Here is a 60,948-nt window from a genome sequence, read left to right as displayed (position 1 = left end):
CTTGTGATTCCCATTCCCCTCACACTCTCAATCTGCGTAATTACTACCCTGACACCACCAGGCTCTAATTACACGGCTCCGAGGGGCGCGGCGCCCGGGGGCGGGATGCCGCCTGCGGGCGGTGCGGGGTGCGGTGCGGAGGGGGACGGCACTTTGTTTAAAGCCCGGGGGCTCCGGGCGGAGGTGCTCCCGCTGCTCTCCCCACGCTGGGTGGCTCTTTGTTCCTGCCGAGTGCGTGTGCGCGGCGTTTGGGCTGGGGAGTGGGAGGGATCCCGCCCGCGCCCCCGTTAGCGAAGGCGAAGAGCGGGGCCGGGCGGGAGCGCAGCATCCTCGGGCCCGACCGGTCCCCCAGCGCGGCGAGCGGCGCCCCCGCCTCCCCCAGGGCAGGGCGCTGCCCTCCGGCGGCGCGGCGGAGCAGGTGCCGGCGGCGGCGGGCCGGCAGGATGGAGGCTGCCTTGCTGAAGCCGGCGATGATGGCGGAGGTGAAAGGGAGCGGCGCCGGCCCCGGCGTCAGCGCCGAACTGGAGGTGAAGAAGCTGCAGGAGCTGGTGCGGAAGCTGGAGAAGCAGAACGAACAGCTCCGGAGCCGAGCCGCCGCTGCCGCCGTGGCCAGCGGCCCGCCCAGCCCGCACCTGCTGCTGGCCCCGCCGGCCCCCGGCGCGCTGCGCCCCGCCAGCCCCCCCGGTCTGGCCGCGCCGGCTATGCCCAGCCCGGTGCCCACCGTGCTGTGCCCGCCGGAGCCCCTCGCATACTTCAAGCCTTCGCCCGGCCTCCCGGCGGCCGGCGGCGGGCAGGAAGGCGGCGGAGGTCTGGGGGCGGCGGCCACGGTACTGGACGAGGTGGCGGTGCTGGAGCTGGAGGACGGCTGCGGAGAGGACGAGGATACCTGGTATATGCGGCTCGGCCCTGCCCTGCCCCGCCCCGGCTGTGCCCTCCGGACACGCGTGTCGGTCGCCCCCTGACTGGGCCTCCCGCGGCGGTCCCGCGGCTTTGCTTAGCATTAGCCCCCAAATCCACTTGATCTCCCTGCTTTAATTGAAATCTGCCTTTTTTCTTTTTTTTTTTCCCCACTTCCCCTTCGTGCTGCCCCGCGCCATCGGGGTGCTTGGCCCGGCCGAGGGGAAGGGGAAGGGCCCGTGTACGGACGCGGGTCAGGCCGGGGCTTCACCCCCCGGCCCGGGGCAACAGTGCACTTCTGCCCCGAGGAGGATGGTTGTTCATATCTCAGCCTAGTTTCAGCCTCCTGTTTACATAAGGAATTAAAAATAGCCGAATTTTATTCCAGGAAAGCCTTGATCTGAGCAGCGCTGCCTCCTCATCCTAAAATCTCTGCCCAATTGTCTCCCACCTTCAGGGATTTGGGAGGGCTTTTTGTCTTTTAGGCGTTGATGTAAATTGTTGTGTGTTTTAACGCAGCTCCAAAAGGCACAGTGGGGTGCTAGTAAAATGAATAAATCGGAAATGAATAGCAAATTAATAAAGCGGAAAATAAAAACTTGGAGGAATGGTTGCAGTCACTTTAAAAGAAATAGAGGGGGAAATGACAAGCTAGAGATACAAATAAATAAGTAAAACTGGTGCCCCAAAACCTGTTTGGGCGGCGGAACGAACATTGTAGGGACAGTGCTGGAATACTATTTTGGCTGTCTAACCATGTTAAATGTAATTGATCATTGATTGTTTTGCACTGTCAATAATAATATATAAATTATCTACAGGGTGGTAGAAAGTCACTTTTGTGTTGTGCCTTAGTAAAATTTCAATTTGCTTTGCTCTATGGGAGCAATCCTAAATGCTTTTTTGAGCAACAAAACTTACCTTCCTCACACATGTATGTGTCCACAGGCAGAGTTTCATCACAGGTATTTGTTAACAAATTTATTCCACTAAGACTCAGTTGTTTTAGTTGTTGAACGTTTTTCGTTCAAGGCTAAATCTCTGTCATTGTCCATGAAAGGTCAGGCATGTGATGCCAGTTGCTTGGGGCTTTTTTGTAATGTCAGTCTTCAAAGCAAACTGCTATCTGGAAAGCCAAAGCCCAGTGCATATCCTAGTTGTTGAGTAGTAATTTTAGGCCTTAAATACTTTTGGTGGGTTTGGGGGGTTTTGGTCGTTCTTTTGTTGTGGTTTTTTTTGTTGTTGTTCTTTGTTTTTTTGGGATGTTTTGGTTTGGTTTTTTTATTCTGCAGTTGCCAAACCAAAACAAAAACAACCAACCCTGTGGAACTGCAGAGAAGTCAAACTGCTTTTTGGTATTTAGCTTTTTACGGGAAGGTCTGGTCATCAGTCAGATGTTTAGCTTTTGACGCACTTCTGCAGGTTAACAAAAAACCTGAAAGCTTTGCTTTTCTTTGATTTTTGGTTTTCTCAGTATCGTTTTTTTAAATGTGTGGCCATGCACCATAGGAAGTCTGGGGAAATGAGTCCTCTCCTCAGAGAAATTCAATAGTTGATCTCTGCTGGGATTGCCAAGAGAGATAGCAGTCGCAGTGGGGATATTTTATTCCTTGTAAGCTGGAGAGACAGTGCTGATTGACTTCAAGGGCAAAAAAACCCCGTGGAGCAGACACTTGAATGGTTGCTCTGGAGGGGCTTGGGTAGCTCTTGAGTCAAAACCATGAAGGTGAAAGGCTGCTGCTACCTGTTAGTGATCCCCTGAGGAGCCAAATCCTGTTTATTTTTTGGTCTTGCCATTTGGCCCTGCTGTGTGCAGGCCAGATTCTTTTGCAGTCTGGAGTGTTTTCCTGGTGTCTCAGAATCTGCCTGTGACTGACCATAGCCTCATCTATCAGCGGTGGTCAGGCCAGAGAGCTGCAAGATTAGGTATTAGGAAGAAATTCTTTATTGGCAGGGTGGTGAAATACTGGAACAGGTTGTCTAGTGAAGCTGTGGATGCCCCATCTCTGGAAGTATTCAAGGATGAAGCTCTGAGCAATGTGGTCTAGTAGAAGGTTTCCCTGCCCATGGCAGGGGTGTTGGATCTAGATGATCTTTAAGGTCCCTTCCAATTCAAGCTGTTCTGTGATCTCCAGCAACCAAGAATAGTCTGCTTCCCAGGAGATTTGTGCTCTCCCAGGTGAAATGGTGTCTCCTGTGCCTGCTAATCTGCCAGGGTGACAGTAGCAACCCAGATCTCAGCCTCATGAATTCTGCCTTGGTACCTGGCTTCCTCATGTCCCTGGCCATCTGATTAGTTGTCTGCTCCTGTCTGAGAATAAGGCACATACACTAGCTATTCTTGCATATAATATTTTTCTGCTGGAGTAGAATATCAAAACTGGATTTTCATTGTTTCTTGGCAAATATTTTCTAATCTTTACAGTTATGACTTCTTCAACATTTGATTCATCTGGGAGAAAATACTGTGTATGAAAATTAAGTTATAATCAGCACTCTATATAATAAGGTGATTAAATTGTGATAGGTAAAGGTGTGAAATAGTTTACAGTGAAATTGTGATTTAAATATAAAGTCAAATACTGACGTTGTCTAATTCCTAATGAAGACAAGTATAAAAGGGACAAGTGAGAGCACCTTTTATATGTGTATAGCACCTAAAGCATTTGAACTTCAGGCAGTGCTGAAGTTATGACAGTGGTAGTGATGAGATGGAAGATTTTAATGTGAAGTCTACTTGAACTTTGTTTTGTTGTGCCAGACCTGTAGAGTTGATATTTTGCCACCTACTTTTCTGAGGAGGGAAGAAAGAAAACTAACATAAACTCTTGTACTTCTGAAAGTCTTTTTTTTAAGTAGATACCCTCTTGCAGGGCTTTGCATGTTATGAATTATTAGTGAGCTAATAGGAAAGAACTTAAAAAAATGAGCTTTGAAGTGTTGCATATCTGGCTGATATCTTTGTGTATTTTGGTTAAGGTTGTATGTCTTGCCTACCAAGACTCGCGCTCCTCAAGAGAAATCACTGAGTCCTCTGCAGTGGTGCAGGCGTGTTCTGGATCATCCAACTCCTGAGATAGAGGCTGCAAAACGTTCCCTGTGCTTTAGATTGGAGCAAGGTAATCTTATTCTTTGAATTTCTTTATCAGGAGGTTGGCATTTTTGGTCTGGTGTTTCACTCCTTGTTGGTGTTTTTTGCAATTTAATAGGCTTTACAAATGGCAGACAAGCAGTTTTTTCTGACATATACATAAATGCTAACAGATGTTTGAATTTTTTTTCTGATCATGCAGTTTTGAAGGCGTTTACCTCCCTTGTTACCCATTCCTTCTCCTACACAACTTTAAACTTGGCAGTTTTCATCCATTGCTTAAAATAGTGGACCTCTTGGCAAGAAAATTTTGATGTCAGCTCTAATATTGGCATCTCTGTTGAGGATTGAAAAACAGTGCTTTTGTTTTTTTGCAGTCAGAACTATCATGGTGCTATAAATCTTTAAAGACATATTTGTCTGCATCTAATGTAGTGTCAAAACTTTGCTAAGTGTAGGACAGAAAGATTGAGCATGTTCTATATGCTTTGGAGAATATGGGTAGCTGTGGTTAAGTCTTACCCAAAATCAGGCATTTAACTGACTCAGACTCTGAAGGTATCTGGCTCTTCACATTGACTTAAAAAGATACTACAGTGATTATTGCCCTAGCAGTATTTCATTGAGCTCCTTCGTCTTAAGTTATGTGGGCCAAGATGTGGTTCTTATGTTGGTAATCATCCCACCTAGCTTTAGGGTTGAATTTACCTTGTGAATTGGACACCTGAGTTCAGGTATCTCCTGTGAGCTGAGTATCTGTGCCTGACCATCCATGGGAGTTTTGTCCATAATCAGAGAAACTGGGGGAGCTGCTCAGGTGACGGGCTCTGAGTGTTGGCCATACAATGAATTCAGTTGCTCTCTTTAAGTCCAATGACAGTAGTGGGTGCTTGGCACTGCCCTCATCTGGTCACTTGAAGGTATGTGTGTGGTGTTGAGCATCTGACAGTGGAGCTGAATCTGGTGTGGAAGCTCCACTTAAGATTACCCTACATGCATATCTGGTATCATTTGACGTGGCCTCAGTTACCCTGGTTTCTATTCAGGATGGTACAGACTTCCATAGGTCCTGGGCCTCGTCTGCCATCCTTTAATGGTATCTTGGCCTCCTCCTGGGCCTCTCAGATGGACAAGCACATCTAAGTGTGGGCAACTGAACTGAGCCTGTAATGAGAATGTAGAGACAAGACTGCATGACCTAGTTTTCCCTTACAGGAATTTATTTAAATTTAATAGGCAATAAAGGTGTCAGATTTAAATCTCTCTATGGTTATCAGTTCAGTCTCTGTCCAGAAGTCACAGCAAGTGACATATGTCACAGAGTTATGTTGACTATTAGTTGCTCTGTTCCATATGCTCTACTTGTGGTGACTTGTTCATGAATTTCCTGAGCTCTGTAAAAGGTTTCTGAGAAATTATATACCATAAATAAAACTTATTATGGGAGCAGTATGTTCAGGGTGGGAATAGACTTGTATTTATACTGCAGCAATTCTTTGCTAAAATTGCTTTAATTAATAATTCAGTTAGTCTTGATTAATTCTCGTATTTCTTAGTATTTTCATTTAGCATCTGTGCTTTGCAAGTAATACATAATAAGCAAATGTCATCCTTCTTACTCTAACTTTGTAGAAGTTGGTTTCACAGTATTTCTTTCTTGGTTTTGCACCAGATGTGACATTTTTGTAAGAATCTAATAATTTGGTTTTTAAAGTACAAAAATCTTTCTGTAACCTGACTTTTCCTATGTTTGGTTTTGCAATGCACTCAGTCAGCAATATATGTGTATAGATATGTACATGTAATTGTACAGATTTTAGAAGTGACTCAATAAGGAGGGCATTCTTTCCTGGTACTTTCAAACTTTGTGCATGTAAGTTGAATGGTGTTTTCCCTTTTTGCCTTGCAAGGGCATTGTGGAGGTGCTTTGAAACCTAGTTGTGCCTCTTCTGCTTGGCTCTGAGCCAGTGGTTACCACTGATGTGCTTAGAACCATTAAATGTATAGTCAAAAAACATTTATAAGGTACCAACCTGTGATTTCTGAAGTGGCTTACAGGTAGAATTTGCTTAGTGATTTTGTCCATGGTGCATTAGCCAAAAATTAAACCAGTTGAGTTGTCATAGCTCTTTGGGCCCTGTAGTGCACATAGGAATAAAAAGCAGTAAAATTGATTTTTGTCTGCAAAATCAGCATATTTGAGTAAGTGCACACAGAGAGAGGAGCTGTGAGCCAAAAGTAGTAAAACTTTTGAGTGTTTTTGACTTTCAACTAACTTCTGTTCTCTTCTTAAGATTAATTCTGCCCTCGTTTATTCCTGTGCATGTAAATTTTTATCATTACATTATATCCTGACTTTCATAAGGATTTTCATTTGTTGTCTGAAATATTCCAGCATTAGGATAGTTCATAACAAGGCTGAAAGTCATAGCAGTTCAAGGTGATGAAATAATCCAATGACTACTTGGTCTTTCAGGCTGGAGAATCACTGGAATGATGGTGTTTTCTTCTCACTTTGCTGTGCTGACCAGCCTGTTTTCTAGTGAAAATGACTGGTTTAGGTGTTTCATGGTGCAAGTAAAGAATTGATCTTGGCATAAATCCTTAAAGTTTATTATAAGAACAATGGGGTGGTCTCTAGGATGTGGTTCTTCTGTGAACCACTGTGAGAATTTGGACAAGCTTCTCAACATTCTTCTGGTCTACCATTAAGTAGGTAAAGCTTTTATTGTGTTTATAATGAACTAGGCTTATTACAAGGCCTGTTTCTGTGGATTAAGCATGCTAGCTTCAAGGAGAATGAAAGTTAAATGTAACCTCCTGTGATAAGATCTTTGCTTGGAATTGTTGCTGTTTCCTATCAGCAGTTACAGTGTTGAGATAATACGTTTTTGTTGTTTGTTTCGGAGGTTTTTTCTCTGTGACCTTACTTGGATTACTTCTTTCTTCTTGCTTGTCAGTTGTCTTTTGTTCTGGTTTGTTACGCTTATAGCAGTTCACTGTCTGTTATAGGGTCAGTTCCTTCTCCATTTGGTTTTTAATCTTGCTGTTTATTTTATTTCTGTAGGTCAACTGAAATGAACAGGGACAGACACATAACAGTTTTCATGCTGTTGTAGAGCTGCTTCTGTATTTTATCCATAGCACTTGAAGATGTTGGGACACATCAGTATTAAGCCTAGTGGGCAGAGAAATGTGAATTTATTTTTTTTTAAGCTTCCTAGCTGGTACAGATGGGTATAACCCCTCTGAAACTGATAAGATGGTGATTGACACCCTGGTTGAAGATACTCTGTATAACTTCACCTCTGTAAAAAGCTCTGAAGCAGGCGGGTGGATAAACTGTGGAGTTAAGAAGCTTAACAAGGAGTCAGTCTATAGGAGTTAAGCTTTTATGCAGAGCTTCAAAGCATATCTCATCCAGTTCAGCCTTCCCGACAAAAAGCTCCTCTTTCTTGTAGCATATGAAATACTGGCTAGACTCAGAGTTTGGCTTGGATGAGTTTTTTAGAAATGTTGCTTCGGATGTTTAAGAAGAATAGGCAACAGAAGTCTGTAGGTTTTCAGTTGGTTGCAGTAGTTTAGAGTAAAACACTGGTTTGCTTCTTAAATTATTAATGTGTTTCAGGATCAATGCTTTCATGTCATCTCTGGATGATTTTGTGAAAGATCCATTGCAGTTTCTCTCCAAATGCTTATGATTCCACAAACCCCAAGCATCTCATCAGTGAAATTTTATCCTTTATTGTACTGGATCCCAATGTTACATGTCAGTTAAGGTTGATGTCCATATATATAACATACTCAGTAGTAAAACTTACTCTGACATTACTGGATTCTTTTTACCTGTTAAAAAAGGAAGCTCAGAGCTGTTAGGGCTACAGGCAAAAAGGTTTTAAGGATGTGTAAATTGTTGCTTATGCAGAAGGAAATAAGGTTCATTGCTGTTGTCCTAATTCGCTTCCACTTCTCAGGGGTTCATAGTGAAATCATTTAGTTTGGAGTCTCTTGAGGTAAGGAATGTATTTTATCAACTATTAAGAACTGCTGTCTAAGGAACTTTTATGCCACAGTCTGTTAACAACAAAAGCAAACAGAAAATAGTGTTAGCAAAAGCTTTTGTCTTGCATACTTGAGCTGGATCCAGTGCTGAACCAAGGGCAAGGTGGAATTTTATTTTTCTAAAATAGATTTAATAGGTTTAAATTTATTTGAAATAGATTTAATAGGTTTAAGTTTCTTTGCTGTCTATTGATGGATCAGAGATGTGTATTGTTGCACTCAGGATTAGATTAATAAGATTTCATATGATTGTCTTATTTTTCATATATAGAGCAGGTTAGTTCTATGTAAAATGCTTTTGAGGTAGCAAATGATAATGTGCAAAAGCTTACAGATGATTGGATTGTTGTTTCCATCAGAAATAATAAAATGTGTAAAGCTCTAGAAGGAATGAAAAAAGTGACATGAGGTTTGATTTCTTTTTGTGTATGTTTCTGATAATAAAAAGTGATGAGCAACCATAAATCTAATCAACATCTTAGCACTTTTTGAGGAATGTGACATCTTGGAAATATGACTCCTACTTTTTATTAAATTACAAGATACATGTAATTTAAGAATTTAATTTCATATTTGGGAATTGATTGTTGTGCAGCTCACAACTATTTGCTTGGAATAGACTTTATCATTATACTTGCAAGAGGAAGCTGAAAAAACAACTGGAAGAGTTGTTAGAGAGGTGGTGTTTGGTCTTGCCTCAGTTGAGAAGATACCCATCCCATTTCAGAATATGTGTTTTATTAATTCATGCTAGCTATTCAGCTCATCATGAAACAGTCAAATTTTACATGAGGATTTCAGTACGTTTATTTAAAATAAGAATAACTTGTACTCACAATGTAGGTTCAAAGTCTGTCATGCAGCAAATGTCCAAAAGCAGTAGAAGTAGGATTAACCCTGCTTTATGCTAAAAGTACAGGGACAGTTAGTGTTACCCAGCAGAGTACCAGTCACTGGGTTTGTTTTTGAAGTATGCAACTACTGTCTTGGATAGAAATTAAAAAGAAAACTAGGTTTTAATGGTTCACTTGAGGGCACTTGAAAGCTTATCCTCCGGAGATATTTTTTTTAATGTGGAAAAGAGGATCTTGCCAAAACTGTGCTGTTCTGGAAACTGTCATTCCATTTTTGCTGCTGATAGTCTGTGCCTTGCTCATTGTTTGCTAGTCCCCAAATTATTGTTTTAGCTTTTGTCTTTCATGCTGCCTTTCTTTCACAGTCTGTTTTTGATGTCTGCAGAAGAGAGCTGGGAATAACATTTCAGAATGTAGACAAGCCTTTTCCATGTGGTATAGAGAGGCTTCTTTACTAAAATGTTGATAATGTCTATGTTTTCACTTTCAGGGAGAGCATTGGTTCTTGTCTTCAAGCACTGCATGTTATGGGAAGCTTTTGGTTAGACTGTTTTATGCCATGATCCTGAAGTATCTTTTGACTGGTTACTTCTGGCATATAGTCCACAGTCCTGTAAATACGCCATACAGTTTATTTCACGTTGGCAACTGACCTTGCATGTTAACAGAAAGAAGTTGGTTATTTGCACTTGCTTTCCCAAATGTTCCACATTCAGAGTATCTCTCTTCATGTTTCATGGAAATAGGACGTTTACACCAGTAATTTGCTTTCAGCTAAAGATTTATGCAAAAGTTCTTCACTCTACCTGATAAGGGAATGTAGTCAGTCAGCTCCAGTCTGAATACTTGTGAGGCATAGGCATTCACAGACTTGATTTTTTTTGTGCATTGCAAGACAGAGTTAGCACAAATGATAGAGATGTAGAAGTTTATAAAAATAAAATTCCTGAGTGATTCATAATATTTTTTTCATGAACCTCCTTTAAAATACTATTTTCTAAATTTTACTTCCAGAATGGGATATATTTGTGAAATTTTTAATTACATTAAATGTTTTCTTGTGGAGTATTCACTTTCACTGGGGTCACGAAGCCATTCTAAAAGTCTTGAATGTGGCTTCATCAGATACAGTATGGAACACTTCATTAAAGGCTTCACACTTCAGCAGTCTGAGAAAGAAAAGTAGTAAAAGTACACCATTGGAGAAAAAACCTACTTTTGTCAGCAAAAAGTAGCTGGAACCTAGGTAGTTCTTGTTTTGAAATGCATTTGCAGCAATTGCAAGGTTACATTTTTACTAATTCTAAAGTATCATAAGGAATTAAGTTACAAAATATACTTCAAGTTTTTTGAATATTTTATACTATGATGGAGGTATTGGCTATGAGATGTGGTGGAAAACTAATATGGGATAACAATTGATGTTTCGAATAACATTGAGCTGGTAGCAGAGGTATTTATTTATTTGTTTTATTAATTTTATGTATTTTTATGTGTATTCTGTTGTGTTACCAAGATAAGAGGTTTTGGATCACATTCTTGGGTGAGTTTGGACCACAGTTACCACTTGTACAATGTACAGTACCTGTAAACTGAGTCTGCACTGCTGGCTGAGCTCAGATTAAGCCCACTTTATAACCCAGACAAAACTGTATGATAACATCATTTTGGGAGAGCTTTTTTCTTAAAAGCAGATGACTGAACATACTCAACTCTGTATGGCCCCTCAAATGCAGAGAGGGTCCTTGCATGTGGGGTTTGACTTGGAACAAATAAGTTTTTCTACTTCTGGAAAGATAGTCAGCTTCTTTGTCTTCCCTCATTATGCAGTACCAAGTACTGTAAAACAGTACAAGACCAAGTGTTGGTATTGGCAGCCTGTGCTGTATTAATTCAGAGTGAGATGACTTGTACCTTGATGTGAACATTTTTTAAATGGTTGCATAGAGAGAAGCAGGTAACTTTGAGAAGATGTCCTCATGGAGTCAGATAAATTCCACTGTAATAGCTGATGAGTTGTCCTCTGCTGCACTGGAGAGAAGATCAGTCAATTTTTCTTAGTTTTGTCTGGAGCTCTTGCAGCTGATGGAGGACAGGTAGTTTTTGGCTAAGTATTATAAGGATTTATAAAAGCTCTTTTTGATCCTGAAGCTTATGAATAATTTCACTGAACCTTTGTCATTAAGTTAGATACCTGGTTAAAACTTACCTGTCTGACTCTGAAGAAACCAAAGTCCTGTGGCGAGAGGCTGAGGGAGCTGGGGTTGTTTAGCCTGGAGAAGAGGAGGCTTAGAGGTGACCTTATCACTGTCTAGAACTACCTGAAGGGAAGTTATAGCCAGGTGGGGTTGATCTCTTCTCCCAGGCACTCAGCAATAGGACAAGGAGGCATGGGCTCAAGCTCTGCCAGGGGAAATTTAAGTTGGATATCAGAAAAAAATTCTTTACGGAGAGAGTAATCAGGCATTGGAATGGGCTGCCCAGAGAGGTGGTGGATTCACCTTCCCTGGAGGTTTTTAAACTGAGATTGGAGGTGGCACTGAGTGCCATTATCTAGTAAATGGACTGGAGTTGGACCAAGGGTTGGACTTGATGATCTCGGAGGTCTTTTCCAACCCAATTGATTCTATGATTCTATGAACCTGTCTTAATCCATTCTTAAGCAATTTTCTGAACTGAATCTGGAGATAGTAATTTTTCTTCACTAATTAGAAAAAAATCTTTGGCATACTTAGATAGGAAGGTTTTAGATGGCAATGTTCTTTTATGCTTCTAACAAGTTTTGAATACACTCTTCATTTTGCCTTTCATTCAGAGATCGTTTCTCATCTATTTCTTCAAGCACAGCACTTCAGATCTTGTTCATAATCATTTGTTTAGCTGCCTAAGCTCATTGTCCAAAATGAGGACAAGTAGGGCACTTGGAGATTTTTTTGGTGTTTTCACATACTGTGAGCTATCCTATGTGCCTGTCTTTCTGTGCCGGGTGCAAAAATTTTGTGCCACAGTCCACTCATAGGTGGAATAGTTGGTGTAAATTCTACAGTATGTGTCTGCTAGTCTTAACTGAGATATATGGTATACTGCATTGTGTTGCATCTGCATCACAGAGGAAAATCTGTGTGATTAAATCTCCCTTGGAAAGGTATTTTGTCTAAATTTCCAGAGCCAGACATGTTTCTCTTTCATCTGACTTGTAGGTACCTTGTCCTTGGGTCTTGGCATGTGTTGAATGCATAGAACATGTAATGGCCCAGATTTGTTCCACCTAATTCTAGGCATGTGTTTGGTATGCATCTAATTTAAGGCACAATCACTTTGTGATTTGTTGATCTTAATGAGGGCACTAAGCATAATTTGACATGCATCCTTGAGGTGTCTAGATGGACAGATGGGTTTGTTACAGGATCTGCACAACAGCCTCACTAAGCAGGACCAGCTGGAGCACCTCAGATGTCATTACATTCTGGTTTTAGACAGCTGAATCATGCCTCTGCTGTTCTGTGCTGAAGAGTGGGATCTGCTTCAGAGTGTAGGTGTTTAAATGAAGCTGCCTACAAATAGACTCATGTTTATATGTATTGTTTTGTCTTTTCTGTTTAGAATTGCTTTTAGCATGTGAAAAAATTCAGTATGCTCTTTATATTGATAGACTATAGAAAGGTTATCAGCACACCAGAAAATAAGTGCAAAATAACATGCACTGATGCATTTTTAGCATGTGAATATTAAGTAATAATGCACTTCATTTAAAAGCACTTGAGAGCCATGTAAAGTTTTGTCTCAGAAATTCAAGTAAACTTTTAGGTCTAGAGGCTATCATTTGTTTTTTCTTCAGGAATGGCTCATACAATGTAGTTCCTATTTCATTAGGCTCGAGATGCTACCCCACTATAGCCTTAATAAAAGAGTTGGATTGAGTATGAAGTTCTTAGAATTTACATCTGACTGGTAGCATATATTTTTTGTATTTTGTTTTATGTTAAGAGTTGACACTTGATGTGTGTAATTTTCTTTTTCTTCAGGCAATTTTTTTCTTCATAGAATTTCTGAAGTCTTTTATTGGGTGCAAGGCAGGATTTTGTGGCCAGTAAGGGCAGATGATAGCAACTGAGTCATCTGTTGTGTTGCTGCCTGCAAACACAGAGGACTGGGATCAGCATCCTAACACTTTAAGATCCTTTTGTCATGGGAGTCTAACATGTCCCTCATGCAGCTCTGTGAAACACTAGCAACCCTTCTTGATTTTCTTCATTCTTCCTACCCAACCCATAAGAAAGGCAGGGAGAGTGATTTCTAGGCATCCGTGAAATAAGGCAGGATGGAGTCACAGAGGGAATCATGGCTTTAGCCTGTTCCTCCATGGTGTCACCAATCTTTTTGTCTTTTCTGCTTCATGTGTTGCATTTATATAGCAGTGTTCAGAGTGTGAAATATTTCCCCATAATCACAAATGTGTCTTTATTTATAAATAAGAAAACAAATTTGTTTGTAAGCAGGTGCCTATGTTCTTATTTTGTTGGACATAGTCCAAAAAAGATTTTGTTTATTTTTGATCTATGTGGGCGCTGAAAAATATGGAATAGTTAGTTGGAAGAAACAAAATTGTTTTCATGGAGAAGCTTGAAGAAGCATCTCAAACTTTGTTGTCCAATCCTGTATCTGATTACTGTGGACATGACAGGATCTGGTGGTGGAAATGTTTAGTAGATACTGCAGAGTACCTTTTATCCTGAAGATTAAGAGATGTGCACAAGAATGTTGCAGCAGTAATAATTGTACTGGAAGAGCTTCTGCAATTTGTGCACTTTGACTCTTGTCTTTGTGCCACTCTCATGATTTCCCTATTGTACTGTGTTCTTGGGTGGTACTGCACTCCTCTCTCCTTCTGTCAGCTTATACCTCTGCTACTTGTTAGTGAGGGGCAAAGATTGCCTCTTTGTTAAATGCTTGTGCAGTTCTTGATGTAGGTACCTCTGGAAGGTGCTCACAAGAAGTTTTATTTAAGAAGTCTCTCTCCAGATGTCTAAAATCACCCCAGGGGAGCTTAAATTTAGTCATGTGCTCCAAGTTACTGCAGGGAGACATTTGTCTTCCTCTAGGGAATCTGAAGAGACTAGGCTACTTAGATTAAGAACTGTTGCAGAACCCCTGACCCACATGACAGTAATGGTAATGGTATTTATATCAAACATCTATATGTTATCTAACCCATTTTCCTACAATAATCATTTGGTTAGTACTTTGTAATTTGGGTCTAGGTTGGTGTTGAATCTTAATTTTACATGAGAATATGTATTCTGAATACATTCTTATATTTGGCAGTCATTTAAATGTCTTTCAGAACTTTTCTTAATCCTAAACTTTCATCATCTTTCTTTACCAATTTGGTGTTTTAGAACTGTGAAGCACCTATTGTACAGTAGCTTTTGTTTAAGTGTTTTGTATCTTTTTTTCTGCTTTTGGTAATAGTGTTCACACTTTCTCATAATAAACACTTGACTGTGAGACTTACTATATTTATCCAATAACCCACAGGGGTCCTGGAGGCTAAGTGCTGCTTTTGACCTCAATTGGAGCCTTTAGCTTTTCCAGTCTGACTCAATGTAGGCAGCAGGTACACTTGAGCAAAGAAAAAGGAGTGAGGCATCTTGGAATAGGGTATCAAATTCTGAAACTATAAACCGAGAAGGTCTCTTGCAAAACCGAGAAGGTCTCTTGCAAAACCCTCCTACTAGAGGTTTAACCCGTGGCTACAAATGGCAAGTACATACAGTTGTAGGGGGAGCTATAATGTGTTTATGGGTGTTTCTTAGATGCAGGGGAAGTTCAGGATGCAACAGTAATGTTAGAAAAAATGCAATTTAGGGTTAATGTTCGAATAATTTTATCTTTTCTGTGTTATGATAAATGCTAAAGAGAGTTACATCCCTTCAGACACATGTATCTGACTTATACCTGTCATATAATAAAGATTCTGTGCTCTTAGGAGAAGGATGGGAATTTGTCCTTCTGAGTCTGTTATTAACAGAATACATGACTCAACCTTTGTGCACACCTGTCTTGCTGATGGAAATGCACCAAAGAAAAAAGAACTATATATGCTACCAGAAAATTTAGATTTAGGAAATGTAATTAGCTATATTTTGCTTCCAGCCACTTGTTCAGAGCAAAACTTTACACCTTTAATTCAAATTGTTGCTACTGTGTCTGATAGGCAGTGTAGGACATGTCTACTTAGGAGAGTTGCTGTGTGTCATGTGGCGATGAAGTTCTCTTCTATTAAATGGGTCAAAGCTGTGGCTACCTTCTCTGAAGTTGTGCACTAACCAGTAAATAATAGTTTTGGTTTTGTTTTACCTATAGTACAATGTATAGATTAAATTAATAGGACCATCTTTAGCATGGGAGCACCTTGTATAGTACCTGTGCAAGGGGAGTTGAAACTGTTCTTTAAATCATACAGAGATGCCTTGCTCCTTATTCTAGAGGAACCCCCTAAGCCTGGGCTTGCAGAGTGAAAGGGCAAAAGCACCTTTCATCTTTGTCCATTTTGTCAATGGCAGCTGAGCCCTTCTTGACATATATTCAACATATTTTTTTTAAATAAAGTTGTTCACACTGTGGTTGAATGTTTTTCCTGATCATTGTTGTGATTTGATCTTACTTTGTTTTTCTGGAATACTACTTTCTGTTGTCTACTCCCATCATTTCTTCAGCTCCTGAGACCAAAGCTGCAGAAAGGGAGTGTTTCCAGTAAAGCTCTCTGGGACTGCTGTGATTGCAATGACTGAGCTCCAGTACTGAGCGAACGGGAAGATAAATACAATGGCACTGATGATCTTAGACCTACCAGTACAAAGAGTTAACTGAAAACAACATTTCTAAAAGAGTGTTGTATGTAATTGCTATCATTGGGAGTTTAAAACTGCTGTTGTCTACTTAAAGTGTGAATGTCTAATGTACAGTTTTAAGAGGTTGGGGAGATTTATTTCTGCACAAACAAAAAAGCCAGTTAACTGGTTTTGACAAGAGGCCTCCTTCTCACATTCAAGTTAAGAAAATACATAAGGCCTGTACTTTATTTGCCATGTAGGAAGTGGCTTACTGATGAGGTGAAAGCTTCTCATGTTCTTAGTAGCTGTGAAGGGTACACTTGTATATACAACATATACAGTCGCATACAAGAGATCTCACACCTTTTTGTTGTGTTATCAAAACATAATTAGGCTCAGAGCTGACCCTGTCAGTGCATGCAGCCTATCTACACCATGAAATGTACAGGGGTGGATGAAAGCCCCTCTGAATAGGGAATCTGAAACTGCTTCTTCTTCCCCTTGGACACTCAGGCAAACTCCTCATATAAGGGTAGCTCCAAGGGACACACCTGTCTGGCTGGGGAAGAGGAGGACCTGTAGCAAGTGTCACATAACCAGTATATATACTAGATGGATTGGTAGCTTGAGGGCCTGCTTCTGAATAATAGATAACCATGTCCAAAAAAGCAGCAGGCCCGCTTTCTCTCAGTCAACTTTACCCCCAGATACTTTTTCAGATGATAAAGAGCAAGCTTAAGTGCACAGATCATGGGCCTATACTGCAAGCAAACTCCCCAGCCCAACATGCATTATTAATTTTATATATGATACTAGGTTTCTGTCTTCATTGATCCAGAATCTTGGCTATTGAGAGTAGTGAGTTAGAGGGTTCAACATGCCCTAGAGGATGTGCCCAGGACGTGTTGTAGAGCTGCAGCTCCCCAGATCCTTTCCTTTAAGTGGTTTGTGGTCTTTCAGAATCACAATTCTGGTAACTACTCTCCCTCTCAAAGGGGAAGGTATTTCTGCATTTTCTCCTGGATAAAGCAGTTTTGAGTCAGAGAAAGCAGATTTATGTCCTCTTATTTCTGAATAATGCCATGATCCACAGAACTGTAGTATTAATAAATCTAGCACAGTGGCTATCAAACCAATGTTTCTAAGGTGTGAGAGCTGCATCTTGGGCAAGCATCTCTGCTGGGAGTGCTACAAGTTTTGAATTATGGCACAAGATGATGTCCATAACCACATATTCCTTGCTTCTGCTTATCTGCAGATATTCCCCTTGAGTGTTTCAGACCTAGAGAGAATGTAATACTGGTCTGCAAAGCAGATATCTGCCTGATTTAAAAGGTGTGGACTATATGGCCAACAAAGGTTACCAGTGCTCTGAAAACAAGTAGTGAAGAGATATCCTGAAACCCAGATCCACTGTTACTCAGACCTGGGAGATGCTACAGATCCATGAGCCAGCACTTAAAGACAAGAAGACTTTTTCCATTAAAAATGTGACTGGTTTTACTATTTATGGAGTATGGTGGCAAATTAATGGAACAATTAAACTAGTCCTAAGTGATTGCAAAACTTGCTTCCCACAGTACTTGGGGGCTTTTATGTATCACACTGTCACTGAAATACAAACAAAGCAGTTATCAAAGTTAACTAATTCAAGAAGGAAAATAAGGTTGGGATGAGTTTCACAATGTTTATGCAATAAGCATGAAAGTTTTGCTTTTGCTTATAATGACATCAGAAAATATGATGTCTCTTTCATAATGGTAACATGTGAGTGTGTGTGTAATCAATTATAGACCTCTGTTATGTTAAGGAAAATATAAAGTTTTTCTCAAATTGTGCCAGAAAAAATTATTCTTCTTTGAATTAACAGACAGCGAGTAGAATATGATACACAGTGGTCAATGTTAAAGTGGTCTGTGTGTCATGATTTCTGACACACCCCTGCTTAAATCTTAACACTTTGCCATGACTGCAATGGCAATGGCTTTGTGAAGACACCTGTTCCACACCTGAGCCACCACTCATAAATTAGCATGGTATAGAGCTTTCAGCAAGGTTATTTGAACTCTTTGAGACCAGATTAGTTGTACCCACCAGACTGAGTGCAGCTAGCTGTTTGTGAAGGTATTCTGATTGTGGTAGAGACATTAGGTTCTTGCCACAATCCTACCTTTCTCTGGGTAGAAACATTAGCCTCCTCAGAGCTTCTTTGGGGCTCTTGGATAGCCTGCTGTATGATATAAACAAACCTAAAATTCTCTTGTGAATCCACTACATTTGGAATAAGATGATCTTTAGATTGTTGTAGCTGTCTTCCTCCCATCCCTTTACACAGGAATGTAGCCTGCTTTCTTTTTGGCAGGGAGGTATATCCTGTTCTAACTCCATTTGTGCTTACAGGAGTTGCTGCCCCTTCAGGTCTACTAGTTGAGATTATTGGATGATGACTTTCCCATTTCAGTCAGTACATGCTGGGTGAACCTAAGCAGAGACCTGATAATTCACACCCAGAACCAGCAGAGGTAGGAGGTCTATTCAGCTGGCACAGGAAGAGTTGGAGGAAGGTGTTTCTGTCGCCATAGGTGCATTTGTCTGCACGTCATGGTGGTAGATATTTACCTTTGAGTGACATTGTAAGGTGGTTATCATTTTGTTCCCTTTTTTGTTCTTAATTTTTAAAATACAGTGAAATTGCTGTTGGTTTAGTCTGCACTATACATGTAAGTAAATGATTTGTGTTAGGCATTGAATTCATCTCACCTGCTTTTACACACATCTTGGAGGCTGTTCTCTGTCATTTGTTTCAGGGGCTACTGTTCTCTGCTTCTGCACTTCTCCCTTAAATTCCCTGGTACAACTGGCTTTGTCATCCTGGTAAAGGTTATTGAGAAACTCTTCCTTTTATAGAAAAATTAACTAACATAAAGGTCCCCTTTCAGCTGGAACTGCTGCTGAGAAAGATGTTCACTGACTTTAACTGAATATCTACAAGCTGTTGGAGTAGGATGGATGCAAACATTGCAGTGCTCTAGCACTGCAAGAGTTGCCTTTTTCAGTTGGTTAGAAAAAGTGAAAACTGAATGCAGTCTTTGAAATCTGTTTTTAAGCTCTGTTTATTGTTCTCAGCAATGAATGCTGTGAGTTTCATTTGAATATACGCAGGGATCTGTATTGGAGCCAGTCACACTGGACTGCCTTTGTAGGCAGAGCACACAAAGGGGCACAGCTCATGTCCTTTGCAAGTGGAGGTGAGATGAATTGTGCCCTGTCCTTTCTCTTGAAGTGTATTGTATCCTGAGGTGACTAGGTCAGCCATCAATGTCTGTACATAAAAGCATCTTCATTGTGTCTGGGATGCAAGATCCAGCATCCTAAAGCACCATAAATAGGTATAGGAAGTGAGAAGATGTGAGGGAATAGCATACATACATCTCTACCCTGATACCATCCCAGCTGTATATCCATGTCTTGGTTTGAGGGGGAAAAAAACCAAAATGTTTACCCACAAACGGGGGAGGGGGCCTTCTCCACAATAATCACGCCACTCTTTATCAAATTTAAGAAAAAAGGAATTTTAATAGAAGGAGGATAACTGTTCTTAACTGCTATATATAAACAGACTAGTGCAAACCGCTTCCCCAACACCACAAGAGAAAGAAAAAAAAACAAAAACAAAACCCAGCAGGTTTTCCTCCAGGAGGAAAAGTTATACTTAAACAGTGTCAAATGTCACAGTCCGGCTGGCTGTGGAGTGAGTTCCCAGTAGTGCCCAGTCCCTCTCCAGCGAGACAGACGAGTGGTTAGCTCTCAGATGAACTCTGTGTCTCTTGTCCCAGATGAAGGAAAAAGAAAGCTGAAAGTGGGGAACCACCACGTGTCCTGCAAAAGCAGCTGCAAACCTCTCTCTCTCCTGGGTCACTGCCCCAGCCGGGGTGAGCAGGCTGTGACGGTGCAGGCGGTGGTCAGTGCAGGCGGTGGTCAGACTGCAACAGAGGCCGGGATCCCAGATGCAGGAACCGGGAGAAACAGCCACAGCGAGGAGAAAAAAGCAGCAGCTCAGCCAGAAGCCCCAGCAGTGCCAGCAGAGCCACTTCTCTCCTCGGCAGCCACCGCTCCTGCCTTCCACGGACCTAAGAAAAAAAAAGATGTCTCCAAAAAAACAAAAGAGACAAACCTGCCCCCATCCAAGTAATCAGTAGTTAACTACTTCTTTTGTTAACTGCTGGCATGGGCAGTTAGTGGCAGGGGAGAGAATTTACATAATAATCCCAAACTACAACAATCCAGTTCAGACACTGACTGAACCAGATATGATCTCTGAATTAGATGTGATTTATTAAACAACTTTTGCGAGTTTGTGTAGTTTTCCCATGTCAATTTTTGCATTCACGGAGTCATTTGGTAAAAATTCCTTGTTTCGAAAGGCTCTTAGTTCCTTACTTGATGCTTATAGTTTGGTAGAAGAATCTGGGCCATATGTTTTGTTCCAGGTTACCTTATGTAGTAATACATGAGAGTGAGTCTTCTGCTCAGAAAGTTCTATCTTCCTTTAAATGAGCTGAAATGTGAGATCCTGTATGCTCATGGGTTCTGGTTAAGAATTCACCAGATAGAATGAAAATGCATCAGACTGACTGTTCATACAAAAACTGGGAGCTGGGCAGGGAACAGACATTTGGGCCCTAGGTTGTGCCTAAGGTGTAAACTTCAGCATAATATTTGGCCGATTTCTCAAAAAAGAGAAGCTGAAAGCCAAGTATGGCTGTTACCTCATTTCGGAAAATTTGCTTTTGGACCTGTGCATGCAGGGAGAATTGTGCACACAGGAGGAAAATGAATGCTGAGACATTTTTCACAAAGCCTCTGTGCTTGTCTGTTTGCATAGCTGTATGGTAGAGTGTTCCTTAAAGAGGCAAGTTAAAAAAAAAAAAACAAAACAACAACAACAAAAAAAGAAAAAACTCATAATCCATCCCTCTGAAGCATATAGTTAAGCTTCAATATCCTTTTTTTTTTTTTTTTGTGGTTTGTAGGAAGTAGCTCATACCTCTCCATTTCCTTTCTAGTCTTAAATTCTTTGATGTCATAAAATCACTTTTGTGACAAAATTGGGTTAGAGAATGCTCTTCATCATGCTACAGCTGGACAGAACTGTGGTTGTTTTGCCAGCATGGACTATGTCCAAAGATAATTTTTGAATTAGCCTTTCACTGTATTACACTGAAGTACTGTAGTTGTACATTTTCTCTGAAAACTTCTCTGCTCACACCAATTGCAGTATGCCAAACACCATTGCTGATTGCATTATTTTGCTGTGCTAGCTGAAAGTTCTACAAACTGCTGCAGTTTAAATAGGCTTTCTGATTGTACCTTTAGAAGAGGTCTATTCTATTTTTACTGAGGCAGCTCTTGAGGTATATGAATTGTTGCAGCTTACTGTATCACACAGTTGTATACTGATACATACTAACTGAACTGTTTTCTCATTCTGTGCTAATATTAGTTCTTTTTAATACAATTTTTCAAAAAACCCCTTGCATTATGTGAATTGGGAAATGAACTTTTCAGGTAGTCTCGGTTTCCTCATACTTCTAAAACTGAAGTTCTCACATACTCTTAAAAATAACACTACGTTTCAGGTTGCCTAGCCTTAGAGGAAAGTGGACAATCTTTATTAATTTTTCAGGTCCTCCTAATTTGTTACTCTATGTCCATGAGGTGTTTTGCCCCTGACTGGACAGCAGGTGCCCACCAAAGCTGCTCTATACCTTCCTCATCTGCACAGGGGAGAGAGAATGTAACAAAAGGTTTGTGGGTCAAGATAAGGGTGGGGCGGGATCAATCAACCATTACCATGACAGGCAGAACAGACTTGGGGAAAAATTTATTTTGTACTAATCAAATCAGAGTACAATTATGAAATAAAAACAAATCTTAAAAACCTTTCCCTCACCCCTCAATTCTTCTGATTCTTGAAAGGAGTCCCCTTGTACAGTCTATACTTTGGAAGTTTTTTCTCAATTCTCATTGCAGCTGGGGAAGAGGGTATTCTGTGCCTCTTGTGATCAAGGGACAGAAATGACAAAAAAACCTCAAGCATTTTGTGAGCTTGTGTGGCAGGGCAGGGTAATAGTTTTGGGCAATGACAGTGTCAGTGTGACTGCAAATGTACATTAAGCATGTGAAGTGTGACTGTGCCTGATGGCAAAGTTTCTTCCACTAGTAGAATGGTTGAGGGAGCTACAGCTGTGGTTAGGAAATCAAACTGGAACAAGCTGTTGGGATGACCACAGCTGATGGCTATGGGAGACTGGAACTAGAAGTGTGCTGCTTGAAAAGTTAAGAAATTTGCTGTATAACATTCAACAAGATGGGAAAATGTATGTGTCCCAAACTAACTTCCAGATTAACAGGTACAACTCAATACTCTTACTCACAGTTACTAGAACTGAAAACATTGCTGTCTTGAGCCCAAAATTTGTAATCTTGTAACTGATAAACCCACAATTTTTTCAAAAAACCCCAAATTTTTAGGACATGTAATTGCAAAGGAGACGTTTGAAGCACTGTGTTCACATAAACCCTGGAAGGTGTTCAGTCCTCTTGTGAACATAGGAGCTGAATTCCTCACCCCATGAAGAGCTAAGGATTGTCTATACTTCTGGAGTCCATGTGTTTGGGAGCTACTGAGGTTCTTGAAATACAGATTCTACTTTGAAAACTTAGCTCCCTGAAGATCTATCTGTTCCTGGGTAGGGGCTGCATGGTGTTGGTTGCTGTTCAGTATCTAGCACCTCTCTTCTACCTCAGACTGCTTCAAGTTCTAACAAGTTTTCCAATGACCCATGTAAATCCCTCCAGTCTGCTGAGTAGTGGGAGTCCACCTTTTCCACTTCTGGACAAATGTCCCAGTAACAGCATTCTTCAGTGAGTAATAGGGACGGTCTTCATGTCTTTCTCTGTCATAGGCTTTTCAGGCTGCAGGAGTAGTTTTCAGACTCTGAATTGCTGCTTTACAGGGACCAAAAATGAAGATTGAATACCTGTCTTTGAGAGGGAGATACTAGGTAAGCCTCACTGAGGTAATGCCTCTTAGCTGGTTTAGACATTATTATCTGTTGTAAAGAGAGGATTTTGAATTCCTTCCTAGCACTCCAGTTTTCTCCAATGATTAGCAAAATGCTTCTGTTTCCCATGTAAGTCTGCATTTTACTCTTGTGGAGTCATTTCTCATTTAAGTGTGGCTGCCGTACAACAGCACCTATGCAAAATGCAGCAGGGAAGTGGTTTGGGTTTTCTGCTCTGCAGAAAGTGTGTCAGCAGGAAACTGCTGTGTGGGTTGGCAATATTGTAAATATTCCTCCAGTGCTGGCTTGAAAGAGGGTTTTGTTCAGGCTTTGTAATTAGACCCATATTCAAATGTCTGCATATATGCAATTTAATTTGTTTTTAGCTTGAGCTTAAGAAATATTTTTGACTTTGGCCTGGAGGCCTATACAAAACTTAAGCTAATTGAATGGATAAACACACTAGGTAATGCCTCATATAATTTAGTATGTTTAGTCAGTAGTACAGCACTATTATTTATAAATTTATTGGTCTTTATAGCAAAGAAATACTTTTATTTATGTTGTTTAGAGTGAAAGTAAGTTCCAGTTCTGGCAGAGTTCACTGAATTTCATAATGGAGTTATGAAAACGGAAGGTGTTTAAAATGTGCATGTACTTTATTGATTTATTCAAAACCCTCATTCCCTAGCTAATACAATCACAGAATCACAAAATGGGTCAGATTGGAAGGGACCACAGTGGGTTATCTGGTCCAATCTCCCTGCTCAAGCAGGGTCATCCTAGAGCACACTGCACAGGATTGTATCCATATGGCTTTTGGCTATCTCCAGTGAGGGTGACTCCTCCACAGCCTTTCTAGGCAACCTGTTCCAGTGCTTGGTCACTCATATGTCCTAGATATATCACATATAATGCCCCAGGTATATCTGATTGATCAAGTAGAGGACCTTACTTGATCTGTCCCTGCTTATATCAAGGTAGCCCCTGAAAATTAAAATTATATAATGAGAATCCATACCAGTTTTTACTCTAGGTACACTTATGAACATTCCCATTAATTTAAATAGCAAATTTCATCTTTTCTCTCAAAAACACACTTCTATATATGTTTAGAAATTTTGTACCTTGTGTAGCTTAAATGAGGAATTGGTTTTAGGAAAGGAATTGCTTTAGATATAGTACAGCATGTTGTGTTTTTTGAGGGTGCTCTGTTCCTTTTGAGCCATGCATTTCTCTAGATGTTTACTTGTTCAGGCTTTCATGTGAAATTTTCCATTGGTTCTTATTAAATACTGATTATTCACAGGAGTCAGTGTGGTGAATATTTGTGTTTAATTAGTAGCTTATATTTTTCTATAGGAGTTACTATTTTCCTTTGTTTTACCATTTTGATATCTCTGGGGAAGTTATAAAATAAGCTCTTGCTTTTTAAACTTTCAGTTTTATTAGTGAATATTTTAAAGCTATGAGCAGGCTCACTCGTTACTGATATTTTTAGAGGAAAGGTTTTGTTGGATTGCTTATGTCAATTTGAAAGGTCCTTTTTTAAAATACTAAGAGTAGATATTTTGTAGCATACTACATTATCAGCAGTTCAGCTACTAAGAATTTAGCAAAACCAAGGAAATCATACCCAGAAAGCTGTGTGGTTCTAATCTAACTGTAGACTTAGATGACTGGGGCAATTTATGGTTATTTTCTTACAGAATATTAGTCAGTTTTACGTTTGAAGAAGTCAAATTGTTAATGTGTTTACATATTTGTCAGTAAATTAAATAGATTGTTGTTTTAGATGCCCCTGCTTTCCTTTCCATGGCTGAATCTCTTTCTTCTTCAGTGCATCTTCGGTATAAGGTACTCAGAGCAGAGTTACTCACTTTTCTATTCAGCTGCAAAGGTTAGAAGCTTCCTTTGTTTTTAAAAAGTACCTGAGTTTCTTACTTCATCTGTGGGCATGTGAGTTGGGGCTTTAAGGAGAAGCTACAAATACTGTGTATGGGCAGTTATATGCCTCCCTGACACCCGATCCCATCAGATATTGGAAGCTCAGCAGGGTCAGCCCCGGTTAGTACGTAGATGAGAGACCTCCTGGGAGTACCGTGGGCTGTAGGTTCTAGTCCTGAGGACTTCACTGTCAGTGTCCAAGCTTGCTCGGCTGTGGCAGATGAACCTCAGGAGTTAAAGGGTGGGGCCAGTTCTGTGCACACTGTGCCTCACTTAAAAAATCCACTGCGCAGGCTGGAAGGGCACACCCACGTGGGGAGAGCCCTTCCCAAATCTTGGTTCCTGAAGCCGAGCCATACACCTAAATACATACATACAAATACTGTAAAATTCACTGCTTAACAACTGGGCTTTTAAAGATCTTAACAACATTGTCTCATCCATGCATACCATAGTGGTGTTGTATCATGCTAACCAGGAGAGTATCACATTCCTTACAGTGGCAACTATCTTAAAATGACTATCCATTGCACAGCTCTGAGATTTTACAAATTTTATATTAATTAACATACTTGCCTACATGTCTATAGCACTTGCTTCCTGTATAGCTTTTTATGGTTTTGGCATTAGCACTAAACTTCAGTAAGTCTAATTTTTCTGTCTTTATTAATACTGTAAAGTACTCAATATGCACTTTGATACTTCCATTTGGAACCTGATGAAAACAGTTTTCTATATTTGATCCTAAACAATGAGTTTAATCATATGCCTAAAAGGTGTCTATCCTTTGCTGCTGCTTAAACACTTCAAAGTTTTATTTTGGGCACGGTGGCAGAAGTTTGTAGAATTGTGAATACTGTACACTGATATCTCTGGAGATTAGGCAAATATAGAGATTAGTGTAGATAGAGTTTCTTGGCCTCTTTCATCCATCTTTCCATGAGAACACATGCTATTGGAAAGAGGAGTTTGAAATGTGGTTTGCCATAAATACTAATTATATTCTTCGTGTGGGTTCTTGCTTTCATAGTCACAATAACTGTCGCTTTGTGTGCAGTGGACGAGCTCACAGCAGTTATTGTCGAGGGTAATGAATAATGTTTATTTGTGCTGTACGCTTCACCACATCTGGGGGTGAGAACATGCTGGCAGCTAATTGGCCTGGCAAATGGTCAGGCTGCTACAAAACAGTAGCTTATGTTAGGCAGAAAAATAAAATCGAAAGAAACTGTCATCCCTTGCTCTTAGTGATGATTTCTAGTGGAAACAACAGACATTAGCTGTGGATGTGATATTGAGATCTACTCAGTCGCATGCATTTCTTTCAATGAATGCCTAAAATCAATTTGCTGTTATTAATTCCTTGTGAGTTACAGAATCACTTAGGTTAGAAAAGACCTCAGAGATCATCAAGTCCAACCTGTGACCAAACACCACCGTGTCAACTAGACCATGTCACTAAGTACCATGTTCAGTCTTTCCTTAAACACCTCCAGGGATGGTACCTCCACCACCTGGGCAGCCAATTCCAAATATGTAATCGCCCTTCCTGGGAAGAATTTCTTCTAATGTTCAACCTAAACCTCCCCTGGCTCAGCTTAGGACTACATATGTCATCTTGTCCTGTGCTTAGTTGCCTGGGAGAATAGACCAGTCCACACCTGGCTGCAGCCTCCTTTCAGTTGGTTGTAGACAGCAATATCACCCTTGAGCCTCCTCTTCTCTAGGAAAAACAACCCTGTCTCCCTCAGCCACTCCTCATAGGACATGCACTCCAGACCCTTCACCAGCTTTATTGCCCTTCTCTGGACTTGCTCCAGCACCTCAACATCTTTCCTGAATTGAGATGCCCATAACTAGACACAGTACTTGAGGTGTGGTCTCACAGAGCCAAGTATGGGGTAAAAATCAATTCCCTGGTCCTGCTGGCCGCATTATATTCCTGATACAAGCCAAGATGCCATTGGCCTTCCTGGCCACCTGGGCACACTGCTGGTTCATGTTCATCCTGCTGTTGACCGGCACCACCAGGACCTTTTCCACTGGGCCACTCTCCAGCCACTCTGTCCCCAGTCTGTACCACTCCATGGGGTTGTTGTGACGGAAGTGCAGGACCCAGCACCTGGTTTTGTTGGACCTCATACTGTTGGTCTCGGCCCACTGATCCAGCCTGTCCAGGTCCTTCTGTAGGGCCTTCCTGCCCTCCAACAGATTGACGCTGTGACACAACTTGGTGTTGTGCACGAATTTGATAGTGGTAGACTACATCCCCTTTTCTAGATCATCAATAAAGGTATTGAAAAGGGCTGGGTTCTCACTGGGCCCTGGGGAACACCACTAGTGACCAGCTGCCAGCTGGATGCAGCTCCATTCACCAGCACTCTCTGGCCCTGGCCCTGGCCATCCAGACAGTTCTTAACCCAGCAGAGACTGTACCTGTCCAAGCCGTGGGCTGCCAGCTTTTCCAGGAGTATGCCATGGGAGATGGTGTCAAAGACTTTGCTGAAGTCCAGATAGACCACATCCACAGCCTTATCTGCGAGGTGGGTCATCCGGTCATAAAAGGATATCAGATTGATCAGGGAGGATTTGCCCTTTCTAAACCAATCCTGGCCGGGCCTGGTCCCTTGATTGTCCTGTATGTGCTGTGTGATTGCATTCAAGATAATTTGTTCCATAATCTTGCTGGGCACCAAGGTCATGATTACAGGACTGTAGTTCCCCAGATTCTCCTGACCCCTCTTGTGGATGGGTGTCACTGTGGCCAACCTCCACTCATCTGGGACCTCCCCACTTAGTCAAGACTGATGATAAATGATGGATAGCGGTTTAGTGAGCTCTTCCACCGGCTCTCTCATCACCTTAGGACGAATCCCATCCAGTCCCATAGATTGAGCATCTAAGGGCTCAGCAGGTCACTAACTACTTCCTCTTGGATTACAGGGAGCCCATTCTTCCCCCTGTCCCTGCCTATCTGCACAGAAGACCATTTGTCCTGAGGATAACTGGTCTTACTGAAGACTGAGGCAAAGAAGGTGTTAAGTACCTCAACCTTTTCCTTATTTTTGGTGACTGTATTTCCCCTGCATCCTATAAAGAGTGGAGGTTTTCCTTGCCCCTCATTTTACAATCAATGTATTATTTCTGAAAACACTTTTTATTGTCTTTTACAGCAGGGGCCAGCTTAAGTTCTGAGCTTTCACCTCTTACTTACTTTCTGCATGCCCTAACAACATCCTTAAATGTTTCCTGAGTTGTCTGCCCCTCTTTGCAAAGGCCATATGCCCTTTTCTTTTTTTTTTTTTTTTTTTAGTTCCTGTGAATGGTCCCTGCTCAGCCAGGCTGGTCTTCCCCACTGACTCAACTTTTGGCACACAGGCATAGCCTGCTCCTGCACCTTCAAGATTTCTTCTTCAAGTATGTCCAGCCATCCTGGGCCCTTTTGTTTTTAAGGAACTTAACTGAATCTTTGTCTTTAATAGGCCAAAGTCCGCCCTCTGGAAGTCCAGGGTAGTGGTTTTGTTGATGCCCCTCCTTACTTCACCAAGTACCGAAACCCATCATTTCATGGTTGCTGTGTCCAAGATGAGCCCCAGCCACCACATCTCCCACCAGCCCTTCTCTGTTTGCAATCAATGGAGTGTAGTGGGGCCCCAGCCATGGTAGACTCGTTTACCTGCAACATTAAGAAGTTATTTTCCATACCTGACAGCAACTTCTTGGAATTGCCTCCTCTCCACTGGGATGAGTTTCCAGCAGACATCCAGCAGGTTAAATTCTCCCACAAGATCAAAGGCTGGAGATGGTGAAAAATTAGCCACTGCTGATAGAATTATTCATCCTCCTTTTATCCTGGCTGGGTAGTCTATGATGGACTCCTGCCAAGATGTCAGCCTTGTTAGCCTTTCTCTCGATTCTTAACTATAGGCACTCAACTTTATCATCACTATCCTCAAGCTCTGTACAGTCCAAAGATTCCCTAACAGAGAGAGCCACCCCACCACCTCTCACCTGTCTCTTTAGAAGAGCTTCAACCATCCATTGCACCACTCCAGTCATGTGAGTCATCCCATTGCATTTCCATGATGGCAACTTCGTCCTAGTTTTCCTGCTTCAGGATGGCTTCCAGCTCCTCTTGTTTATTACCCATATTGTGTGCATTAGGGTAGATGCACTTCAGCTGGGCTGCTGATTTTGCCCCTAACTCTGGCTTGCCAGTCCTACGCTCCTCTCTGACAAGCCTGGTGTTGGCTCCTTCCTTCTTCAAACCTAGTTTTTAAATTCCCCTCAGTCATCCCTGCCAACTCACGGGCTAGAATCCTTTTGTCCTTGCAAGATAAGTGAACCCCATCCATCTCCAGCAGGCCTAGTGCTGTATAAACCGCCCCATGATCAAAACACCCAACATTCCACCTATGGCACAAGTCTTTAAGCTACTTAATCATCACATGGGTTTTCCTGTTCTTAATCTCATCTTCAGGGATTTGTGTTAATTGCTGGTTTATAGAGTTGTGTCCATCTGTGTTTGCTCTCCTTTTTGTCTGGAAACACTTGCCTGCTTCACTTTTGAATGGATCACGTTAGTGAATGTTGAGGACAAACGGTCTAACCAGGAAGTCTATGTTGTGTGTCTGGGCATTAAGGAATTTCCTAGAAGTGGTGCTGATGCTGCTTTTAGTTAAGGTCTCAGACCTTTAGGTTAATTTAAGCTTGAAGGAAGTAGAATTGTCAAAAAGGAGGGAATTCCAATAATTCTTTGATGAGGAGACACAAAAGAATGCACTTTGAATTTTTGTATGTTACTAATGTGTACTTTAGCTACCTTCCACAGAGCCTGAGCCTTGCAGGTAATCCCTGTTCCCAACAGACCACTTTGTGCCAGTGCTGGAACCAGGTGGTTGCCTTCACTCCAAGCTTGGTAGCACTTGTGGCAAGAGTAGAAAAGACTATTTACTCCTTATAAACCTAGGAGTACATTTAAGTGGGTCAATGCAGAAGGGGAGTGATAGCACCCTTTGGACTGGTCACAAACTGATTACTCCAATAGGTTGCAAGGATGTGATTGATAGCCTGCCAACAAGATATGCTTCCTTGCCAGTCCCATGACCACTTGGCGGTGTTGTCAACAAGAAGAAAGAATAAAGTTTTTATGTCCTGCCATATCATTTTGGTCACAAAATAGAGAGCCTGAGTATTACTGGCATATCTGTGAGTGTTTAAAATGACCAGATGAACAGGTACAAATAACATGGCAGATTTGTAGTATTAAGTAGCCATGTGATAGTGAATAGCTTTTGGGCCTTACTGGTTTTGAAAACCAGTTTGTGGCATCTGACACTTCAAGTACACCTGCTAAGCATTGAGGTTATGCCATTGATTTCAAAGCTACCTATAGGTACGTTCCTAGCTCCCCCTCTGGTGTGACTGTGTAACATCTGTGAGGATGAAACATTCTGTCAAGGAGAAAAAAACCCAAAACACTATTGTATGTTTTCCATGTTTGCTTGTATGTGAATGTGTTCTCTGAAATTAAAGTTTTCCTTTTCCTTCTACTTAAAACAATTTTATCACTAATTATTTTCTGAACAACATGAGGATGTTGTTTATTTTTTTGTGTTAAAAATAGGCAATACAAAGGACAGTTGCATTAATATTTCTACTGGCTGAGCTAAGAAAATGTAAATTGAGTAAACCTTTAGTTTTATTCTTACATACTTTGAGTGCTTTGTGGTAGCGCTCAGAAGAGCAAATGCCATGCAAACTTTTTATGAACAATATGTAGAAAAAGAGATGCCTTGTTCTACTATTTGGTTGATCCTCCAAAAACAATGAAAAACAAATATTCATGCTTATGCAGTCAGGAACTTAATACTGTTAAAAGAGAAGGGAAAATATGGCAATTTAAAAGCTTGCTATGGTATTACAGTTGTTTTTACCACTTGATGGTTAAGTGTCTTTTACTTCTCTGTCTCTAAATTACTCTAACTGATAATTGAGCTGCTAATTCAATTGTGTGATGATTGGTTGCCATGAACAATTCCTTGAAGAGCACTACAAATTTAATTTGTGTTTCTCTACCAATCGTAGCTGGTTTTACTTCCTCTGTTTCTTGGCACCCAGTGATGAATGTGTACCAAAAAGGTGTATGTGTAGAAAATGGTAAACAAGACATATTTGCTAGAAAAGGTTTTGGACCACACTTTTACATGTAGAAGACTGTGTTGATCCTCTGATTTGCTGCTGAATTTTCACTGTTTTCTTTTAATAGTGAGTAAAAAATGCATAATAAACAGATTGAGATGATTTTTCTCTCTAACAGCACTATTCTATTAATAACTTTAAATCTTGTTTTTTTTCTCCCCCTTCTCCCTCACATCTGTAACAGCTAGCCGATGGCGGAACCTCTTCTCTACACCTGTCTCCTTGGCTTTTCCCTATAGCCCTGTTGCAAGACTCACCCCATATACCAATGGTTTTAATAGTCCCAGCTTCTCTAAAACCTCCAGTAAAGCAATACTAACACCTGAACGGACAGGTAATGCTTATCTTTCTATTGATTCATGTTCCTTACAGAGTTGCTTAATTTAATCTAATCTTGCTAGCCTTTAACAGCAGTACACTTTTCAGATGTTTGTATATAAACTCATATTTCAGAGGGAGACAGGGTTTTTTAAATGACCTAAAATGTTGCTATTAACTATAACAAGGTTAATTAAATTAACTACAGATTATCTTCAGTTATGCAGCATGTTACCTGAGAGTGATGGTGGTAAACATCAATACTGATTTACTTGATAGTATAGTTGACTTTATCAGCTTAAACAGACCCCAGCTTTGCTGCTCATTTCTGCCCTGTAGTGCCCCTTTCTTTTGTCTACCAAAACATACGTGCAGCTGTGTAATGAAATTGCCAGGAGACTTTCTCTGTAATAAAAATAACTGTCAGAATCATGGCTATTTTCAAACTAGTATTGTTGATACTATCCAAGATTTATTTTGTGTTTGCTACTGGTGTTTGGGGGACACAGGAGTTCTGAGAAAAATAACTTTCTGTGATCTGTATATTGCAAGGATTTGCATTTTTCCTTCTTCAGTACAGGTATCAGGAGTCAGCTTGTATGTGAGACTTCTCTTAAGCTACAGTGGCAGTACAGAAAATAATCTTCTGGGAAAGAGGCATTAACATTTTATTTCTGGTGGGAGCAAGCATGGGCTGAGGAAGTTACCATCAGTGTCACACCAGTCTGTGTGCAATTTTCTGTATAACCCATAAAATCACTGCAAAGAGATTTGTTTTAAGGCGTATGGGCACTGCAGGTGAAGTGAAGCTCCAGACTGAACACCTGGTGTAGCTGTCTGCATGTGAGTGAAATGTCTAACTTCCCTGTTCAATGGGATGAAATCTAATTCCTAAATGAAAGCATCTCAGGCTATTTGAGATACCCACAGGTATCTTCTCTAGCTTCCCTCTGCCACTCCAAAAGAGCACAGCTGTTACTACCTCTGCAGAACCTCAGGGACTACTGTAATTTGCACATTTAAAAAAGTAAACACATTTACTCCTTACAATCCTTCTAAAGCAAAGTAATCCCCTGCCTCTCCTTTTCTTTTGGAGATATTACTAGAGAACAGCTGAATTTAGGATGAATTTTAGGTGGCTGCTTTCAGCAGTGCTAGAGGATGCAAACACATCTGTGATACAAGCACAGCTGGTGAGCCAAGTCACAGCAGTTCTTCCCCTGCAGACTGTGGGTCTCTGGTGGTCCAGATGATATTAGAAAGTGATTTACTGTTTTAGTTGAAGGATTTTTCTTTAAAATTGGACAACAACTAGCTCATGCAACTAATTGCAAATTAGTTTATATTTTACTATCATGCAGGGGAAAAAGGGGAATCCACAGCCTTCTCCAAAAGGTAGCTCTGTGAAGGAGAATGTGCTATCTCTGTTGTTGCATAATGTTCAGTCTCAGTTGTTAACTGTCATTGATTTATCTGATAATTACAAACAATTTTATAAAAAGATTAAACAGTAAAATGTGACACAGTGTCTGAGTACTGACTAGTAGTTGGTGACACATATACTCTTGCTTTTCAGAAGAGAGTAGGAAGAATCACAGCCCCATATGAGAGATAGAAATGCAGGTGTGGTTAGACTATGCTGACTAATCTGAGCTGTAGCAGAAATATACTGGGTAAATTATTCATTGTCTGGGCTATTCAAAGCTATTTTGGGAACAAGCAGAGGAATTCATGATCCATTACTACACTTACTACTTCTCATGAGTATCAGAGTTCTTTGCTAATCATTAGTGAATGGAACTACACTTCTGAAAGTTTTTATGTGCTATACAGAAAATATTTTAAGCTACGGTAATATAAACAGCAGATAACAAATGAAAGATGGCCAGACATACTCACAACCTAAAGGTTATGTTTTCTTACGTAGGTTACATTTCTAGGAGTTCCCCTTTGAGTCCACAGTCATCAGTAGACAGTGAACTGAGCACTTCGGAGCTGGAAGATGATTCCATCTCCATGGGATACAAGCTGCAGGATCTCACTGATGTTCAGATCATGGCTCGTCTACAGGAGGAGAGTAGGTGGCTTTTTTTTGGATTTCATAATAGTGTGAGGAAATTTCCCATAGCTGTTAAAACTGCTCCAGTCTGGTCTCAGTCAAGTGAATCTTTCTTAAATGGTGTCACATCCTGAGTGGCAGGTGGAAAAACTCTTCACCTGCATGGAGAAGGTGTGCACATTGTTGGGTTCAGGTTAATATGAACTGGTACTGGATCTCTCAAAATTTGATATTTGTGTTTTTCTAAATTCCAACTGGTATATATATGTATCTGTTGAGTACATTTAGATTTAGAGGATTTATAATGTCTTACCACATTATTTGAAATATTTTTATTTCTAGAGAGTGAAGATGTTTAAAGCATTTTTCTCATGCATATGTTTTGTAAGAAAGGTGAAAATAAGCAGGTCTTCTCACTTTCTTTGCCTCAGATTTGATTTTCTTAATTGTCAGATGAATTTTGAAATTAAATCCCCGTTACATACTGAATTGGACATTGGAAAATGTCTTTATTCATAAATAAATGGCATTTGTCTTAGAGGTCACTGAGACAGTAAGTGCAGAATCTTCCTCACTTCCTATTCGTGCCAAGTGTCCAAGGGTTGGGCTGGCAAAACGCCAAGTGTCCAAGACAGAGTGAAAAGGATTCCTCCTTCCCCCCAGCCAGCTAAGGGAAAGAGAAGAGGGAGAGAGGGAAAAAACCACTTCAAACCAGGTTTATGCTGAAACTTACCTACATGTATTTATACAGAAAAGAGAAAATTAAGAGGAAACTACAATATAACACACACCTATACAAGTTATGTATAACAAGAAATAATTTTCCACTTCCCAGTAAACACAAATTCTACCATTTTAACTACAAATCATTCTAGAGAAGTCAATTTTTCAGAGACAGACTTCAGCAGAGAGAAAAGCTAAGAACAAACATTTTACTTCCCTAAGATAACATGATGGCAAGCTGGTGCTCCAGGCTTGGGCCTCCCCATCCCTCCTGGGACGGCAGTGTGTCTTGCTGGCACCACAGCTGTGAAGCAACTGACTAAGCCACACCCACACACCAGCTCTTACCCGTTTTGAGATGATGCAATATGGTATGGAATACAATATTATTGGCCAGAAGAAGTCAGCTGTTAGCTAGCTCAGCCCAGCTCAAGTCAGCTGACAATTTTAGACCTAATCTGAACTTTAAAGCCTAACTTCTTGGCCTACTTGGCTAAACCCATAACACCAAGTAAGACATCAAGGAGGAATTGGTGAGATTAAAAGCAAAAGAAATTCAGAGTTGGGCCTGAAGGAAAATGCCAAGTAATAAGTGATTATATAAAGGAAAAATAAATATGAAGAAAAAAATTAAAGCTGTGATCTGTCTACAAGCACCAGACTGAGCAGTCAGAGTGATGACAGTCAGGAGTTGAACGTGCTGAGTATTTAGTAGTTCTTATTATGTTCAGCAGTGAAATTAGCAAGTGTTTAATTTTATAAAGAAAAAAAATATGACTATCAAAGGCGAAAGGGATTGCATTACTTAAATGACAGCTGTGTTCATCTTCAGAGTGAGATTTAAAAAACACTTCAGGTACTTAGCTCTTTAAGGAATCAGGTCATTGGCAAACTGCGACGAAAAACACTGGTTTTTCTTCTAATCTGTGTCAGGTGCAATGGTTGTATGCTTATAGTAGCAGCTAACAGAATGTTTGAGCACGTGACAGTTGTTGTCCACTTAATCCTGTGGAAAGTGGTAGTCTTATACGTGCGCACAGGCACGCTCTCTTCACAGCCACAGATACAAACTCCCACTCGAGGAGGGGGAGAGGAAGCATATTGAGAAGTTTCTATTATAAAGCAAAGACATCTGCTAATGCTGAGGGCTTTTTTGTAAATCTAGGAAGGCTGTTATCTGCAGCTATTGGCAGAGCTACTTGGCTCCTGGAAATGCAGTGTACATCCTCTTTTTCCCTGACTACTCTGCAGCTGGGGACGGGGGCATATGCAAGGGATGTGAATGTTTCCCACTCACTTGACCCGGAGCAAACAGGCTCTTCTGGGGTAGTGCTAATAGTGAAAGGTTTTCAAAACCTGGTGTTCTAAGAAAAGGGTTATAGGATTGTGTACCAGTGTCAAACACAGTTGTGTTACCACTAAGCCTGGTCCAGATGCTATCAGGAACTAGTTCTGGTTCAGAGAGGTGGGAGAGCCAGAATATTTACATGGGTTATAAGTTTAAGAAATGTCATTTTCCACATTTTCATTATATGAATATAAAAGTTTAATAGCAATAGCTTGAAAAACTAATGTGAATGTTATTCCTCTAAGTTAAGAGTATCTTGAAGTTAAAAACTTAGTGCTCATATAGTCTTTTTATTGGCATAGAACTAGGTACCTTGTGAAGGTGTTTCATCTTATGTTAAGAGATGCATCCAAGACATTTTTTGGAGCCTCCTCTCTTATTCTTTTATAATTTTTTTATTAAATAGGGATCTTGAGGGTAGTAATTCAGGTTTAGATGCCTGAAAGGTACAACTGAAAAGTAGATCAGATTAATCCTACATCAGATCTTCAGCCTGGTTACATTGTAAATCCAATTCTTGCTGTAAAATTGTGTCTGCTTACCTGCTTAGTTTTCAAGCTTGAAGTGCATATTAAGAGTTAATCCCCTAGCAGAAGCTGAATCCTCCTCCTCTTGGAATTTACAGGCCTTAGGCAAGATTATGCTTCAACTTCAGCATCTGTGTCAAGACACACTTCCAGCGTCTCTCTGCATGCGGGAAAGAAAGGGACATGTGCTGACCAGGAATATGATCGCTATAGTCTTGAGGATGAGGAAGAATTTGACCACCTTCCACCTCCACAGCCGCGTCTGACTCGCTGCTCTCCCTTCCAGAGAGGGATTCCTCACTCACAGACTTTCTCCAGTATCCGGGACTGCAGGAGAAGCCCTACTTCCCCACAATTCCCTACAAATACTTATCAGCAACCCTGCTACTCTCCTCAAGCCCAAACTCCAGATCAACAACCAAATAGGATTAATGGAGGTGGGTTGCATGCTTTTCTGAGAAGTGGGCTTCTCTCTGTGCCAAGTGCCAGTTATGTTTTAAAAATGGATTGTCCATAAATTGTGGCAAATAATTTAAGCTTGTGTAAATGGTGAAAGTATGTTATTTTTAAGCAGGTTACTACAAAATGTAATCTGTGACCTTGTCCTGAAAGTTGTTGCTGTAGTCTGTTTTAAAATGCTGCAAGGATGACCACAAGTGAAGAAAGAAGAGAAAAAGGAAAGAAGAGCTTGTTTTAGCAGACTAATGGTTATAAGAACTGGTTGGGCTTTCAAGCTTGATGTATGCATGTCCATCATGGATACAGTTACATCCAAATCAGGGTTTTCAGATTGTCTTTCTTATTTCTGAGCATGTTGTTAATGCATCTGTGCTGTGAATCCATGATGAGTGCTTATGGCAGGAGTCAACACCTTGCTCCTGTTCTAGGTCTAATAGGGCTGACATTAAAGTAGTAGGAGATATTGTCACTCCCAAACTATCCCGAGACATTGCTGGTTTTTTTGCACTGCATTTGAAATGTATTGCAGAGCCTCTGGAAGATTTGTCTCTTGGTGCTTGCTCATGATTTAAGTTTCCCTCCATTGTTACTGTTAACTTCTTTTCGTTCCTTGTTACGATCACAATTTTCTTCCTTCTACTGCATCTTACTTTCCTATTCCTTCAGTATTTCCCCCAAGGTAATTCTAAACAGTCCATTTCCACCCAGGGTCCTGTTTATAGCATTACAGGTTGCAGCTCACCCTTGGGCAAGAAAATAAATGTGTTGTTCAAAACAATACACAGTTGCTATTTATAGTGCTACAGATATGCATGTTGCTTTTCTGTCAAATAAGACATGACAGGTTGGTGCCAAAAGCACTTGTATTCAAAGTAAGCCATGTCGTGGAAGTATAATTGACAGGTGACAGTATGTAAGAAAAGCTGATGTTAACAAATGGTAGAGTAACGTGGGTATGTTTTGGTGCAGTGTATAGGCCATATTAATTTAAACGTTACTTTTCTTGCTGACGAGGTACAAGAATGGGACAGCATTGCTGGGCTTGCAGAAATGTTGCGAAATAGGAAGTTTATGAGGCATATTTTTTTCAGGAAGAAGGGCAGGATGTGTTGCTGTGATTTTTCCTCAAATGTGTTTGAAATGGTTTTTACATGTTCCATGTCAGTGGAACTTAAGCATTGGATTCCCATGTGGAAACCTTTAGGGCGTTAGAAACATTCCTGATTTATTAACTATCAATTATATAAATGTAAGAGACAACTAATTTTACCACCTGGATGACTTTTTTCACATGAACTTTGAGGTGTTGGATAATGTGTTTCATGTCACCCAGAAGTTAGACACGCTTGGTTTCAGTTATCTGCTTGCAGGAATGGGAGACAGTCTTATAATAGTCAGTACTGCTGTCTTTAGGGGGGAATTATTTCTTCAGCTTCTACATCTTCAGCTTCTGACTCATGCAGCTTTGATCTGTATAAATAGCAAATAGGGCTGGTGAGACACATTTCACTTTGGCTGTGTTCTGTTGGCAGACAAATAGACAAGAACTAAAGTTGTCACTGTATTGAGTGTGTCTGAGTAGTATTACATCCTCTCATTGGCTCTTACCATCTTGGCAACAATTTCATTGTCTCTCAAGAACTGTTACACATTGCATGGAGATAGACGCAAAATAAGAATTTGTCTGAAGCTCACTATGATGGATGATGTTATGTTCCATACTGTTACAGAGTAACAAGGCAAATGAGAAAGAGGAGTGTGATAGATGGAAGAGCTGAACAGTTTTGTTTGTGCCTTCAGTATATGTGGAAAGCATGATCCATAGTTAATACAAATCATACATACCACATTCTGCTGCTCTTGGCCATTCCAGCAGTCTCCCCGAATTTTTATCCCTCTCTCTTCCCCCAAAGAGATCACATGTGTTCTTGTATGTGCTGTCAAGGGTCTGACCCCTGCTTTGTCTGGTCATTCACAGAGCTCTCCATGAAATAAGAGTAAGCAGCAAGTAACTGTTGAATTTTGACACTCAGTGTGGGGTGAAAAAGTAGTATTTAGCTTTGACACAAAGTCTTCCCCCAAACTAGTCTGTGTGTTTACCTTAAGTACAATATTTTGCCTTTAGGCAAGTGGTATGAGGGATGCTGCCCTACTTGCTTTTAGTGATGTTTGTTTGATGGTACTCTAGTTGAGGTACTTAATTACCTGCACTGTAATGAATAAGCTGAAGGTGTGATAACCTTTCAAAACTTAATTAATTCCTTTCAGAGTATAATATTGGTTGCCTGATGAGAAGTAGGTATGTTTAGATTCTGAGATGTGGGTGACCACCTGTGTATAAATGGCGCAGTTCAGCTGTCCACATAGAGCTGCTTGAGATACTTTGGTGCACTCTGGCTTCGCCATCCCCCTGTGTCCGTTCTGTTTAGATGCCATAGACAACCCAGGGCCCATCAGATGTCATGAGGTACCTCTACATAGACACTGACTTGTGTGCTTGTTGTCTAGTCTAGTGTCTCCCTATAACCAATGCTGTGTTTGTTCTCCATCCAGAAGATTGCGTTTTAGGTAGAAGAGAAACTGTTTGTATTTTCTGGCACCCTGCTAGTCTTCTGCCTTTGCTTGGGGTGAGAACATGCTCACAGATGTTTTCCAACTGTGTTTGAAGCCATAATTTTGAGCCCACACATTGTTCTTGCCAATGTACTGTAACAGAGTGCTGTCCCTGCTGTAATTTTGACACTCTGCCCTGTTTTAAGTTTCTGTACATCTATTTTAAAGTAAAATTGCATACTTTGAGTTTAATATACCACAACATCTAGCCCCTACTCTCAGGCCCAGGTTCTTTATCTTGCCTTATTCCACCCATGTCAGTGATGTTTATTGTCAATCCCCAAGAGCTTGCGGTATTGAAAGGCTCCTGGTAAACACTGCCAGGATGATATGAGAAAATATAAGTATGCTGCGTTACGATGTGTTTAAGGTGTCTTTGGGGCCAATTGTAGTATATGCTGTAGGTGTACCTATTGTTAATCTCTTAAATGTTTTTGCAGCTGTTGCCTGTAGAATGGTATGTTATCTTTGCTGTCTATTAGGTTTTATTTCCAATTCTGACAAGAATACACTAATAGAAAAGCTTTGTATGAAATAGATCTGGGGTTTTTTCCTTGTTTAATTGCATCCTCTCCCTAAATCAGCTGAATTGTTTGTAATGATGTCAGAAAAATTGCATTTGTGAACTTTCTAAGGTATTCTGGTTTTCAGGAATTTTGCCATCAGTTGGTCAGAAATAGATGATTTGAAGAACATCCACGAGAGATAGGAGGTGAATAGCTTTTGAGTATCTGTTGTAATTAGCTGAGTCCATCTAGTTAGTTTGTGGTTTATAATTTAATAAAGCTTTTATTATGTTTGCAGTGGAAAGATTTATGTTTATACCTCTCTGTCCTCTAACTTGAAGAAGTTAATGGCTAGCAACTTAAAATGTTGCTGTCTATTAATATCAAGAGTACTTTATATATAGTAATTTTCATATAAGTAATACAACCAAAAGTCATAAAACCATGACACCATATACACTTCCTTTTCTTACTGTGACACCGAAGTAATTGTTTTCATTTAAAAAAATATATTTTATTTCTATTTAGTCATTTAATTATTTTTAATAGAGGTTAATGTTTATGCCCTTTATTACTTCTAATGTTCTGAAACCAGAAGTAACAGAACTACAGTGCTGTGAAATCATCCAGAGTAGTCAAAATCCAGGACAGACAAGATACTGAAAATGGGATTGATTTTCTTATGTTCAGGCCCACTTTCCAGGTCTTGAGAACAGCTTACTCATACATTTTTATCCTGGCAACAGTTATTTCATATGCATTTTATAGGGTCCATTTTTATAATACCTGAAAATTGGAAACTTTTTATTTTGGGCACTTTATTCCAGGTGAAGGAGTTTATTATAATACAGTAAGAAGGGGCAGGTGAAATAACATCATTCATGGAGTAGCAGTGCATTCTATGTGGTTAGTTTTAATGTATATTTTCCATTACGTTTTCATGTTGATTTTTAAGTTTTTAGCTTGGTTTATACCTTCATAAACAGGCCATTCACTTGAAAAATTTTGCTTTTATTTTCCAGAAATTACTAGTTATAAGTTAATGTATTTCCTACTCTTCTGGGGAATAACATTTCTCAGGCAAAATATTATGAACTTAATTGACTGTTGCAGCACCCTTGACTCATTTTGAAAGTTGCAAATGTGTTTCTGTTTGTTGTTGTGTGTTTTCTTCAAGCAAACTCGAGGCAGATACAGAAAAGCAGCATTTCAGGGACAGTAGATGGGTGTTTAGATACCAGTTCAGTTCAGACTAACAAGGATTTCTGTGGTTGGAGAGGTGGGAAGAAGTCTCTTCTTACTGATTTATGAAGTGTTTTTCTGCTCATAACCATCTCTTGTTCAGTCAGAAGGGGAGAATTCTCTCTAGGAAGTCGTTGCAGACTTTATTAAAGAAAACAAGAAAAATTATCTTACTTTGCCACCTTTGAATTTACATTGAGAATAGTGATCAGTGAGAGGAGTCATGGAAGGATAATGGAAAAATTGTTCATTGGCCAGAACTGTCTGTGGTGGGAGACATATGCCTGCAAAGCCAGGGTGAGATGAAGTAAGAGTTCTGAATAAAATGTTCAATGTTAGCAAAATGTAGGTATTGACAATCATTGAGAATGCTGTCACTCACTTAACTGAAGAACTTACTTTTCGTTGGTAATCCCTATTTGTGTTTTTACCCACTGATGTGTCTATTGTATCAGCTGATGACTCCACAGACCTTTAACAAGACCCTGATGTATTTTGGATGTCATAAATGTTATAACTATTACAAAATGCAATGCAGATACTGATCTCGGGTCTTTGGAGATAAGGAAGAGAAATTAATCCCTTAGAGTGAGGTTGTAATAGAATCTACAAATTTGTTAATGATTTTGAGAACACACTCTGAATAGCTACATAATATAGAACATAATATTTAAAACAGAGAAGCATAGATTTTTCCTTATGGTTTTACCCCACCTTATTTATGCAGACAATACAGATAAGGCAGAGTTGAATTTGCAGGGTTTGTGTGCAGGATTTAACTATGTGTAAGAAATTGCTAACGTGGCTCTAACAGTGATATATTGCCTATAATAATTCTGATTCATTATATCACATTCCTTGATGATACTGCGCTTTTGGCAAGGCTTGTGAGTCCTTTTGTTCAAATAAAACATTGCCAACACTTGGTAGGGAATAACAATGAAGGAATAAATGCATTGTAAGACACTTCATTGTAGAGTGAACTTAAGCGCTCCTTGCAAGGAGAGGTGAGGTGTTTTGGCAGATAGAAGATGATACTTTTCAAGAAATGCTACAGAAGTCCCCATCTGGCATCCCACCTAGAGTGCACCTCTTCTGGGACAGCTTTGCTCCAAGAGCAAGCTTTGTTTGTGTGCTACATGGACATTAATCTTCAACTGGTGATAGTATTAGGTCAGGGAATGGGAAAAAAAGCAGCAGTGGAATGGGGGCAGCCACCAGCAGTGCTGGGATCAAAAGACAGAAGGCAAGTTCTGCCTGTTCTGGTGTCCGTCCAGGAAGAAGCTAGGCCACTGATCCCAGGCTGACTTCAGAGAAGAAATAGCAACAGGGAAAGAGCTTACTATGAAAAAATCAGAACTGAAACAGCTGAGTAAGACATCTTCACTGTAATGTTGTGGAATGTTTGACAGAATAAGTGATGCTTCTGCCTCCTTTTCAACCTGTTTCTTAGCAGTAGTGAAAATGACCTGTGCTCTGGGGTGGCCTTTTCATGCATAATTTTACTTGAGGACAGATGATCCTGTATTTCACCATTCTCAGTTTTTCTTGTGCTGTAGGCAGTGGGCTAATTCAGCATGGATGCCACATATGGGGAAAAGTGTAAACATGCAGTAGGTGATTTTTGATGTTTCATTCTGTTGCAGATACGTGAAAGAAGGGCAATGTATGCCACCTAAAGAATGCTAATGAAATGACAAGCACATGTGTATACCCATGGATTATTAAGATAAGGTGGTAGTAACCAGGAACCAATTACTAATTTCCCTTTCATGACCTGTCCTTGAATTTTCTTCACGCTGCCAAATGTTTCAGCAATGCAATATCTGTAGGTCCTAGTATTTGATCTCAAAGAAGGCTGACAAAGGTGAAGATGCATCCTACTTAAACATCATATTTATTTTGGCCTAAGTTATCGTGGAGACTCATTAGTGGGTCACAGTAACTATGATGCTGTAGAATCACAGAATCATTAGGTTGGAAGAGACTTCTGAGATCAGCAAGTCCAACCTTTGACTCATCACCACCTTGTCAACCAGATCATGGTGCCACATCCAGTTGTTCTCTGTTCTCTGGAGTCCCTCACTGGTGTTATTATCCACATCTTCCTAACAGAACAGACTGCAAGCAACTGATGATTTTTTTAGGTTTGCCACTGAACCAGATTAGTGCAGAAGAAGTAGCGGGATCTGTAGCAAATTTCACCATCGTCGTAAACAGGACTACCTGAGCAAATTGCTTCTCACCTGAGAATACATCTCAGCTCTGCTCCTTCACTCCTCCTCTCTGTTGATTTTCTCATCAGTCTTAGGAGACAAAGAGGTCTGGAAAGGAAACATTTCCTGCTGGAGCTTGGAAAAATGCTTTTGTTTTCTTCTCACACATTTCCAGCAAGTTCATACCTAGTCACATCTCAGTGACCTGAAATAATATTAAAATCATATAAATCCCACCTCCTGCTTCCCTATATTAAGCTCACAAGAGCCAGTGTTTCATTTACAAATAAATGTTTGTAAGACTATTTCCACTGTTCTTAGGAGGGGAGCAGGTGACAGAGCATCAAGAAAGAGATGAAAGAGGATGCATCATGCAAGGAGATAAAAGCTGCAAATTGCCATCAAGGCGAACATTTCTGGGTTTTCCCCAAACACAAAACTGACCTGCTATTTTCATTGCTTTTCAGGGCCATTTATCTCAGCAGACACAAGGATACATCAAAGAAGTAATGCAGCTGATTGATGGATGACAATTTGCAGGTGCAGCAGCAATCTGCTGCCTGAGGACTGAATGAATCAGCAGCAGAGCAGACTGCTGGAACAAGAAGGGACTGATGAACAGGAGGCAAAAGACATGGCCCACCCATGACATGGAGGAAATCCAGGCTACTTCTGTACCTATTTTTCTGCTGTTGTAGCTGCATCCACTGGACAGTTGAAAGCACAGATTATGCCTGGGGTAGCTGATGCAGTCCCTGAGTGGAGTGGAAAAGCATGTAGAGTCTTAAGAAATTCTGCTATACAACATGATACTAGAAAAACTGGTTTATGCAGAGCCATTTTCTCTACCACCATCCTGCTGCTCAAACCTTTTTTGCCAAGTGCTGCAATGTTGACCTAGGATTTCAGGACCTAGAACTTTAAAGGGTAGGCTAGGACTCCAGAATTAACTGTAGGTACAGCCATCCCATATTCATGAATTTTCTACCACTCTGGGCCAAGTATTGCATCATAGGAGGATGGTTTCCCTTTTCAGTTTGCTAAATCCATTAGTATTTTGGAAATAGACATACAGTAGCTGTGTGTTTGCATTCCCAGGACAGTTTTGGAAGCCTGATAACTGCTTTATCATTGTTACATCAGTGATATTAATACTTACCACCTGACTGAACAACAGGAGTAATCACTCTGCTAATGCTCATTGCTGTACCATTGACAGTTTCAGTATGCCAGTGTCAATAATTAGTCACTAAAGCAAACTCTAACTCTTGGGTGAAGGATTGCCCTTAAAGTGGTTCTTTATTAGGATTTGGCCAAGGATTCAAACCTTGAAGTTCCTTTTCCTGCTGGAGATGATGTAGCCTTGCTGTGACATGGTTTGCTGGAGTTACATAGGCATCTCATATATTGAAATGACTCTTAGTGACTCCTATATTAACTTGCATAGATAGAACTGTACTGTCTCTTCTTAGTACTTTTCACTTGTTAGCAGCTTTAAGGATTGGAGGAGATCATGATGGTGCTAAATAGGTTATATATTTATGTGGACTGATAACAGAGATTTCTAAATAAATTTGTTGTTTCTGTGGACTGAACTTGCTGTGTGAGCTAGAAAGTGGACCCATATCAGCAATTCCAAGCAGTGTCATGTGTTGTTCCTATGCATAAAACCAAAACATCAGCCTGAAAATGCCCTGCTTGCATTTGGAGAGAGCAGTCATAGCTGCCTGTTACAAGATAAGCACACCCCTGCTTTCTTCTGCTGCGTTGTAAGAACTGAGAGCAGACATCTGCCAGGCACTGGAACCTATGTCAAGAACAGGAGCAGGTGGTTTCTATGTTGACCATGGTACCAGGAAAGACATAGCCACCTCAGTAGGGCACACCACTGCTCCTGAACCTGGCTGACAGGCAAACCTTGGTGGTGTTGTCAATGACAATTTAATAAATGACCCATTATTTCCTCACAACGGTGCTTTAGTGAAGTCTGTCACGTCCCAGGAGGCAATTCAGACCAGGTCGTTCAGTCTGTGCCTTTCTGCCTCTGCCAGTCTCTTCTGATTATACAGAAACGAGTCATCTCCCTTTGTCCTGGTGGCAGAAGAGACTGAAAGAACTTCACCTTAGATTACATGATGCTGTTGTGGTTGCAGAGTCTTGAGATGTCAGATTTGGTTTCAGCTTCTCTCTCCAAATCAACCAGCGTGAGTGGGATTGCAGACATCTTCTTTCCTTTTAGGCATGTGCCTTAGCTGTTGAACCTGCCCCAGAAACATTTGGGTTATTTGCAGCTTTCATTTTGTGAAAGGCCCTACAGACCTATTCTGGAAATGCTTACTAAATCAGGTACCACAAGTGAGGTAGGTGGGAGAAGCACAAGATTTGAAAATTCTGATGTCAACATGGGGCTCCAAGCAACTGAACAGCATAAAGACTTACCAGGTTTTGCACATGGCCACCTGTAGGAGCTCATGCTAATATGGTTAGGTGCTGATTGGAATTTTTTTAGCATCTCATTGGCACCTGAAAGCAGGACTTTAGTCACTTAGGATGGATTCATCTCACTGGTCTTTAGACATCCAGAGTGTAAATACTTGTGTCTGACTGTCACTGCACCATTTCTTTTGTATTCGCTGCAAAGAAACTAGCACATTTAGGGCATGATTCACCTGACCTACTTTACACATCTATGTAAAACTTACCCTTATTATGACACTTTATTGTTTAAATCCTTGCAATTCCACAAATGTACTGCCTCTTGATGTCTTGAAAATTATTTGTGAATAATCATGCTGTTAAAATAGTCAGAAGGGTTCAATTTTTTGGCTGTCAATAACATACTCATATTTCTCCTGCAGAGCCAAACCTTTCTTTGTTTTGCAGTAATTTGTTACAATTTTGGTTTTCTACAGAAATCATTTGGAGTCTGCTGGTGTTTTTTGGAAAGTCTGACCTGACTGTGGATGTTGTCTTCTTTTGCTTCAGATAAACTTCGAAGAAGCATGCCTAACCTTGCCCGGATGCCAAGTACCCCCACCATTAACAGTACTGCTGGCCTTGCCAGTTCTCCCGTCACTGTGAGGAATAGTCAGAGCTTTGACTCCAATTTACATGGAGCAAGTAATGGGATTTCAAGGATGCAGTCAAGTAGTAAGTACCTGTGTTCTTAGACTGTGTACAAGGAATCAATAAAGTGGTAAAATACATGTCCCGGTCACTGATCCTTTATTCTATGAAAAAATTAAAACCAAACTGTTCCTTTTGCACCAGATTTTAATATAGCTCAGAATTTCAGAGTTTCTGTTGTTGAAAGCAAATTCTGACAGTCTTGTTAGTGAGAGTTTCTTCACCTTTTTTTTTCTTCGCCCATGCACCTTGTGCCAACTTTAAAACTGAAACTGTAAGTAGTAGTAGTAGTATTGTAGAAGCACAAATAATGCAATTAATTCATATATAATTACAGTTGAAAACTGCTTTTCTTGGTAATTTATACAGTATTGGTTTTACAGTACACTGTAAAAATACTGTCTTAAAATACATGACCTCTCTCCTACTGAATTTGAGCTGCTTTCTTCCAAGCAATGCAGTAAACATTATAGCCTCAAGTATAATGCACTTTTTGAGTGGGGGAATTAAAATTACTCTCTAATTGGTTTAATTTAGGTGTCTTCTTGATGAGGGTTGAAGGGGTTATTGGTCTAGTGGATGCTGAATTATTAATGTAGAACATGAACAAAATTGGTCAAGATCCAGACACATCTTTTCTAGAACAGTGGTTGAGATACTTTGAGAGGAAATGGAAATAGTGGATTTCATTGGACCCAGGCAGAAGAAAGGACCTAATGTATACCTTCTGTGCTCTCGGAGATTTTGGAGGGAGAAGTTGGAAAAAAGTTTTATTTGGGTGTTTTCTTTCACATTTAAACAGAATTTACAAATGTCTTCAAAATATTAAATTGAATCTTTTCTGGAAAATAATCTTTGCTGATGGATTTATTTTGTTGGGTTTTTTACCTATTTGAGTAGGAGAATGAAAGTAGTTCAGGTTCCCACATGAATTTGCATGGTAGTGCACTGAGAGTTTAATTTTATTTAATACCTTAGAAATACCTATTTCTCTGAGTATTTATGCTCTCATATATGTGTATTTGTATAAAATGCCATTTTTATGAAAAAATGTTTTTAAAAAACCTTTCTAATAAGTGGCTGTACTGGAGTATGTAAGGAGCTATGTTATGGTAAGAGTTCCATAACAATATATTGCTAGTCTAGTTTAATTGAATCATAGCCCTGAAATTTTTCTTGTGTCTTTAAATGGTTTTAAGATGTCTCTTTTCAAAAAGACTTAAAAAAAGGATTGCTCTTGATGTGGTGTGTTAGTTTATGTGCTTCAGGCTTTTGACAGTTTGCTTTTGATATGTGGTCTCTGCAACTGGTGTGTGTCAACTGTACACCAGAGGGCAGGATTGGGTAGAAAATCTATATATAAAGCTTCTGGAACTCATAGTGTTGATTTAAAATGATAGTTTACATAACATCAGCCTTGGAACATGCTGTTATATTCAATACCTTTTTATAGCCTTTTTATTGTTTTTATACATAAAGCTTAGACTTCTGTGATGTTTCATAATTTCTTAATTAAAGCAATGTTGCTTGAACAATATGTGGTTATTTCAAGCCACCTTCCCAAAATTAAAATGATCTAACAGTACTTAATTAATTTATACCTTCAGCAGTTTCTCCTGTTTAAAGTTCTAAATGTGTAGGTAGATTTAGTGTACTTATAACAGGTAATGCAATCTCTTTGAGGGAAGAAAGAAGGGCGAATATGAGCTGCGATTTTTGCTCAGGATGGTGATGGAACATGGTATTTTAGTTCAGTGCAGTGTTACTGGATACAGCCTTGAATCCAAAGGGGTTTTCAGCAGTTTGTAATCTGCAAGTAAATTGTATAATGATGTGTTTATCCCTATTCAGATCTATCTGGAAATGAACACTACTACCTGGCCTTATTTTTTGCTTACTGACCTTGTTACTTCATTTTCTATCACTTTTCACAGTTCCATCACCAGGACAGCTTCAACACCGAGTTCACAGTGTGGGACATTTTCCAGTGTCTGTCAGACAACCTCTCAAAGCTACTGCCTATGTAAGCCCAACTGTACAAGGTAGTAGTAGTAGTAGCAGTAGCAGTATTCCAGTGTCCGGCAACTCACAGTTGCATTCTAACACTGGGATCCCAATGCCAAACAAGACTGCCAGTCAAGGGATTGTAGGACGCAGTGCTCTTCCAAGACCATCGCTGGCCATCAATGGGAGTGGCATTCCCAGAAGTAAAATTGCTCAGCCGGTTCGAAGGTAAGAGTTAAACAGATCTCTGTCGCTGTGTGGATGGCTTAGGCTAAAATTGTGGGATTTTGTTTTCTTCCTTCATACGAATCTCTAAAACATAAGAGTTTCTGTCTCCCAGTGGTGAACTGAATGGGCAAAGATTTCTTGCCAGAAATAGTGATGGACAATGCTTGCTGGTAGCCCTTAGTGATAATGGATAGTGTGCAATCGTATATAACTAGGAATGGATTGCCACCCACCAGTAAGAAACCAAAACCTCGTATCATGAACATATGTGAGTTACCTTCTTCCAGTAGACTGTAAAAATATGAGTTATGACATTGCAGCATTGTGAAGAAGGAAAATCCTAGATAACAGTCTTGGGCTGAACCACCATCTTTTCTGTTCCAGCTGAGAAACAGTAGGCAAACAGGGAATCCTGTAGTATCACATACTTGCAATGAGCTCTACTGTTAGGCAAATGCATTTTTGCATTTTTCCAAGAGAATTTCATCTCTAAATTAATTATTTTTAAGTCTAGCAATAAAAAAATAAGCTTGAGGAAAGAGACTTTGTTTTAATCACCTTATCACAGCTGGGAGTTAAATTCTAGTTGTATGTTCTGTAATTAATAGGTGATGAAGTGTCTGAAAGAAAAACTATCACTTTGTGTTAACTCTTCCAACTATTTCTTCCCATTGCACACATCCCTACTCTTATGAGGGGCTGCTGTGTGACCACCTAATTTCATGCTGGATGAACTATCACTGTTCAGCTCTCATCATTTTTATACTTTTCACTACATACTGGCTAGATCCAGAATAAGTTCAAATGTTCACATTTTCTCTTAGGTTGAGTTACTTGCGGATTACACTGATGTGACTGACAACAGCTTTTGACCCACTGCAGTGAAACTTTGATAAAGAGCCGTCAGCTTTCTTTTTTGATGAAGACTATACCATGAGATTTCTATTATAACCTCCTTTGCTCTCAGCTGGAACTCTCTCAGTTGGAGTTCTTTATAGTAGAGTATTTTCTTTCCTTTTTCTTTCTCCTTTCCTCCACTTCATGTTCTTCTGCAGAGCTCTTAAATCTTTGATAGCAACATATGAGAAAGCCTTTCTGGGTTATGAAGACGAGTCCCTTGTTATTTTGTAACTTTTCATACAACAGACAATATTAAAGGAAAACAAAATTAGGAAGTTTCAGTGGGAGGGTTGAGATGGTGTACTCTCAAACACTTTTTTATTAGAAGCTGATTCAAATCAGTAACAAAGCTGTTTATAGTCCAGAAAGTCTGGGCTCTTGTCTTTTTTCCTTCAAGCATACATTGGCAGCATCATATGTTGCCCTAGAGTCAAATCAATGATCCTTGAAGATGGATGGTCTTTAGACTGTGGGTTTGACAAGTTTATAGGACTCAAAAGGTACAGGTAGATTGGAGCTCAGCATACAATGCTTTAATACCCTCGTTTAATTTTATTGATGCATCTGGAAAAATACAAGCAGTTTCACTTCTTACAGACTTTTCTTGGGAGGAATTCAGCCATCAGGCAGATTTTCTCCCTGTTGGTTCTTGTCACTGTGGTCATTTCTAAAAAATGGTATTTCTGATTATCAGTTCAGAACTCTAGCTTCTTTCAAAATTAAACAGGGTCATGACTTGGTTAAAAGTAGAACAGGTCTTTTGTGTTTTTTAAATAAATCAGATGTTAAGGGAGAAGTGCACATTCAGAGCAAATCTGTGTCTTCATACCTATGGCCAGACTCTTAAGTAGCTGAGTTACAGGTATGCTAGATACTTAAAACAGGTTGTTAGACACATTATGTAGAGGTTACATTAGGGAACTTCAGTATTTACTGCATAGGATCAAACACGGGGTGAAGGAGTGCTTCTAATAATTTGTAAAATAAAACTATAATAGACAAGATAAATAACTCAGCTAAATATTAACTGCTTTTCTTCTTGCCATCGGAAATTCCTGCACCCACAAGTAGTGTAAAGAAATTGTGATGGTAAAGTCCATCTCTTCTTAGCCTTACAATTGAGGCAGCACCTTTTTTTTCATTCCTGTTGAGTGGATCCACACAACCCTCAGCCCTTTGCAACTCCACGGTTGGGGCTTCTTGCACCTGCCTAACTTCCAGTTCCCTACTTTATAATGTTCTGTGAGGGGCACCGGGCGTAGCTTTCCATAGGGCAAGGTGAGCCGGGACCTGAGCGGGACAGCTAAGGCTGCCCACAGGGCCCAACCAAAAGCAGCATTGGTGTTTGTCTGGGTCAGTCTCCAAACAAGTCCGCAGTGGCAGTGATGAGGCAGATGCCACCTAAAGCCAGGAAGTCAATCAGCGTCTCAAGGTCTGGATCATGCCAGATACCATGCACAGGCGTGGCAGGAATGTGAGCACACCTGTGGAGCCCAAGGCTTGCTTGTTCTTGCTGCCTTGCACTAGAGCCAGCCACTGCAATCCAGCTGTTGATAGAAAAGAAGAAATGGATTACAGACCCTCCAGAACTCTGTTGTGTCAAACCACATCACATCATACTGGCATGTGCTTTTCTGAAATGGTTTTCAGTGCTGACACGTTTTCCTGCTCCATGTCCTGTAGCAGAGCTTCAGCTCTGGATACATAGCAGTATTTTTACAGCTATTTTCAACTTGGTTAATTATTCTTTACTTTTGCCCTCTGTGGGTTTTTTTGTTGGAGATAATTTAACATACTTTCTTCTTTTTCTTTCTGGGAGAAAAAAAAAAAGCAGCAGTTGCAGAAGACAGCAGAGGCAGGTTGTGTTCTGTGTCTCAAGTAACTGGATTTATATCAAAGATAAGTGATGCTACACCAAAGTGTAGTTATTCAAAAGCAGCTTGGCTAAATCTTAAGTTTAATCAACTGTGTTTACTTAAGTGCAATGTTTTTGCCACTAAAACAGCAGTTGTAGAAGAGGCGAGAAACTACTCTGCTGACTGACTGACTGATTGACTACCTTACTGAACATACCTCTGCGTTTTTAATGCCAAAAGCATCAGAGGAGGCATCAGTAGCTTTTAGCAAAAGCAGAGTAATGTGAAAAACAAGGCTTCAGATCTGGTTTTATAAGAGATAGTTTCACAAAATTGAGACACATTATTTTCAAATTTATGGTTGTGGCAAATTAGAGATAGAGCCTGACTTGTCATCAGTGAGTTGGGAATTTCATCAAATCAGATGGTTGTTTTCCCTTTTTTTAGTCTTGAAATGGTGTCCTTGATAGTACTTGGAGGGTTTGGAAGATGATCAGCAAGCATTTTGTAAATCCTCACTGATGAATGAGAGGTGCAGCCCAGATGTGAGGGTGGGGACCCAGAGGATGCCCTGCAGGAGTGGTAATGCTGGAACTGATGGTTCTCTGACTGTGGGATGGAAACACGTCATCACGTGTCTTGGATAAGAGGATCTGGAACAGAACTTGGTGAAGTTCTTCAACCACTAAAATTCTTTGATGCCTGCATAGTCTTCTTATGAACTGATAATTTTCATGAGCTTATGGAACACAACAACTTTTTGGAGGTTCTTTCCCATTAGATGTCTGCTGCCCATAGTGACAAAAATAGGATTTTTTTGTCTTTAGCCATGAAAAACCAAATCTTCCAGTTTAGAGGCATCTCATGCTCACTCAGTTCCTTTTTACAAATCTTTTATACTCTTAAGAACAGTAACAGTGATGGGGTCCTATTGGAAGGGGCCTTGATTTCACCCTAGACCTTTACAGTTGCATAGAAGTGTAGCCAGAAATATAGCAGAGTGATGTGTCTAAGCAAGCTCCGAAGCCAGTGTCACTGCAGAAGTAAATGATGTTTGTTACCTTGATCTTTCACATGAAATATGACTTCCTTTGCCATTTTTTTTTCTGTCCTTCGGTCAATACAGTTTTCTTCAGCCACCAAAGCCACTTTCGTCACTCAGCACGATACGGGATGGGAACTGGAGAGATGGCTGCTATTGATGAAGGATGTCCATCAACATTGGAAAACAAATAATGCAGATTTCATTACCCAGCTGGCTGGGTAATGATGATTTGGAAAAAGATGGTCATACAGTATTATTTCCCCCAGGATCTTAATATGTAACCATCTACAATGCAATGTCATTTTAAAAAAAATGAACATCTTATCAAATACTAAATATTGCACTTCATCAGTTACCTGAACAACTGCATTATTATCAGACTAACAATGGCAGCATTGGCATTTGGAACTGAAGAAAGTTTTAAATGTGTGCAAAGTACAAGAACATTTCCTTGAAAGGAACTAGGAGATTATGCTTTTGGGCATCTTTTCCATACTGAAGTTCTGAGATAATTTATTCAGTGTAAAGGCATCATGCATTTTATTTTGAATTTGGGAGTACTTATATATGTGCTTGAATTTTTTTCTAGTGTTTCCAGTACATTTTATTTTGTATAATTAAGTTCATTTCAACTTGCCTGAACCTTGAACAACAGAGAGATAATTTAACTTTTCGGTGCCATAAATAATATTTTGGGGGCAATGTACTTTTCTAGCACTAGGAACATATCTTACAAAATCTTACCATTGGCAATACAAAGCAGTATATTTATGTTGCAGGAGCACAAAAGAAAGGTAGCATTCACTGGAAATCGTCATCCAGCTGGGTCAGCATGGTTTTGTTGGTTTTTCACCATTTGTTCAATTGTTAATTTATTGTCATAGTGTTTTGTATTTAAAATGGCAGCATAAGTCACATTGCATTTACAAAGATACAGTGATCTCTAAAACTACAGTTGATTTTAAGTACTTTATTACAAAGATTAAAATTGTAATGTTTTATTAACAGTTGCTTATGGAAAATGAGTTTTAATGTGAATAAATCTTTTTGATAGATCTTTTACAAAATCCAATTGCACTAATCAATGCTTTCTTATAATGGCATATGACTTAATATTTGATTACGACTGTGTATACTGCTGTTTTGGAATGTTTCAGGAAATAAAGAATCTATTTCAGCAATAATGCTCTTCTTGGGTGTGCAGTGTAAACATTGTGAGAATTTAGGAACTGACATCTACTTAGCTCTACTTAACTTTTACAAAGATTATGCTGGATTTTTGCATACAATAACGAGTTAATCTGAAAAACTTTTTTTTTTTGTTCAGTTGTATTGTGAAGCCATGGTATGCCTAGAAGACAAATATGTTTTATTTTCAAATCCATCTTATTCTGATCCTAAGGGATTTTTTTCAATTTAATGTTTAGATTCTGCAAGTGCAAATGTGACTTCCAATGGGAGACAGAGATTGTGTACCTAGGGAATCTTTTACTGTGCCTCTGAATTTGCTCTCAGTTTTGCTCCAAAGTTGCATGAGGACCTGATTTTCTTAAAGGACAAGCTAGAATAAAAAGCAAAGGGAAGTGTTTAGTGGTGAGTAAAACTTTCATTACACTGAGAAGTGATGTATAGTAGTGCAGTAGTATCCCTGCTCAGCATAACATTGTTTAACAGAGATAAACAATCAATTTTTCACACTGTGGTTCTTTTAATCCAGTTGCTTTTTTTTTCCCCCTAAAAAGCAGAACTCTTGAAGAAGGTATCAAGAAATATTCCCAAAAATCAATTATTTCTGCTCAGGTAAGTATTTAAGCAGAAGTGTGCCAAACTCATCTTGTTCATTACAAGTTTTAATTGGAAGAAATTACTGCCAGTTAAAGCAGTCAGTCATTTGTGAACAGTCTCTGTTGTCTTGAATGGTTTGTCTCACTGACTGGTTGTGGTGAGATTCAGAACCATCTGGGAGGTGCTTTCCTTTTTGCCCATGAAAAGGAGATCTGTAGAACCTCCTGAATTAATAAGCTCTCCCTGCTTCTGGTGCTAGGGAATTCAACATGATTTTCTTGATAAAAGATGGATGAAGACCAGTGACAGTGAGTAGCTGCTTCTCGTTGCTGACAGCCCTGGTCTGAGCTGTTCCTTCAGTCTGTTACCTCCTGCCAGGATTTTGTCGCTGTACCTCCATTATCTGGAACGCCACAGCACCACAGTATTCTCATTTTTGAAATCTGTTGCAGCTGTTGGAGGTAATACCTAGTTATACACAAGAGGGCAGTATATACTTTGAAAATATTTTCTTTTTGGTAGCTAAAGCTCTTCTGTTTCCAGTCTCTTGGTTTGAAGCCAGTGTATACGTTTTTTCCAGTATTGTCTGTATATGATGCCAGCATGTTAAGGGAAAGTACTGGAATGTGATCTGCGGTTTTAAATTCCACACTACAAAATGTGTCATGAACTGGGGAGTCAAACATCTTGGATAGTATGAGCTTTTTCAGAAGGTGCAGTTGGTTTTCCCTTTTTAATTATCCCTTTCCCTTGCAATATGTTGTGTCAGGATTTGGTAACCTTATAGCTTTGCTGTTTAAGTGTTTTTGTTAAGTATCTGTCACATTGGATGCCATCAAACTTTAGGAGGAAACTAAAGTGTGAGCAGCTTGATCTAGGAATTGGCAAAATTGTGCTCATTTCAGCCATGGGCTGTGGTACTGCTGCTGTTTGCCTGTAGCTGAGGGATTAGTGTCAGTGGACCAGATACTACTGCGCAGTGTCATATACCTCATGACAGTCTCAGTGGGAGCAAACTGTGTGGAATATGCAACACAAAACCACTTCTGTCAGGTTCAGTTTTGTGAGAGGCAGAATCTCCTTCAGGGCAATGGGAAATAGCAAAGCCACACAGCTTTAAAAATAAAGACTCAAGCTAATTTTTCACAATGAGAAATTAATTCTTAAGTGTAAGGGAGAATCTGAGAACTCTCTCTTTGCTTCTTTTCTTTTGGTCCGTGAATTAATATCCCACTACTTTCTCCTTGTTGCTGCATCCCAAAAATGAACTAATTCCTTCTGTCTGAATTGTAGTCTTGGGCTCAGCTCTTGAGTCATGACAGTCTTTTCCCCTCTCCTTTTAGTCCCTGGGGATAAAACCTTTACATTTCCAGTCCTTCAGCCCCATGATTTGGGCATCTCGCTACTAATTTCTTGTTGAGTGTTGAAGTAAATTCCCACATCACAGTCCATGGTGCCAGCCTGCCTTGTGCCTGCTGGGAACAAAGCAGCTCGTAGCTTCTTTCTGGGTTGTTCCTCGTTGTAGGGGACCCTTATGGGTCTCCATTTTTAATCCTCTTTCTTAAAAGGCTTTTTTTTATACAGTACCACTCAAAGCAGGACAACAGTTAAATTGCCAGTGTTGTCTTTTTCTGCTTTTGAGTCCATTAATGAATGCTGCTTCATCATTTTAATTTTCATTGATCTTTTTTGCTATACCTAAATTGCAAGTTGTTGGAGACATGGACTCCTGCCTTTTTCCTTTGTGTTTTTACAGCATAAAGCCTGGTAGGATCTTAGACCCACCATTACAATATCTGTATGCTAACACACATACTAAAAATTAACATTTTCATACAGAAAACACAAATGTCCACTATGAATGATTGGTGAGGTTTCATAATTAAAAAGAATCAGGGCAGTAACACACTCTCTTGAAAGCAGTTTTGTGGTGTTTATTCTTTGGGCATGACTTACTACTTAAGAAATTCTGGTTAAAAAAGGAAATGACTAAACCCAGATGACTTGCTCTGTCACCACTGAGATGAAAAGGGTGTGTTCTGGCTAGTAGGGTTTAATTTTGGTTTTCCCATTTGACCAGACAATCTGCTCAGTCATCTTTTCCCCCTCATCTATACTTCCACCTCTTGCACTCCCCAGATTCACACCTTCTTGTAGCCTCTCTCAGTAATTACACCTGCTCTTTTGACTTGTGCAGTTCCTGACCATCCATCTACAGATTCCACTTGCTATTCTGCTGCTCACTTGCCAGCCTGAGGAGCAGGTCCATCTTTTGTCTCCATCATTGGGATTTTCAGCTGTTACCTGGCAAGGTAAGCAGTTGTACTTAATCCAAATTAATATCAGTGAGATGGGGTTCATACCTCTACTCTCAGATTTGACCAGGCTGCTTGTTAGTTCTAAGGACAATTCAAGGGATTGGATTTGACCTAAAGAGGCCTGAGAGATTATCTTTCTACATGTACAGTTCAACAATACTTAAAATATCTAATGGAAGGAAGGAAGGGAGAGATTAGATAGGTTTATTCTTGCAACCTCATTCTACTTTTATATAACACATTTTATATAAGCCATAATAATTTAGGTGACTTCAGCATTAAAAATCCCATAGCCATAAACAAAAAAGAATCTTTGGTGCCCAGATACTGAGTTTGGCATAATCATATATCGATGTCCTTCCTATGCTGGTGACCCCAGAGCTGGGTGCAGCACTCCAGGTGGAGTCTCACCAGAGCAGAGCAGAGGGGCAGAATCACCTCCCTTGCCCTGCTGGCCTCACTGCTTTGAATGCAGCCCAGGATACAATTGGCTTTCTGGACTACAAGTTGGATCATGTCCAGGTGCTCATCCAGCAGCATTCCCAAGTCCTTCTCAGCAGGGTTGCACTTGATCTGTTCATCCCCCAACCTGTATTGATACTGGGTGTTGCCTTGACCCAGGTGCAGCACCTTGTAGTTGATCTTGTTAAATCTCATGAGATTCTCATGTGCCCACTTCTTCAGCTTGTCCAGGTCCCTATGGATGGCATCCCATCCTTCAGGTGTGTCAACTGCACTACTCAGCCTGCAAATCTGCTGAGGGTGCACTGTATCATTAATGAAGATATTAAATAACACTGATCCCAATAGAGACAATGGCATCCTGACTTGTATCACAAATAGTATGACCGGCAGGACAAGGAAAGTGATTGTTCCCATGTACTTGGCACTGATGAGGCCACACCCTGAATCCTCTGTTCAGTTTTGGGCCCCTTTCTTCAAGAAAGACATTTTGGTGTGAGAGAGTGTCCAGACAAGGGCAGTGAAGCTGGTGAAGGTTCTGGAGCACAAGTCTTAAAAGGACCAGCTGAGGGAGCTCGAGTTGTTTAGCTTGGAAAAGAAGAATCTCAGGGGTGACCTTATCACTCTCTATAATTACCTGAAAGGAGGTTGAAGTGAGGTGGGGACCAGCCTCTTGTCCCAGGCAACTAGGAACAGGACAAGAGAAGATGTCCTCAAGCTGCACCAGGGGAGGTTCAGATCAAAAATAGTTTTTTCACAGGCATTGGACTGCTGGTGGCAGTGGTGGAGTCACCTTCCATGAAGGTGTTCATGAAATGACTGGATGTGACATTGCTACGGTTTAGTTGACATGATGGTGTTTGGTCAAATATTGAATTCAGAGATCTTGGAGGTCTTTTCCAACCTTAATGATTCTGTATATTCTATATATGGTGAACTTGCCACCGGCTGCCGCAAGAGAGGAGCCCCGAAGAAGAGATACAAGGACTCCCTGAAACAACACCTCAGTCTTGGCCATATAGACTGTCACCAATGGTCCACTCTGGCTTCCAGTCGGGATTCATGGAGACACACCATTCACGATGCTGCTGCTTCCTTTGAGAGTGCACGCAGAGTCAGTCTCGAGGAGAAAAGGCAACGCAGAAAGAACCGTTCCTCACCAATATCGCCAAAGGAGATGTTCTGCTGTCTTTTGTAACCAGACTTGCCTATCCTGTATCAGCCTTTTTAGCCACCAGCATGCTTGCAGCAAGCGTGGGTACTGCCCTTCCCAAATTTTGTTCACAAAGCCTAGCCATGATGATGATGATGATGACGATGATTCTATGATGGTGTGATTCTTATTTCTTAAAAGAAGTACTTGGCATGTTTAAGTCATGCATTACCTTGAGCAGGGTAATGGAGAATGATAGCAGGCATAGAGTGGCTGGTAGTCTTGTATTCCCATGGTTCTTGTGAATAATGGACAGATAAATAGATTTGACTCTCTACATCTCCATGTGAAGTTTTGACAGTGAATGACAGTTGAACTTCAAACTGTTTGCAGAGAATATACTTCAAAAATTAACCTCTATAGACTGTCTTGGCTTTTTAGAGCTGGAGAGTAGCTTGGTATCTAACACAGTCAAAAGACATTCACATTTCCCAGATGCAGCTATCAAAATAGTATGAAAATACAGAGAAATAGTCAATAGGTAATGTTGACAGACCATTAAGTGACTCTTACTTGCAGAAAAATGTGACAAATGCAGTAAATGAAGACAATCCATTGCTGCCACTGCTCTCTCATGAGGTATTTGCTGCTGGTCTACTGAATTCAGACTTCTTTGCAAACATCTGAAACTGATTGAGTTGTGTAAGTTTTTTCTTGTGGCTGGGCAGAAAATGATCCCTTGTGGCTCTGAAGCATGCAGTAGATTTGGCCATGCAGTGTTGATTCTGCAGCAGTCCCATTCCTCCCCAGGAGCACAGCACCTGCTGCACACCTGGTACCCAGATACATGTCTGTGGCTGCCCTCTGCCCTCTGCAGAGGAACCAGAGAGTGGAAGTTCTTTGCTTGCTAAGATGGAGTGCTTAAGAGAGGCTACCTGCTGGGGCAGAGTCCAGCTAGACAATGATACTCAAACATGTTATTTTTGTTCTGTGAGCATAGCCAAAACATAGTGTTCTGCCTTTTTAGACATGATCTTTCTGCTCTGTAGAGCTCTTTCCCTATCTTTGTGCATTTAGCATTGTATTTTTCTATTGTGACTACTTTTTTAGTTAGAAGAATGAAAATAATATTTCTTCTTTGTTAAAAAAATAATATTTATTCTTTGTTTCTGTTCATTTCTTGCCCATGAGACCTCTGTCGTTCCCCTAGAAAAATAAAATATTCCTTTGTGTTTGTGGCCAGACCTATAGAAAGAATGAGCCTGCGGCCAAATTCCCAAACTCAGCTCTAGCAATCCAGCCAACCTGCATACTTTGCAGTCTGCACGCAGATGTTACTAAACAAGGTATATTCTATCTATCCAAGAATGAACTTTTCAATAATAGAAGCAGCAGAAAACATGATGTGGATGTCAACTACAGTACATCTAAACTGGATTTTTTTTCAACCATTCCTTGCAATAATAGGAAAAAGAAGAGATGTGGTATGTTTCTGTGACTTTGCTTTTAAACCCTTCCTGCAGGAGGTTCTACTAACTTTTTGGATACCCTTGATATATGCTTTTTGCTGTCTTACTGTGAATTTCATTGAGCCAAAACAAATGTGTTGAGTTCATTTTTAGCAAAATGTTTACTGACTACTGACCTCTTTAGGAGACTTGCTGTTTCTAAAACTGAGGTGTTCCAATGCTAGCATCAGGGCACAATATAGTTTCTTTACATAATGTTGCTAATACTCCATTCAGTTCCTTTAAAATATAAATAATTGAAATGAAAATTCAAGAACTCAAAAGAAAAAAAAATAGAAAAAGTGATTTTTTTAAGCCAAAGAAAATGTGTTTTTATTTAATCCATATTTTTCTAGACAGTCACTGACTACACTGTTACACAGCTCTGATTATGTATACATATTCAATGGGAAGGATTTTTCTAAATGTGAGAGAAGGAAGAATGCATCAGACAAAATCATGGTGTTGTGTCAATGAGTTGCTCTTCACTGGATCTGAATTCACATTTAACAACCTACTGCTGCTGCCAAAAAAAGGAACACTTTTAGCACCTGACCTTGTCAAGCAGAGTGAAACAGCACTGATGATGTAAAATGGGCCCCATCCCACTTAATTTACAGATGCAGCTACTTGGGTGGGTGCGGATGGGCTCAACTCCTTTTAAGTATGCTCTCATCTGGTTGATACAAGTGAAGTCTGATCCAGAAGCTATGCTGGGTGTTAGTGGAGCTTATCTTGCTTCTCAAGATATCTCATTACTTTGGCTAGCCTCATGCAGGTGGAGATCTGTGGCTGGGTAGAAGGAGACCATGCATCTACCTTACCTAGTTCAGTACTATCAGCCTGGTAGCTGATGGCTGATAACAAATGTGGGGCTTTATTATCCAGCCCTGTGGTTTGTGAGTGAGCTAAATGGTGCTGTTTGATGAAGAGCCAAATGTAATTATGCACAGTGTGAAAACATGGGCGTGTTTTTCTGAAGCACGGAATACTTGCAGCTCCTATTGCATCTAGCCCAAATGGTAAAAGTTTTAGCACCTCTGAAATTAGATACTGGGAAAAATTTATCTTGCCAATACTGTCTTACTAAGGTCCCATTTAAAGTGATATTTCATTACCGTATTTTCACAGGTCAACATCTTAAAGTCTGTTCAGAAAGCAGTTTATACAATGGTATTGAGTGAAAATGGCTTGGAATAAAATCCACTGATTGGGCATGGATATTTTGTATTTTTGTGGAATTCCAAACTCACTGCCCAGAACATTCTGTTAAAAATAGTGGTTTAGATTGTTTTGCATTGTCAATGATATGTTTTCCAAAGGAAACGAGAAGAAATGTGCAAGCTATTCCAGACAATTGGGATGATCATGTACTCTGGCACCCAATCACTTTATACAGAATTGAGTGTAAATACCAATATTGATTGAAAAGTCAGGTATTCATAAAAATCCAGCTTTATAGTGTAGCACAGCAAAAACTACACCCAAGGCCATTTATGTAATGGAGGACTCCATCGTGGGAAATCTTAGCATTGTTTCCAAGAGTACACTTACTGCCTCAGTATAGACTAAACCAACAGTTTGCTCAAGAAATTCG

General features: G+C 40.2%; 1 protein-coding gene across 4 annotated transcripts; it reads left to right on the top strand.

The window, feature by feature from the left end:
- The first annotated feature begins 203 nt into the window (after nt 1-203).
- SLAIN1 (SLAIN motif family member 1) lies at nt 204-53,299 on the top strand. Of its 4 annotated transcripts, XM_071549652.1 has the most exons (9): nt 375-889; nt 3,877-4,016; nt 31,140-31,289; nt 33,201-33,350; nt 36,029-36,367; nt 45,952-46,116; nt 48,027-48,115; nt 48,221-48,324; nt 52,207-53,299. In XM_071549652.1, exons 1-9 carry the CDS (start codon nt 444-446, stop codon nt 52,280-52,282), a joined length of 1,659 nt encoding a protein of 552 aa, XP_071405753.1. In that variant the 5' UTR covers nt 375-443; the 3' UTR covers nt 52,283-53,299. The 4 variants fall into 4 exon arrangements, with proteins under 4 accessions (XP_071405768.1, XP_071405753.1, XP_071405758.1 ...); XM_071549667.1 differs by having other exon boundaries at nt 204-889; nt 48,027-48,324; XM_071549657.1 differs by lacking the exon at nt 31,140-31,289 and having other exon boundaries at nt 48,027-48,324.
- The last annotated feature ends 7,649 nt before the right edge of the window (nt 53,300-60,948 follow it).

This window comes from Pithys albifrons, chromosome 1, assembly GCF_047495875.1.
Source record: "Pithys albifrons albifrons isolate INPA30051 chromosome 1, PitAlb_v1, whole genome shotgun sequence".
Lineage (NCBI taxonomy): Eukaryota > Metazoa > Chordata > Aves > Passeriformes > Thamnophilidae > Pithys > Pithys albifrons.
Note: the sequence above shows the minus strand (reverse complement) of the source record. Positions and strands in the feature narration are given on the sequence as shown.

Bases quoted from the DNA above. Each gene is read 5' to 3' on its own strand.
- SLAIN1 (XM_071549667.1), top strand. From the start codon at position 444: ATGGAGGCTGCCTTGCTGAAGCCGGCGATGATGGCGGAGGTGAAAGGG. The intron at 890-3,876 runs GTATATGCGGCT...ATTTTGGTTAAG, and splicing joins GGAGAGGACGAGGATACCTG to GTTGTATGTCTTGCCTACCA. The intron at 31,290-33,200 runs GTAATGCTTATC...TTTCTTACGTAG, and splicing joins ACTAACACCTGAACGGACAG to GTTACATTTCTAGGAGTTCC.